This window comes from Nothobranchius furzeri, chromosome 13 (genome assembly GCF_043380555.1).
Source record: "Nothobranchius furzeri strain GRZ-AD chromosome 13, NfurGRZ-RIMD1, whole genome shotgun sequence".
Taxonomy (NCBI): Eukaryota; Metazoa; Chordata; class Actinopteri; order Cyprinodontiformes; family Nothobranchiidae; genus Nothobranchius; species Nothobranchius furzeri.
Genome location: NC_091753.1, coordinates 64,311,875 through 64,375,036, shown reverse-complemented (window position 1 = coordinate 64,375,036; position 63,162 = coordinate 64,311,875). Strand labels below are relative to the sequence as shown.

Here is a 63,162-nt window from a genome sequence, read left to right as displayed (position 1 = left end):
TCAAATAAATATTTTCTACATTGAAGAGGTAAAATGCAATCTACACCAATCTGGTTATCTGTGGAAAAATGAATAGTCCTTGTTAAATCATTAATGAACAGCAATTAACCACACTATTTAGAGCTGCGTTACAGCCAGACCCAGACCTGATCACCACTCGGGGATTAATAAATCACTACACAAAGTCTTCTTCCTTGTGCTAAAGAAATTCAAGAACAAAAGAAGTCAGGACAACGTCTAAGGCTCTGCACTTAGTTCAGGTCAGGGTGAGAGTTCATGAGCTCTCAAATGTGTCTGATTTCAGGATATTCAGAAGAGCGGGATAAAAGTCTCCACAGTGATGAGAGACTCAATACAAACTAATGTTACCGCCCAGAGTTGCAACCACTTCTTAGGCTGGTTCACAAAGACCCAGGTTGGTTTGGATGCATTCTGTTACTTCACAGACTAAATAATAAGTCAACAAACATGTTTTGTGTCTACTGGGGTATCGTTGTTTGAGATTTGTTGGTCTGAAATATTTAAGTGAGGAAAAAAGGCCAATTCTGATATGTGAACAGGCATTTTATTGACTTACGGTGACCGCACAGCTTGTAAGGATTTACTTTTGTGTGAAGGGAAGGTAGCGGGAGCCTCCTTGCAGTGTGTTGTCCACCAGAGGGCTTGGCTGAGCCTCTTACCAAACCCAGTGAGCATAGGAAATGTAGGTCAAAGACTTCTGCCAGTGAGTGAAAAACATCACAGAACCTTTCATCTGTGTTGGTTTTAATTCGTAAAACAGCACCTTTCTAAGAGTTGTCTTTCATCATTTTTGTTGACGTGTCTAAAGCCACATTTTTTCAGTCTATTCTTGAATTAACAACATTTTATGTCAACATGCTGGCTCATCAGTACCAGTCACAGTTTTCTCCTGCCTTCATAGGACAGAAAGCCTCGGTTCCTCGACTGGAGAAGTGTGAACATTTCCACCCTGGAAAAAACTCCATAGGACTCACTGTGGAGGGCAACAGTCTGATGGTACCAGCCTCTGGTCTCCACACCTCTTCTTACTGGGACTGTGCTGGATCATCTCATTAAAAAGTTTTACATTGGTTACGTTGTTCAGTTAACCATTTCCTTTGATCCTACACAGCTTCAAAGTGTGATTATATGTAGTTAACGATAGTAAAAATATAAAATCAGAGCAGTGGTCCTCAAGAGCCATTATCCCGCATGTTTTAGTTAGTTATCATTGAAACAAACCCGATTCGATGGTTCAGTCACCAGACTCTCATCAAGCTCATTATTCTAACTCCTGGGTTAGCAATTCTAAAATCATACAACAGTCCACATTTTATGCTTGCATGTAATAATTTAAATAAAAGCTCAAAAGAGTCCAAGAATAAACATTTAAAGGATCATAACAGCAACAGAGTGAAATCTCAGACATTAAAAGTGGATTTGCATATAAAATATTGAAACTGAATCAGATTAAAACAACTAGATGCCCAAATACAATATATTGCAATAGCATTATCAATTAAATTCAAATGCAATGTCTTAGCTAATCAAACAACAACCAGGATTCTTAGTCCCTGTCTCTGGTCACATTCAGATCATTTCATCAGTAGAGAAGACACCAGCATACCTATTTTATTTATCTCAGGCAAAAAGATGCTGAAACACAGAGATGTTGTGGTTTTTAAGTCAGTCAAAACCCGCCTTTCTCATGATCCGCCCCGGCCTCCCTGACTGTGTTGCTCCTGCCTTCATTAGTCCTATTGTTCTCACCTGCCCCTCGTTAATATGCCCATGTGTTCCCAATCCTCCCTGTGTATTTATACCTCCCGTCTTGTACCTGTCTTGGTTGGATCATTGAATGTGCATGTCCTCGTTTTGCCCTGTTGCTCCCGTTTACTATTAAATCCATTTTTATTTCATCTGCGCCTGCTGTCCTGCGTCCTGAACCCTCCACCACACAGGGTCCACCATCTCCAATCCGCCCAACATGACAGCCTTACCCAGAATGCAGCGTTCTTAAGATGATTTTTAGAGGTAGAGAGAATTCAACACGAAATGTCTTCACATTAAAAGTGGTGAAAATTTGTCCTTTTCATCAGGCAGTGGAAGTGTTGGGCAAGTTACTTCAAAACTGTAATGCATTATTTATTACTTGTTACCCTCATTTTAAAGTAATTCATTACATTACAATATTACTGATTTTAAAATGTAAGGCATTACACTACTTTTGCATTACTCTAAGTTACTTTCACCAAAACAACTTCAACATGAATCTGGTAATCTGACGCTCAGTGAGCTCATGACATATATGTGGAAAGTGATGTGGTGTCTGAGCTAGGATTGCTGTTAAAAACAGTCAGATATAATAACAGCGCTTTAAAATGATTGTTTATTAAATAAAAGCAACAACAATCTGTACTCTCAGCACGCTGCCATCTTATAGGGCCATCTGAGCAGAGAGTGAGGTGGTGGGGGCTCCAAGCCTATATTTGCCTTGGTCCCCAAGTGCCTTGATACGGCCCCCATTAGTTTTTGAGGTGGCAACACCTGATTAGATAATGTTACTGTGGCAGTGCTCAGGACGTAGATGTCTGGAGCGCGTCAACAATCAGAGCTTTGCATGTGCAAGCTGGTTAAGGTTAGGATGGGGGTGAGGGGAATGTTAAATTGCAAGAGGGTAAACGTCACAATTTGGTTAAATGTCCGTTTTACGGCGGGTGTCAGTACCGACGCTCTGGCACAGCGCATTGCAACCCCACCCCCCCACCCCCGACGCGCAGGAGCTTGTCACCTGCTGACAGCAGCCTGCTGTCTTTTCCGAGGGCTGCATCTTGCCGGTCATTATCACGTGACAGCGACTAGTCGATGACAGGCATAAAAAGTCTCTATAGTGAAGTCGACTAGTTCATACAACCCCTGCTACTGCTCCCCAGTGTTCTGCAGCATAATCAGCACGTTCTCTTTGAACTTGATATCAAATTTTCGCCTCCTCTTCGTCTCCGCACCTGCCAAATCGCTGTCTGTCACTGGCAAATCAAAAGTGATATGGATGACACAACCACCCCCCCTGTGGTACTTGCTTGTTACCACATTCTACCCGGCCACAATAAAATACCGGCCATTATTCACCTCCGCCGACTCCGACACCGGCCAAAATATGATACCCGGCCGTTAATTGAACACAGGCCAATATTAGAGGATTTACGGTACAGTAATCCATCGTTTATCGCGGTAGATGCGTTCCAGACCTGGCCGCGATAGGTGAAAATCTGCGAAGTAGGGACTCCCAGCATGCCCCTCGTGGGGATTCCCTCCACGTCGCACGCACCTACGTCACAAACCGCGGCTATAAACGGAAGTCGCCTTTCCAGCTCACCTCTCAGTCATCGTTTCTTCAGATTCATGATCAGAGTTTCCAACCTACCGATCAATCCAACGAACTATCAGCTCATAGCAAGTTATCTTACTTACTTCTGGAAAGCCCGGCATTTCCGTGTCACTTCGTTGACGTTCAAACGCTCGGGGGTTTCCTAGATCTGCCGGCGTTTCACCGACGCTCTCACTTCCGCGTCTGTGAAACCACGCTCCCTACAAGCTCAACTCCCGAATCCAGCCGCCCTGTCTGACATACAGTACTATATTGAATTATCGTATGATCACATTCTCTTTTTGTGGGTAAAACTCAAGAAAAAATTTTGTTTTACTTGTTTTTTTAGTTTTATTACAAAAAGTGCATTTTATGATGAAATTGATGAAAAAAACGAGAATTTCTTGATATTTCGCATAGAAAATTACCGCGAATCAGCGAAAAATACCGCGAATCTGCGAATTCCCCCTGAAAAATGCTCCAAATAAAAAATCCGCGAAGCAGCGAATCCGGGATGAACGAACCGCGAAGCAGCGAGGGATTACTGTATATCTGTTTTTAACAGCAACACTAACTCAGACTCCACATCCCCTTCCTCTGGATGTGTCATGAGTTCACTGAGCGCCACATGACCAAATTCATATTGAAGTTGTTTTGGTGAAAGTAACTTAAAGTAATGCAAAAGTAGTGTAATGCCTTACACTGTAAAATCAGTAATATTGTAATGTAATGAATTACTTGAAAATGAGGGTAACAAGTAATAAATAATGCATTACAGTATTGAAGTAACTTGCCCAACACTGAATGTAACACCAAACAAGGACCTTCTTTCAGAGGTTAAAGAGGTAGTTCTAGACCTGAAAACAAGATATGTAACTGTGGTGGATAGGCACAGCCTCGGGTCATGTGGTGTTGATTGTTTTATTGCCTGTTGTGCACACCTTGCCCTAATTAGCTGCTTGGCAACCCAATGTTTATGTTTATGTTTATGTATTCAGCAGACGCTTTTGTCCAAAGCGACTTACAAGTGATAATCGGCATATTGCCCTTGAGGCTAACAACAACAATAACAACAACAACATTGACATCAGTCATGGAGAGTAGGGAACAAGGATTGGACAGTAGAGAGGGGGGACGGGTGCAGGCAAGGTGCTAGTTTAGAAGATGCTCTCTGAAGAGCAGGGTCTTCAGGAGTTTCTTGAAAATTGAAAATGAAGCCCCTGTTCTGGTAGTGCTTGGTAGGTCATTCCACATTTGTGGAACGATGCATGAGAAGAGTCTGGATTGTCCTGAGCGTGGTGTAGGCACTGCTAGCCGACCATCCTGTGATGACCGGGGCGGCCGGACCGAGACGTAAGCCTTTACAAGAGAATTCAGGTAGATGGGAGCCGTACTTTGTATGCTAGTGTTAGCAATTTGAATTTGATGCGTGCTGCTAGCGGTAGCCAGTGGAGCTCAATGAACAGAGGGGTGACGTGTGCTCTTTTTGGCTGATTGAAGACCAGACGCGCCTCTGCGTTCTGGACCATTTGAAGAGGTCTCTTAGTACTGCCTAGAAGACCAGTTAGAAGGGCATTGCAGTAATCGAGGCGGGAGAAGACAGTAGATTGCACCAGGAATTGGGTGGCATGTTGTGTTAGGTATGGTCTGATCTTTCGTATGTTATACAGCGCAAAGCGGCATGAATGGGCAACAGAGGCAACATGATCTTTAAAAGTCTTGTGTTCATCAATCACAATACCCAGATTTCGAACTGCCTTTGAAGGAGCCAGAGATAGGAAGTCATTTTGGAATGAGATATTGTGCTGTATGGATGGTTTTGCTGGGATGACAAGTAGTTCAGTTTTAGAGAGGTTCAGTTGGAGATGGTGGGATTTCATCCATTTTGATATGTCAGAGAGACAGTTTGATATTCGTGCAGAGACAGTGTGGTCATCCGGTGGAAATGACAGATAGAGCTGGGTGTCGTCTGCATAGCAGTGGTAGGAGAAGCCATGTGATCGAATGATCTCACCCAGTGAGGTGGTATGTATGGCAAAGAGAAGAGGTCCTAGTACAGAGCCCTGGGGGACTCCTGTGGCAAGATGGTGCACGGTAGAGGACTGTCCAAGCCAAGATACACTGAATGATCGTCCTGTGAGGTACGATTCAAACCAGGCATGTGCTTTCTCTGTGATGCCCATGGTAGAGAGTGTGGACAAAAGGAAGCCATGGTTGACAGTGTCAAATGCTGCTGATAAGTCGAGCAGGATAAGCACTGAGGATTTGCCTGTCGCTCTAGCTTCTTTTAAGGATTCTGTCACTGCTAACAGAGCAGTTTCAGTGGAGTGGCCCTTTTTGAACCCAGATTGGTAAGGGTCAAGCAGACAGTTTTGTGAGAGGTATTCTGTGATCTGGTTGAAAGCCACCCTTTCAATGATTTTGGACAGAAAAGGGAGGAGAGAGATAGGTCGGTAGTTCTCCACATGATTTGGAGGAAGAGATGGGTTTTTTTTTAGCAGTGGTTTAACCTGAGCATGCTTGAGAGAGGTGGGAAATGTACCAGATGTCAGTGATGCGTTGATCACATGTGTGACTGCTGCGGCTACTGTAGGAGCAATAGCTTGGAGCAGCTTAGTCGAAATGGGGTCCAGTGGGCATGTAGTAGGGCGGCTGCACGTGAGAAGCTTGGACACACAGTTCTCAGTGAGAGGGGAAAAAGAGGAAAATTAAGCAGTAGGGCCTGAGATGGTTGGGCTTGAAGGAGTTTGTGGTAGTGAATGTTCAGGAGTGGCCAGTTGAGTAAACTGTTTGCTTATAGCTGCCACTTTGTCAGTGAAGAATGAGGCAAAGGTGTCAGCTGATAGATTGTTGGTAGGAGGTGGAGAAGGAGGGGCGAGCAGTGTTTTGAATGTTGAAAATAGTTTCTGAGAGTCAGTAGAGCTGAGAATTTTGTCAGTGTAGAAAGCTTTCTTTGCATCAGTGATCCTGGCAGAGAATGAGGACAGTAATTCATGAAATTTCAATTGATCATCAGATTAGACTCGCCAACAGTAACTGAAAATATAATTTTAGGTGGGGACTGGAATATGGCTCAGGATGAATGGACAGACAAACTTCCCAGTAGATTTACAAACCTTACAACATCTAATTGAAAAAATCTCACAAGATGATTCCCTATTGTTGTCTACTCAGAAATGGGAGTTCGTAAAATATAAAACTCGTCAATTCTCCACCACCTTTAGTAAACAAGTTAAAACCCAAACTAACAAAGAGGGAGAAAAAAAACTATAAAAGGTATATTGTCGATTACAACTAAACCATTGATGTCTGAACATGATCACGCAGAGCTGTTACAATCTAAATGAGAGGCTCAACGCACAGATATTAGATCACGTGCAAAATGGATGGAGTGTGAAAGAAACAGCATATTTCTGCTGGGTAGAAAAAACTCAACAAGAGAAAAATACAATAAAATGTTTAATGATTAATGGCCTAGAATGTTCTGATGAATCAGTTGCAGCAACACAAACTAGTTCATTTTTTCTAAATCTATACAACTCTTCCTTCTTTTTAGATCAATCAATCAATCAAAACTTTATTAATCCCAGAGGGAAATTAGAGGTTCAGTACACACAATTCAGAGATCAGATCAGACATGTCATGGGCAAAACACATGACAAGAATTGGTGACTGCGGTCCTTCGCAACACGAGTCGCGCTACCTTAATAGATGAAGAGGGGATTACATGAGGAGAATTGGGGGAGGGAGAAAAAAGGCCGAGCAGAGCTACACCCGGCAGGGAGTTGCTCTACTATGCAAAAAAACACCTCAACATGTAAGCACAAACGTCACAGTTCACAACATGAGACCCGGTGGGGGGGGGGGGGGCTGGGATCCTGGTATCCTCAGTGGGAGCAGCCCATGTGGCGCTCGGCCAACTGATTCCACAGGTGGGTGGGAGGTCATGGGAAAGCACCAGGGGTGGCGTTAGGCCCGGCTACTTGGGCTGAAGCCCCGGATCTTTCATGATAAGCCCCGGATCTAAATCGCGGAAGTAACATGCAGTACCAAAGTCCAACAGAGAGGGTGCAGCTGGCAGTAGTTTGTATACAGCCTGCCTGAGCCTCCACCACTGAAGAAGAAGCCCTTCAGCAGCCGGCTTCTTCTACACTCTCTGCCTGAAACGCATGAGTGAAGATGGACATAAGGACGTTTTTTAGACAAAATGTACAACGACAGAATCCCAGCTTTGATGATACTGGTGTTGACTCAGGTTTGTGAGTCTTATTTGAAAATATTTGTTGTGCTGCTGGTTTGCCTAAAGTTAGCTTACTATCAGGTAAAGTTGATGGAGAAAGAAAGGGAATATTTACTATCATCTCACACTAAACACTAACAGGAACAATACTCTGCCCTGAATATGCTGAATATGTAGCTTCAGATAAAAAATTATGTGGTACAAGACATATATGATGTTGACTAGTGCGTGTCACGTGTGTGCGCGCGCGTGTGTGCGTGTGCGCGTGCGTGCCCGCGCGTTAAGCCCCGGATCTTCTTCAGTCCTAAATCCGCCCCTGGAAAGCACAAAGCACATTGAGTGCCTCCATTTTCTTTTTCTTTTTTTTTTTTTAACCGTGTCCTGTCTGGCTGTGAAGCAAGCAGAATTGATGTCTGAATGCTGGTAACAAGCCTTACATATTTATTCTCAGGTGGAGCATCAAAGCGTCTGCTTTAAATGTCACGCGTGATACTTCAAATTTTATTGTTATTGTTTTTGAATGCTTTGCAATTCCGACCAGACACGGAGACAGAGGTGAAAGAGAAAGGAAAAGACAAATGGTGGGAAGAGAGGAGAGAAGGGGGGGGGGGGGGGCTCCACAAAAATAAACAATAAGGAACAAGAGTCTGCTTCTAGACCTGCAGAAAGAGAAGAGCAGAAAAAAATGGGACACACAACAATACATCAGGAGCAAGCTATCACTGCATCAACGTGATGATGACATATAAAATCAACATTGATTAACTGAACAATCACACGATAATAAATCACAGTGCATTTAGTGGCAACGACAGCCTTGAGACAAGTGTTGAATGTGCCCAAGCCCATACTTTTGAGAGCACCATGTGAGCACCTGTGTGTGTACACGCGCTTGTTTATGTAAGGTTTCTCTATAGGAGCGTCCAATAGAGAGTGTGAGGGACCACAGATCTGCCCCCAAAGATGCGTAGGAGACGGGGGGAGCTCCAAGTCCCAGAGATCCAGGCGCTGCCCCAGAACACAGGAACCCCAAGGGGACTGCAACCAGAAAGGCCCCCGCCCCCCTCGAGAGGCGCAGAGGATCGCCCCGGGGGGCCACAACCAGCAGCTGGCAGAGCCCCGGCAGATATCAGCGGCAAGCCCTCAGGCCCGCCCGCCACCTCCCACCCCCTAGCCGGCCGAGCCCGGGACCCAGCGACCCGGGACCCAGGGGCGACCACCCCCGCCGAGGACCCAGCAAAGCCCAGGGACCCAGACCCCACCAGGCAGCCACCGGGATTGACCAGGCAGGCGCCAAAGATCTTAAACCCCCTGACCCGGGAGCCACGAACACTCAGGCAGACCAAGGCACCACACCCCACACCAGGTGTGGCAGGGGGAGGGGAGACGAAGATCTATATCATCAAAGGAGGTCCCAGGAGAGGGGAGGAGTCAAAGGCCCCACCTGACACATACAGTCATACACAAACACAGTCACACACTCCCTCCCTCATGCTCACACATACACATACAACCAAAGACTTAGCACGCCGGACACCCACTCATGCTCCCCGTACACACCCTATTCACTCTGGTCCCGTTACTTCTGCACACTGGGTACAACCATCACCGGTTACCAGAGTTTGACCCATTCTGCTGGGGTGCTGATGAGCAGGCTCCCCCACCCAACGCTGAGCACAGCAACCCACCACCCCAGACCCCAACCAGACGGCCAGATCTCCCTCCTAGTCTCCAGCCCCAGGAAGCCAAGCAACAAAAGAGGTGTGCTAAGACCCCTAGTCTTCCTCCGCCTGCTCCATTATAGTATTGTGTGTTGATGAGGTGTATTCCATGTCTGTGGTGGGCGGGCAGTGCAGGCATTGACTGGCCTATGCCAGCGGATGCCACCACACCACCCCACTTACACCCACAGCCCTCGGTGTCTAAGAGCAGTTTAAAATTGGAAGTGGGCACCGGCACTCGGGAGGAGGCTGAGAAATCCCCCTGCCAAATGCCGTTGAATGTGCTCACTCCCAAGGCCCTAAGTGTGTGTTTGCGTGGAATGTCGTCGGTGGAAGTGTATAAGGTGCAAATAAAATTGGGGGGGCAGGTTGCTACAGGAATGCGGAAATGGGGTCCATACCCGCACTCCCTGACTTGTCCACCACCCAAGGTCATATGTGTATGTTTGTGTGATGATGTGAGGGAGCAGGAGGAGAGAAATATGCGGGGATGGGGAGGAACGGCTGGTTGGGCTTAGCCCTCCAGGGAGCCAGCTCCCCCACTGGTCCCAATAGGCACCTCCGTTGTCAAATTGCCACCAAGGGCATGGAGACCCCAGCCCATCCTGCCAGGGCCCAAAGCAGCAGCATTACAGAGCCCCACGGAGTCCGAGGGCACCAACCCAGCCCCACCCCAGCAGCAAATCTATGCCCATCCCTGCATTTGCACAACTTCCAGAATATATAAGACATAGGACATCCAAGTAAGGTTGGGTACTCCCCCTCCTGGACCTCCCCCTCTACACGAGGCCCCTGAACCCGGGCCAGGCACTGCTGCATGTTCCTGCCTTCTTCCCGGCAGCATACATGTCAGGACCAGACCCCCAAGGCCACGCCCAGATCCCCACACAGGGCCGGCCACCCCCACACCCCGGGCCCCCAGGCCCCCACCCAGACCCGCCCAGGGGCAATGCAGCCGCCAGGCAGTGACCCATGGCCGCCGCCAAGACCTCCTAGGGGCCCCACTCACGACCGCCAGCAGTCCACCCCCCGAGGCAACCCAAGCACCTCCAGAGGGGGGCAACGGCCCCCCAGTCCCAGACACCCCCCAGTGAACCCACCTCCAGGGAACATCCGGATACTCCAAACTCAGACCCCCCACTCCCCCACCCACATCATCCCGCAGGACAACATCAATGGTCCCCCATCATCGCTATATGATGGAACCGATCAAAGGAGCCCAGAGAGATTGATTTGAAGTGGAAGCAGAGGCTAAATCAAGCGTAATATGATCTAACAAAAGATTTCTATACTGGTTAATGCAGAGAGTTTCTCTATTTTTCCAATTCAAGAGGATAGTTTTCTTAGTGATGCATATGGCAGTCAGAACCACGTGAACCAAAGATGTTTCAATCGGGACATCGTCCAAGTTTCCCAGTAAACAAAGAAAAGGGGAAGTTGGAATATGACATTTCAGACATTTTGACAGATCCTCACATACTCTACCCCAAAATTCCTGGACAGGTGGGCAGGACCACAGTGCATGAATGTAATTGTCAGGAATGTTGTTTGTGCAGTGTGTACAGCTGTCAGACGACACAAACCCCATCTTGAACATCTGATGACCAATAGTGTACTCTGTGTCGAATTTTGTACTGAATTAATTGTAAATTGGGGTGTCTGATAATTTTAAAAGTTTTTAAACAAGTTTGGGACCAGAAGTCCTGGTCAAAGCTAACTGATAGATCCACCTCCCATTTTTCAATAGGGATTGCAATTTTATCGTCTATTTTGGACAGTGTCTTATATACTTTAGACAGTAGTTTGGGAGGTTTGAGATTATAAAAGTCTAATACCCTTGGTGGTGTTTGTAATTCTATTTTATTGAGTTTAAATTTTTGTTTGACTACAGATTTAATTTGGTGATATTCTAAAAAGCTATTCTTATCTATTCCAAATTCGGAGACTATTTGATTAAATGGGATGAAGTCCAATCCTTCATATATGTGTTCCAGGTATAGGATTCCTTTGTTTTTCCAGGCCGGAAGGTTCATCATTTTGTTATTTTGCAAAATGTCAGGATTATTCCAGATAGGTGTGCGTCTGCATGGTACTAGTGAAGACTCTGTCATTTTAAGATACTTCCACCATGCTGTCAGAGAGGTGCTGATACTAATACTTTTGAAGCTTTCATGTTTTCTTATGCTTGAGCTAATAAATGGTAAGTCTGAAAGCTCTATCGTATTGCAAAGTGTCTGTTCTATATCTAACCAGGACTCATCTAGTGGGTTATCTTGCAACCATCTTGGTATATATTGTAGCCTGTTGGCTAAGAAATAATAATAAAAGTTGGGTAAATCCAGTCCTGCTCTGTCTTTGGTCTTCTGAAGCATTTTTTAAGGTAATTCGTGGAGGTTTATCCTGCCAAAGGAATTTAGTAATTGAGGAGTCCAGAGATTTAAACCAGTCAGCTGGTGGTTTGTTTGGGATCATCGAGAATAAGTAATTTATTCTGGGTAAGACCATCATTTTAATTGTAGCAACTCTCCCCATGAGTGATATTGGTAAGGATTTCCATCTTGCAAGATCATCTTCCACTTTCTTTAAAAGTGGGATGTAGTTTTGTTTGGTTAGATCTGCTAACTTGGGAGAGACATTAATTCCCAGGTATGTGATATTCCGTGACTCCAATTGTGTATTAAGTAAATTGATAAATGAGAAATTAATTGGTAGAACTGTGGATTTTAACCAGTTTATAGCGTAATCTGAAACTCTGGAAAAAGAGTTTATCAGTTCTATTGCTTGGGAGAGAGAGGATTGAGAATTCTGGAGAAAGAGTAAAACATCATCTGCATAAAGACTGATCTTATGTTCTATTTTCTTACAATTTTTCCCTTTAATATCTGTTGTTTTCCTAATTGCTGCTGCTAGTGGTTCGATAAAGATAGCAAATAGTGAGGGGAAGAGTGGGCATCCCTGCCTGGTCCCCCTCTGAAGACAGAAGCTAGCTGATATTTGGTCGTTCGTCCTGACACGTGCTGTTGGTGAACTGTATAATGTTTGTAGCCAGTTTATGAAGAAGTTCCCAAAACCAAATTTATGTAAAGTTGCAAATAAGAACTTCCAGTTAACTCTATCAAAAGCTTTTTCTGCATCTAGAGATAATATACTAGTTTCTATGTTTCTACTGTAAGAGAAATCTATCAAATTAAGTAATCTACGTGAGTTAGTGGATGACTGTCTACCCTTGATGAAACCAGTTTGGTCAGGGTGTATTATGAAGGGGGTTACCTTCTCTAATCTTTTTGCCAGGGCTTTACAAATTATTTTGAGATCAACATTAATAAGGGAAATTGGGTGATAGCTGGTTGGAAATGCTGGGTCTTTGCCTGGTTTTAACAAGAGACTAATATTGGCTGAATTCATTGGCTGTAATCTGCCGCTCTCTTCGATTTCCCTCACCAATCTGAAAAATGTTGGAGCCAGAATGATCCAGAATTCTTTGTAGAACTCTACTGGGAACCCGTCTGGACCTGGAGCTTTCCTATTAGTCATGGATTTAAGGGCTTCCTGGAGCTCCGCTGATGTTAGTGGCGAGTCCAGGACTGTAACTTGGCTATCTGATAATTTAGGAAGTATTATCCTGTCAAGGAACTCATTGATCTCATTATCTGATGGGTTTATCTGTGGTGAGTACAAAGTTTGGTAAAAGTCTCTGAAGGTGTTGTTTATGCTTTCAGGGTCATTAACTATATTCCCGGTTGAGTCTTTAACAGCATATATGGTAGTTTTCTCTTTATTTATTTTTAATTGGCTAGCTAAAAATTTACCTGATTTATTACTATGTTCAAAGTTTTCTATTCGTAGTCTTTGTGCTAAAAATTGTTTCTTTTTGTCAATAATTCCATGAAGTTCTAATTTAGCTTTACGTAATTTGCTCATTAACTCTTCTTCTGCGGATGCCTCTAAAGACTTGATTTCCTCTAACTCCTGAATACGTTTGTTTTCTGTTTTTTTCTTATGTGATGAGAAAGAGATTATTTTACCTCTCATCACTGCCTTTCCTGCCTCCCAAAGAATAGGTGCTGATGTTCCAGGCAGGTCATTATGTTCTAAATATAAAGCCCACTCCTTTTTTAAAAAAATCAATAAAACTGTCGTCTTTAAGCAGTGATGTATTAATCCTCCAGTTTCTGCTTGGTGGGATTGTCTTCTTATTTACCAGAGTTAATGAAACCAGAGCATGGTCGCTGACAACTATGGGGTGTATCTCAGTGTCTGAAATGTCAGCCAACAATGAGCTGCTGACTAGAAAATAATCCAAACATGAATGAGAGTGATGGACGTGCGAAAAAAAAGTATACTCTCTACGGTTAGGATGAAGAGATCGCCATGCATCACAAAGCCCATAATCACTCATGTACTGTTTAACTATATTAGTGGATTGCCAATTGCGCTGAGTCCCAGCTGTACTGAGCCTGTCTGTTAAGGAATTCATCCAAAAATTAAAATCACCTCCAGTTATAAGTGGACAGTCCAAGTGTTCGGACAGTACAGAGAAAAAATTATGAAAGAATGGATGGTCATCAATATTTGGACAGTATATGCTGACAATACATAAGCTTTGTTTCTGTACAGATATTTTTAACATTATAAATCTACCCTCTGGATCAAGACTGTGTCCAGTACTGTGAAATTGATGTTTTTGTGTATTAAAATAGCTACACCTCTTTGCCTAGAGTTATAGCAGGCAGAGAACATGCTGGGAAACCCAGGTGTTTTAAGTTCATCCGTGGATGTGGCAGATCTATGAGTCTCTTGTAACAATATTACGTCTGCTTGCACTCTCTTTAGCTGACCAAAAAGCTTTAATCTTTTCTCTATGGAGCCAGCTCCATGTACGTTCCATGAGACAAATCTTAGTGCACCCATAGATGTGTGTGTGAGTAGCTAAAATGTGACGCCTTCATGTGAATAAGATGGAATAAGTATCTAAATGAAAAATAGTATGTTAATAAATAACCGAAAAGTAAATAATAATAATAATAATAATAATAATAATAATAATAATAATAATAATAATAAAGATCCAACAGTGTTTGTGGTTGTATTATTTGACGCATAAATTATGATATTTATTGTGCTGTGAATTTAATATATCTATGTGTGTGTGTGTGTGTGTGTGTGTGTGTGTGTGTGTGTGTGTGTGTGTGTGTGCGTGTGTGTGTGTGTGCGTGTGTGTGTGTGTGTGTGCGTGTGTGTGTGTGTCGGGTCTAACGCAGTGTTGGAAAGTTGTGTGGTTGTGCCGTACAGGTGTAAAAGTGCAGAAGCAGGTAAAAAGGAAGGGAAAATACAGATACAGGTTAAAAAAGAAGAAAGAACTAAAAAGAAAAGGCGGTAGGGGTGTGAAGTGGTGATGAACAGGTGATCTTATCATCTAGAATACGGATTTAGCAGCTGTTTAATCCTGACGTGATCAAACCCAGTGAATCCTGATAAGAATAGTAAATGTCTGACCTGATGTTGGGCTAATACAGCCAGTCAGTCACTCCTCGCTCCTTGTAAAGTTTATTGTCCACATAAAGCTTATCCACCGAGGTGACAGCTCTCTTCCCATCCTGGATAAACTTTTTTCGCAGTGGAAAGAGGACCCGGCGTCGAACCAGAATTTCTTTCGGGAACTGATCATTGACGCTGAAATCTTTCCCTTTGAGCTCTCTTCCGTGACTTTTAACAAGATCCTTCTGCTTAAAATGTTCAAATTTAGCCACGATGGGACGAGGTCTTCTGCTGTCCCCTCTTTTAGCTCCAAGGCGATGTACCCGGTGAAATGTGATGTTTTTAACTTTTTCTTCGGGTATCTTCATTTCTGTCTGGAGAAAGTTCTTTATTGTTTCCTCGCAGTTCTCCGCCCCTCCCGCCTGCTCCGGCAGTCCTGCGAACACCAGATTATCCCTCATGCTACGGGCCTGAAGGTCCAAAACCGTCTCCTTCAGAATCTTGTTGTCCTGGGCGATCCGCGTCATTCCCTCTTCCAGGGAAGAAACGGACTCCCGCAGAGACGCGTTCTCAGCAGCGAGCCGCTCAACCTGATCCTGGCTGAACTCCAGAGATGTTCGGAGGTTCTGAAACTCCTGGTGAAGAACCTCGAGCAGATGGAGTCGCCCCTCAAATCCCAGAAGCCGTTTATCAATAGAATCTAATAATTCTAATATGTCCTTCCGGGGAGATGAGGCCTCAGGCGAGTCCTGAGGACGGCTTCTCTTGGTCCCAGCAGGTGCTTCAGCCTCAGCTGCTGATTTCTTCGGACCCATGATGAATAACTCAAAAACGTCGTCAATATAATTTAACAAACTTTCTAAATTTCCTTCACTTACCTCCAGATTGAGTGAGTTATACTTACCAGATTATTTTTTGCGTTGTCAGTAAATAAATTAGGCGAAAATGTGTCTTAATTGATTGTGGATGTTTGTTAACGAGCTGCCATCAGCTTCAAACGCTGCCGTGTATCCGGTGATCGGCCGTCAGCGCATGCTCAGTCCCCGCCATCACACTTGTGCGTAATCATAGGCGCTGTCTGAGCTGAAGAGGATGTGAGATTCTGGGATTCTCCTCAGATGGCTCCTGGATGTGTCGCCACATTGGAGACAGGAACAAGCGCTATTCAGCCAAAGTTTCATCATCAGGGAACATTTTCTAAGTGACAAGTCTCTCTGACAGGGTTTGGAAAACACTCGCTTCAGTGCACTCTGGTTCTGCGACGCGCTCCAAGCCCCTCTCCACAACTTCAGCTCGCTATGCACATATCTGCTGAGAGCGAGCTGCGCTGAGAAGCTCAGATGTTCAGATGGGAATCTTTTCTTGCGTGATTTAGCTACATCTGCGATGTGCGTAGAATAAAATGTCAGTTCGTCTGCATGCGTCGGGGTAATTCTTTCTATTCTTTCTCCATCAAAATAAACGATCAAATACGGGAACTATCCGGTCAACACAAGCCCTGCTTTTAACGGTTCTGTTTTCTTGTGAAAATTGTTGCAAAGAGATAAAATTTAACTTGATTAACACCAGAGCCATTGCGCCGTCATCTCCGTGACGGTAAATGAGGGAAAAACAAATTGATCGGATCCTGCACGTCTTTTAACACATTGGTCAGGATTGACGCACTTTGTTTTCATTTAGTTGGTTAAAAAAAAGTCGGGCTCGGGTCAGGCCAGAGAATCCTGAAAACCTTTTCGGGCCGGGCCGGACACGGGCTCAGATTTTAGGCCCGTGCAGGGCTCTAACTTATAGTATACAACAAATTAGCTGAAAAAGTGTTTTAAATTAAACGTAATTTAGGTAAGCCCCACCTGGAGGCGCTATTATTGAAAATGTGGTGTTTCTGTTATTCTACAGTTGGCCACTTGACAGCATGTTGTTAAACCAATATGTAGCAGTTAGGAGCATTGTGGTTGTTCATCTGAGGAAGTTGTTAATAAAAAATGACTAAAACTGGACCTGTGAATTATGAATTCATGAGTGTATGTTTTATTACAAATATAAATAAATAAATACATACTGTATCGATCCATCTGCTCTCCTCTTCACTTCTCGATGTGAGTGGTGATTGTAGTCCAATGCAGCAAGCAGTATCCGTGCCTCGTAAACAGGTGGGATGTAACTGAATCTTTTGCTTGCATACATTAGGAGATGGTTGTAAAACGCCTCCAAATGTGCTGTAGATCTAAAACAAGAATTTAACATTTAGAACAAGTATATTATTATTTATAGCTATAATTAAATACAGTACCTGTATTTCAAATATTTTGGGACTTCTTTCAGCCAGCGTTCACTGAGAATGATGTCACTGAGGGCTTTGTGTGGAGTGGAGCCTTTCTGAATCCAGTCTTTCTCTCTGTCACTTAGTAAAGGATCATGCTGACAAGCATCCAGAGACCACTCATGTTCTCCAGTCACATGATGGAGTAGACCGATCCACATGTCCTAAAAGACATATGTGGCGATTAGTTACATTCACTTTTTTTTATATGAAAACACAAATAATGTACTTACAAAAAACTCATAAGTGTTCGCCGACTTGCAGCAAAACCAAAAATGGTTACAGATATCTTTGTTCCACTGTAATAAAACAAGTCTCCCCAGCCTTCACAGATTTCTGCACGAGCTGATTATCATTCCCTTTATTTTAATATGGAGTTTTCACGTAGGTAAGACCACAAAATCAGGCGGTAATCTGTACACGTGGCCCACCCAGGTTAGCACAATAAGTCTTCCAGTGCTAATGGAAACGTAAGGTTTTGGATACGTTCCTCATCAATCACACCTAATTCTAACTGCTGAATCTTCTCCTCAGACTTCTACAAGTGCTACATGAGCTGCTGATTACTCATTTTAATCAAACACGCAGCTCAGGAAAGTGTAAACATCTAAGTCAGCGTTCAAGATGCTAACCGAACCCCGCTAACAGGGAAGTTATAAACAAGAGCTTAAAACGATACACTGATATGGCCTATAGTTAAACGCCACACTAATCATTAGATCCCATATAAAAAAAAACTAAAATCTCCTTTCGTTACTCAAACTTCTTCCAAATATAGCATAAATAGTTCGACTAGCATCGATTCATGTCGACTTAGCATTCAAGCTAATGCTACATTAGCCAATAGGACACCAAGCATACAAAGCTTGTTTGCTCTATTACTTCTTTCAGTGAAAGAAAGATTTTAAGTAAATTTATCTGAAAAACAATAAATAACTTACCTGTCTAAAAGATACTTTGCCAACTCTTCATCCGTTTTCAGGCCGCGTAGATCACGAAAATCTCTCCATCATTTAAAACAATCTCCAATGTAAATTCTACTCGACTGTCTTAAACGTCTTACAGCCACTTTTGAAGAAGGGCTTTTAAACTTTTTAAATGTTTTTTGAGATGTGGAAGGCAGTCGAGGAATCGGTAATTTGGGGTTTTGTTGCTCCATGTTTCTGCAGTAAGCCGAGTGAGGCGCGTGACACTGTTGTGCACGCTGAGACCTGCTCGTGCTCGATGATTGACAGCTACCTCTGGTGGTAACGCAGCGCTATTGGTCAACGCGTTAGGCTTGCAGAAATATTGGCTGAGCTATACAGGGCAGGGGAGGGACTTAGGAGAAAATTGAAATATTAAAGATTATTTACTTTTTTAAATAAAATTGGGTCAGATGGTCAAAATCAAACATTTTTAAAGTTATTCTACATTTAAATCTTACGGACCGTGCCTTTAACTTACAGAATACATATACAGTCTGTGTGATAAATGTACAAACTGCTTGCCATATTTAAACACACACACACACACACACACACACACACACGTGTGTTTGTACTGTATTGTATAATAAACAGTTTTATATTTGACATGTTTGATTAGAAACTATAAATGTTTACTAAATATATTTGTATATGTCATAACCTGCCTTCATTTTATTTCTTAAGAGTAAAATCCCTCTACTGTGGATTTAGTTCTGTGTTATAATCCAACCCCTCCTCTTTAATCCGGGCTTGGGACCGGCAGAAGTGACCCAAAAGGGAAACCCTGGCAGAGTTAGTTGTTTTTTTTTTTTTTTTTTTTGGTTTGGTTTTTTATTCAGATGCTTTCTGAACTTTAAGTTCGTCTTTTTCATGTATTTTGTTTAGTTTTGTCTTTAAAAAGACAGTTGTTGTCATGTTCTGTGTCCCTCTGTCCCCGGCCTCCTCCTGTTCTCCTCCAGGTTCTCCTGCTTAGTTCTTTCCACATTTAGTTTACTGAATGCACCTTCCTTTCCTCCAGATCACTCACACCTGTCACCTGTTCCTCTGATCACCTCGCTCTGTGTTTAAAAGTCCTGTCTTGTCCCTCAGTGTTTGTCGGTCCATCGTTGTGAGTCAGCGTTGTTTTGTTCCCTCGTCAGGTTCTAGTCTTTGTGCTCATTATTGAGCTTTTGTGCTTTTTTGGCTTTCAGTTTTCTGGATTTGATTCCTGCATCAAAGTCATTTTCGTTGCCACCTTAATAAAAGGATTTGACCTTCTTTCAACCGCTCTTGCCTCGAGTCATTCTGGGCTTCTGTGTTTGGGTCCTACCTCCTCCTGCTCAGCGTGACAGTTGTTGGCTCTTCAGGAGTCCTAATCCAACGGTTGATTCACACACGTGCCGGATGAGAAGCGTGTCCATTTGCACTTTTCTGTCAGCTGTTATCTTTTTAAGGCGTAACAGATTTAGGTGTTACACCTCTGAGCCAGAATCTTCTCCAGAACAGAGTGAATGCGGCCCAGAAACAAGCTGTTTCCTCTCTTACTGAAATGCACTCTGTCTGGGAGAAAAAGGGCGTTGTTGAAGAACCTGAGCTCAGGATGCTCGATGACCAGGCCCCCAAAGCTCCTAACGGCCCTCCTCAGTAAAGAATTAACCTGTTTTCTGTTGCTGTTAATTCTTCCTGGTCGCCCGTATCGCCACGACTGCCGTTCGTTGATGGCGGAAAAGGCTATTCTCATTTCCGGAAAGTCCTTATGGAGGTGGGACAAATCCTTTTGGATCTGAGAAGCCAGTTCCACCGGGGAAACGAGACCCAGATCGTTTCCTCCGGCGTGGACGACCAGAATATCTGGAGGACCGTGTGTGGGAGCCTCGGAGTAAAACCTGGGAAGGACACCGCCCCAACGCATGCCTCCTTTGCCAAACCATTGGACCTTAGCTCTGAGTCCAAAGTTTGTCCCGAACTGCTTTTGAGCCGCCTCTTCACCCCGTCTGATGTAACTGGATCCAATAATCCAGATTACTGGAGTTCGAGGCTGCTCAGACTTGATGGTAGATGCAGTTTTGGGGGGTTCGGAGACACTTTTGGGTCCTGAATCCGTCCCTTTCCTACGACCTTTGAGGCGGATCATAGTGGGACGTTTCTGCTGAGGTGTGCCTTCTGACAGCCGCGGCCTTTTAGCAGCGCTGGGGAAGTCAGAGTTCTCGTGACCTCCGTCACTCGAACGCTTTCTTCTCCCCAACAGCTGAATGCGAGGAGTATCCTGGAGTTGGACAGAGGACGTCTGTCTTTTCTCCACTAAGGAAATTCCTCGGTACCTTGCCAGCGTTTTATATCTTTGGTCTTGTCGATTAGCCCGTAAAACAGAGGAGTTTTTGCTGGAGATGGATGTTAAACCTCCACTGGTGTCCACAGACGCGGCTGTCTTGAAAAAGACACTTGGTTCCTCAAAGGGCTGAATCTGACGAGACTTGTCAGGTTTTGATGCAGACAGACACAGGTTTTGTGTTTCTGCAAAGCTAGTTCCTCTGTAGCTAGCCAGAAGTTCATATCTGCGTCGTTTGTGAAGCGACTGTAGCTCAGAGGACCTTAGCCCTGACTGGAAAGCTGGTTGGCTGTTTGAGAGAACAAAGACCTTTTTGCACTCCATGATTTTCGAGCAGTGAATAATTTAGCTATAAATATTCACCAAATGCACCAGATTTCTCTGAAGGAAGCTGTTCAAAAGATGTTGTTTACACAAAACCAACAAGTTTTCTGAGAGCAACAATCCGTCCAACCACCTTCTTCAAAGCAAGTCTGACACTGACTGACCACTGACTGCAGACCTTTATGTATATGTCCATGCTGCAGACGTGCTGGTCATAAAGGCTTTGTGACGTCATCACGCCACCTGCGCTTCCGTGCGTGCAGACGATTACAATTGTACTGGTGCGCGTGCTACTTTACGTCTGCTGATACTACCATACGTCTTCTACTGGTGCTACAAGTGCTGTCAGACATGCGTCAACGCTGTGCCCGTCTTGTGTCGGGTTTCTGTCTCCAGAGGGTCCGGTCCGGTCCAGTTGGGACAGAAAGAACGTTTAGCTGCTTCTGCAGGTTCTAATGAAACACTTTTAAACACTAAAGACTAGAAATGTCAGTCCTACCTGTAAATACGAGCTCAATGAAGCACGTGAAAGTAAACACGTGAACTTTGTGCACACGCAGCAACAACAGTAGAGGGCGAGCGGTATTTAGCGTAGCACTCGGCAGGTCACCATGGCAACAAGGGCTTGCTTCTACGTTACGTAAAAGGAGTGGAAAATCGTTTCTGGCGCTGAATCCAGGAAGTAGAGACAACAAGATGACCAAACAGATCAACTTTAATTAGAAAATATCAGGAACATGAAATCAGGCAGATGAAGTCAGTTGTCTTAACCACGGTGTTACAGGTAAATGTAAACCGTCTGTTGGACCAATGTCGCCCCCTCTTGTGGCTGTTTGCTGGTACTGCACCTAAAATATTGACATTATTCTAATGGTTCTGAAAGAAAACGAAACATCTGTAATAAAACCAGTTTTGGTCTAATTAAAATTACACCCATGCACCTAACATCTTCATCACGCTGTTGTAAAAGCCATCTCTGCTCAGCCCTTTCCTAAAATTAGATCAAAAACCATTTAGATGCTGAACAGAATTATTCTGGTTAAGCAGATTAAATAAGATAAGTTGTTTCTTGGTCCTTTGCATGTCCTTACCACAAGCCTGTCATGTCTTTACTCAGGATCCCAACATCTCTGGTTGTGGTGACCACGTTGTGTTGGTCCATGCCGTCATTGTCCTTAATCAAGACACACGAAAACATGACTTCATGCACAGCAGTTAAAATTTATTTTATTTTGTTGTCATGCAATAATCTTGACTCATACTCACCTGCTCTCTGGGTGGAAAGCTGTAAGGTGTCTTAACATACACACGGTCGGTGTCCGGTGGACTCAGAGGAAAGCAAATAATTGTATCAGTCAGTTTGTTTTACAGTTATCCAAAGAGGATTGACATTTGCACTTATTATACCACCACCATTGTTGAAAGTTGACAACATATCAAACTTTCTGCTTTTTAAAATCAACTAATCAACCAAAACACATTGGAAAAGCTAAATACAACAACTGATAATTGTGGGACTGCTGCCGTCTCAGAATCATTCCATCCCTGAAAGCGGTGACCTATTTTCAAACAGGCAGGAGTAAGGTCTTCACTGACCATGGTGCTGCTTTCATGTTTTCTTTTTATCTTGAATACGAAACGTTACCGTCAGACTAATATTTACTGGATGCTATACACGCAACTACTTGTCAAAATAACTATAATACATGTAAAAATATATCTGAATGGATTTTAAGGGAATTTCCTGTTACATGTTTTAACAGATTGTACACGTCTGAGCGCGACAATTTTTGGCCTACCACATTGCCGTCGTGAGTTTGCTGCTTGTTAGATGAGGAGTCATAAAAGGTCAAATAAATAGCCTATTGTTACGTTTATTTTGGCCAAAAGGCTTTCATGTAGCCCATTAAAAATTATATAAAAATATTGTTTCAGAAAAAAAATCACTAATGCGCTATCAAACTATGTCTTAAACATTCAAATTTAACGTAAAAAATCTTCGCAAGTTGTAAAAATATAAATCTGTCTTTTCCTGAACCGTCATTTCCATCTGGTGTTGCAACACGCATGCGAGTTCTCTTGTCTTCGAACATGCAGGCGTGGTTTGTAGGGGGCGTGGTTTGTAGGGGGCGTGGTTTGTAGTGGCAGCGGCTGCAGCTAGACCTTACTCGAGTGGAATTCCGACAGTACTCGTCGCTGGGCTGTGACGTCATCCATCTCAAAATGCCCTCTTAAAAGCATCCTGCCCACGGATTCGGACACACCCTTAGACTCGCTCTCACGTATTTTAAACAGATGTTTAGGGTTATACGTTATGAAACTGCCAACACTTTTAAACAACTGGGCATCTTTTAAGTCATTTACTACATCATTTCGATGGATATTTCCAGATTAATGGTAAAAACGACACGTTGTCACTTTAATGTTTATTTTTTTCTTCATTCAACTTTTTTGGATTTATTGTAATCAGATTACTTCAAACATGTTTCGGCTGGTCTGACGGTTTGGTTCTTCATTATCAGAGTAATACGGAAGAGGGTTAGGGCTGAAAAAGAAAAAAGAAAGGCCTTTTCTGGGAATTGTTAGTCACGATTCTCTTTTGTTTCCAGGGGCCCTGATCCTCTTGCACAGATTTAAAAGGTCTTGATTCAGATCTGCTCCGTCCCTGCTGGACCTGGTCTGTGTGAGCCTGGAGGAACTGAGCTCAGCTCCAGCTTGGTTTGGAGAGCCTTTCCCCTAAAAAGCTCAGTTTGATATCTAATCAGGTTCTGATCAGAAACATTTAGGTGTGATATCGTCCAAGTGTCACAGCCAAAGTTTCAGTTGTGCTCGTAAAAAATGAGATAAAAAAGACAAATACGTCAAACTGGTTTTATTACTGCAGTTTATTACAACATCGGTTTAAACAACACGTCTTCTCAGCTACAAAAATGCACTTCAGTGTGCTAGTTTAAAACACGACACAGGAAATGGGACAAGTGTACATAAACGTCATCGAGTGCTAGAGGCGAATGCGTCTACAGCACAGAGCCTCCAGCATCCCGTTGCTGCTCGAGCCCTGCGGCGAACAAACACACTCACAATACTGAACACATTCCTCTCTTCAGGGTTCGTGTCAGAAGACCCGGAGGGCCCAGGAGCCGGCAGGGGCCCCGGAGGGTCGATGAGCACAAAATAAATAAGAGACGGAGATAAAGTGTTGATGCGTACGTCGGTGACTAGCGCCTGAACTTCCTGTGCATGTGTTCATTCAGACATACAGGCAGAAGGGTGGGAGCTATCACCCAGCATCATGCTCCGCCCACATTCACACACACATCCTATGATCCATTTACAGCAACGTGACCTGGGATTTATTAGAGGTAGGGTTTGTCCTCGACCACCCCACACACACACACACACACACACACACGGAAAATAGAAAAATAGAATAAAAAAATCTTAAAGGTCAACATGGAAACAGAACCAAAGAGGGACGTGAGACTACGTGAGATGCTCTTGGTCCGGTCTGTGGAACGTTCACAGATCCGTGTTTCTGCGTTAGCACCAGACTTGTTCCCTGTTCCTACCCAGCCTCGGTCTGGCCGATCCAGTTCCTAGAACTGGCTCTGCCGGGACCTGAAGCTCAGGCTGGAGGTTGCTACATCCGTTCAGCAGATGTCAGCGTGACCACTCAGAGTCACACCGATCTCACACACACTTCTAGCTGCTAACACCTACTTTAGAAATGCTTCTGTAAGAATGACAGGAGGAGGGGATCCTAGCGGCTGCGAGGGCGGACCTGTAGTTCTGCGTCGTGTGTAAAACCCACTGGTTTGTTCAGAATCAGCCAAGAGCTGCAGCACCTCGCTGGAACAGGTTTTTGCAACAGGACGAAATTTGCACCAACACCTGGAGCTTGTGACTTTGAATACAATCATATGACTTCCTGGTTAAAAAGCATCAGAACGATGCCGGCTGGCAGCTTCTCGACGGCGGTTGCTCCCCTGGTTCTGCTTTGTGCTCAGAGGTCACGGAGAAGTGCGCTCCTCTTTAAAAGTGACCCAAAACCCTTCGTAGTGCTGAAGCCTTTAAAGTGTTCAGATGTTGCTGTGATGATTTGGCTTTAGCTCAAACACCTACTCTAGACCCACATAGAAGTAAATAAAATATCTGAATAAATACATTTATGCACCAGATTGTCTCCGCCTCATTCCTACATCTCATCCTGTCGGAGTTCAGTGCTGACGATGCACCCATGCGTCGGACTCTCAGGTCCAAACTGAGGAGTAAAAGTGTACGTGAGCAGCGGCCCGCTGGAGCCGGACCCCGTGGTCCAGTCAGCACCACGGCTCCAGAGCGGAGACCCTGATGGGACGAGCGAACGCGGCGCAGAGAGGAAACGGCAACACGCGCTCACCGGCGCTTCGTAAACGTACCACCGGTAAACCCAGGTGTTCAGCTGTGGCGCCTCTCTGGAGGGAGGGGGTGTACGATGGCAGAACTACTGAAGGCGAGCACTACCGCCATCCACACACACACACACACACACACACACACACACACACACCCTCGTAAAGCGGGCTGATGGCGACACCGAGCTGTCCAGACAGTCAGGCACAGATCCAGATGTGTGAGTGTGTGTGTACATTGGTTCGTGTCTGCTAAGTTCAGGAGGCGGGGTCTGACTGAGGTTTAGCCTCCTCCGATTGGCTCTGGGCTCGCTGCCCGTCTCTGCCCAGCTCCTCCCCCAGCTCGCCCATGTCCATGTCCAGCAGGTCCTCCTCAATGGGTGCGGCAGCAGCGTCCTCACAGTAAACACACTCCTGCGCAGACACACACGTGCACTTAGTGACCACTCGTCCCAGGCTAACCTGAGGGTTACCTGTGTGCTGCTCACCTTGATGTTGATGGCTGAGGGGAGACCCCCCCTCCTCATCCAGGGATGATCTTCCACCAGCTCTCGCCGCTGCTCCGAGGTGAAGTGAGGCTGACTCTTCTGCATCTGTCTCAGCCTCTCCTTGTCCTCTCTCAGCACCCGCTGAATGTCCCTGGGAACAAAAACGCACTTTACACACCTGCACCAGGTGAACAAGCATCAGAGCCCGCTTCAGATACGGTGGCTCCAGTCGGATCCTCACCTGGACGGCATCTGATATGTCATCATGACCTTGTCGTCAGCGTTGGCCATCAGCAGCCAGAGGGGCTCCTGGAGGACATACTTGATGAAATGCTCTCCCTCCCCTTTGGTCTGAGACTTGCCACCATCAGAGACTCCTTCCCCTCTCATTTTAGCCTTCCCTCTGGGGTCGTGCTCCAAAGAGTCAACGCTGCCAAAGTACTTGCTGGTGTTGCTGCTTCCTGAGGACATTGGAGGAGGAAAACCGTCAGCGGTTATACTTCGGAGCACTGAGAGCATTGAGGCTGCTCTTCAGCTGACCTGTTCTGCTGCCAGAAGCTCCACTGGCTGAAGTACGACAGGCGTTGGAGCCGGAGCCTGACGCTGAGCCCGACCCCAGGCCGGATCCCATGGACCCTGAGGTAGCTGATCCGGTGCCAGAGTGGGCGTCCTCCTGCTCCTGTAGAAGGATGTCCAGCAGGTCACAGGAGGAGGAGTTCCCATCGCTGTGAGCTCCATCTCCTCTGGACTCCAGCTAAAACAGACCAGACACTCATTCAGACCCTCTCCAGCAGGATTTAGATCTGGTTACGCTCAGAGGTTCTCACCTGCTGACGACTGTCAGTCTTAGCTGCTCCTCCATTCTTCTCTGCTGCTGCTGACGCTGCAGCAGCGCAGCCACCCTGACCTCCAGCGGGAGGAGCTGCGCCGTCCTGACGCTGCCCCTCCTCCATGCTCAACAGGTTGAGCTGCAGCGGTGAGCTGCAGCGGGACTCAAACAGTGGCGGTGATGTGGTGGGCTCTCGAGCCCCAGACGCTGGGGTGGAGGATCGAGATGCTGCACCCTCTCTGGGCTCCACGGCCGGGGCTTTGGGGAGCTCGGAGGCGATGGTGTAGGGGAAGGGCTGAGCCGGATACGGAGCCTGAGCTACAAACTGTGTCTGCACTGGGAAAGAGGATTGTCCAGTGAAGGGCTGCTGGGTGGGGTAGGCCGCCTGAGGGGCCTGGAACGGCTGCGCGGTGGCGTAGGGAATCTGAGCCGTCTGAAAAGGCTGCTGAGGAGAAAAGGCCGTCTGCACTGGGAAAGGCTGCTGGCTGGTGAAGGAGGGCTGCGGCTGCATAGGGTAGGCCGGCGGTGGCGTCTGAAAGGGCTGCTGGCTGGAGTAGGCAGGCGGAGTCTGCGTCTGCTCCGAGAAAAAAGCTGGTCTTGGTGCAGCTCCCAGCTGCCCTACTTGGGGGAAAATGGGCAGAACTAAAGCCACCACAGGTGTGACGATGGGTGCGGGGTATGGAGCGGCGGCGGGAGGAACCTGGACGTTCTGTCCCTCTCCAAAACTAGAGGACAGAGACGGGTCAGGGCGAGGGGCCTGAGCCGGAGCAGCGGGGGTCGGCGGGTAGAGGGGGTAAGCAGGCACCATGGTGGGATAGGACACGTTGAATGCTGATTGGGACGCTTCAGACGGCGACCACGAGGTCTGATTAAGACCCTGTAGGGGGGGGCGGGGTTTGCGGTTGGACACAGCGCTGTCGGAGGAATCAGGATGCTTCATGCGAGGCTTCTTGGACTTCCTGTTGCGGTTTCCCTTCTTGGCGGTGGTCTCCGGCCTCGCGGCGCCTTGTTTAACAGCGACCTGTAGTCCAGATGACTCTGAGACAAACACACAGGTACACACAGCGTTAGTGGTGATGTCATACAGACTGGTCATGTGACCACGGTAAACCATTCTAATATGGATGATGAATAACCAGCAGCGAGCTGGTGCTGGAGCCACCTGAGCTCCGATGGAACCGTGGCTCCGCCCCTCCTGCCGTACCTTCACCATTGGCCGGGCTTCTCTGACTGTGCAGATACGAGGAACATTCCTTCTGGAGGCTCCTGGCGTTCCAGAGCTCTCTGCAGCGGTTCAGGAAGGCCTGCTCCTCTTTTTGCGTGTGAGCCGCCAGCACCTCCTTGGTCAGACCCAGCCTCTTGTAGGCCTCCTTTTCCTGGCTGGGGGGGGGCACCATACTGACTGGAACAGCGGGCGGTGCTGGGCTCTCTGCTACATCTTCTATGATCTCTGCAGCACAAAGAAGATGAAAGTTAGACTCCTGCTGGTCCCGCTCTCAGCTCTGCGTGACTCTAGGGGAGCAGCTCACCGGACTCGGGCTGAGGCTTCTTGTCTCCCACGTGGACGATGGTGCTGCTGTAGCTGCACTGTGAGGTGATTGATACGATGCTCTCAGCCTTGCTGGGCAGAGCGAGGGGGGCCAGCGTGCCCCCCACCACAGCGGCTGCTCCGGACGGGGGCTTCTTAGGTGCCTTCATGTTGGACATCCCCGGCTGAGGGTCCAGCATCAGTGCATCTGAACGAGGACAGGAGGTCAGGAGGTTATGACCTATAGCACTGAGGCTGAACGCCAGGATGTGCAGGTGGCTCGTACCTGCGTGTGTCCCTTGAGGAACCTGCATCCCATCTTCTGAGCCTCTCTTGTCATCGTCTGAGTTGGATGAGGTGGTGTTGGAGGAAAACTGGTACTTCCTTTTCACCGTGACGGGAACGTTACAGCTCTCCAGATACCTGAGCACGACACGGGTTTGTTAGCGGTGGGGAGTGGCTCGCACCGTTACCTCTAGTGAGCACGGGGACTGACCGGATGACACTGTCGAGGCAGCTGATCTGCTGGTAGGAGCACACCGTCTGGTCTTTGCAGACAAAGTCCTCCGTGCTGGCTCCGGCGCCGTCTCTGACCGAGTCCTTCAGACGCAGCGCCGAGCTCCTCTGAGCCGCTGCAGGAACTGAACAGGGAGGAAGGAGAAAACATCAGGAAACGGAACCAAAGATCTCACTGAGTAAACAGATTCATCCACAAGAACCCGAGAGAGCGTCTCTCTGCGTGCTAGACCAGTCCTCTAGCTGAATCTGACAGGACTTACCGTCAGAGGTCCTCCTCGGCTCGTTCTTGGGCGGCCATGGTGAGGAGGACCGCATGCAGACCTGAGAGTCCTGGTTCTTCAGCATATGGACACCTTTACAGATTTCCTGAAAGGTCCTGGAGGGCTTGGTCTTGCTGGACTCCTCTGCTGCGTTTCCAGCTGTGATGTTCTTGTTGCTTTCGCTGGATGAGCTGATGCTCACCTGCTGCTCGTGGGAACCGTTGCTGCCGTAACCGCTGGAGCCCGTGTTGTGGACTGGCTGTGGAGAGAAGAAACTGTTAGTTTAACAGTGTGTGTGTGTGTGTGTGTGTGTGTGTGTGTGTGTTTACACACTTGGAGTAACAGTCTGTGGATTTGTTCACTGATTTCCTGAATGTCTGAGTCCATCATCTTCCCTCCATGGAAAGCAGGAGCAGCAAAGACGTCCTCGTTGACGGGGTCCCTGGAGGACACGGAGACACACGTGTCACCTTCTTCATGGGACCTGACAAACCAAGTCTTCAGCTAGAGTCGGCTTGGTGGACATACTCACATGCGTACTTTGTGCCTGCCGATGACGAAGGAGACCTTGCGGCTCCAGGGGTTGACGAAACTGGACCAGCTGGTGTCGATGGTGATGTACTCACCGTTTCGTGCACAGAAGCGGATGGAGGAATGGTCGAAGGGCTGGCCGGCATACTGCAGAACTACAAACAGGAGCAGTGAGGAGAGATGTGACTGAACTCCTACGCACCGAGCAGATGAGGGGCTCCTTACTCTTGCGATGCACAGCCAGCATTAGAGGGCGGTCACTTGGGTGCAGGTTACGCAGGATGGGGGTCCCGATCAGGTCCTGGGGGAGGTAGCCCAGCAGAGGCACGGCCCTGTCACAAACACAAACATGAGGTGAACACAATGACGAAAGCTCCTAAAGGGTCCTTCAGAGACTCCACACACCTCTCGTCCACATCCTGGAACACACAGTTAGGTGTGTGTGTGGTCGTGAAGATCCTTTTGTCAGGAGGAATTCTGGGAGCTGGGAGAAGAAAACGATGGGATCGGGTCATTTGGCTTTCCATAGAAACGGCATGAAAGGACAAAATCCCTGAAAGCATTTTCTCACTAAATAAGAGATCAGTAAGAACAGATGAACACATGAACGAGCTGAAACTCCTCTACAGGGCGAACGCATCAGACACGGCTGCTCTTTATGACCCCAGGAGGCTGATCCAGGATCAGACTTAAACCCTTCTGTTCATCCTTACAGCTAGCGGATTGTTGTAAGCTCTCACCTTCGTATCCGGAGTGCACCCGCTCAGCCAGCAGGAGGCAGCAGAACTGCTCCTCAGCCAGCTCAGCATCCTGCACCTTCATCAGGTACGGGGTCATGCGGAACGGGTAGTACTGGAGGTCGCCCTCACGCTCCTTACCGCCGCTGCAGCACACACACACACACACACACAGGTTATCAGCTCAACGCGACACAAGGGAGCCTGAAGGCTCATTCAGGTGGATTCAGGTGCGTCTCTGTGGAGAACCACACAGGTCATCTTATAAAAGCTCATGTGAAGCTAGAGTCAGCCGACCAGTGAATAAAGTTTAGCTTTCACCACTGAGAGACGTTTAAAGATGTGGTTCACTCGTTTAGGTACAACGCTTGCAGTGCTCTTTAGTAGAAACAAGTACCTTAAAAGTAGTACTCTGGGCGGAAAACGCTAGGGATGTGAATCTTAGAGCAACTCACCGTTTGATTCGATTCTCAATTTAAATCGATTCTCAGTCAGTACTAACAAAGCGTGTGGGCTCCAGGATGAACTGCTTTGTTGTACAAGTCGGTTAAAGAAGCTACGGGACATTTTTATTAGACTTTAATCTACAAGGTAAACTAAAGCGGTTCTAAAACTGTAAACAGAAACCATCTTCTGACCGAAAGGCAACATTTATTTTTGTTTACCTTGTAAAATATAACAAATCTGTAGTTACCTAACAGTAACTTTGAAAGTAATAGTCAAATACTTTTCAAGTATGTGTAGAAACAAGTTACATGAGTAATCCTGAGTACTCATGTATCAACTTAGAAAATAAATATGAGAATATCTCTCATTTCTGAGTATGGAAACAATGACATTCAAGCGCCCTCTTATCAGCAGATTCAAACATGAATCGTCTCAGTTAATGGGAGCACAAAAGTAATCAGAGTACTGACTCTCCTAACAAAGATCACAAAAGTGCATCTCAGACCTGTAACGTGCCAAATATTTCAGTTCTTGGAATCGATTCTGAATCTTTGTGAATCGATTCTGACTCGTTATAAATAAGAATCCCGATTCAGACTTGAATCGATTTTTTTCAGCACCTCTAGAAAAAGCAGCCTCTGGAGTCTTATTTCCTCTCCTCTGATTGGCTAACAGCAACACCACTCTACCACTGACTCTGCTCTGCCATGTTGATGTTTCATCTCCACAAATAACACATGCCTGGAGGAGTTCTGCTGTGTGGGGGAGTTGCTAATGCTAACAGTTAGCTTCTAATGCCGTTTCCTGGACGCTAAACCAACAACAGCCTTCCTCGTCGTGAGTCCAGGTGGGCGAGTCCATGAATGTTAGTGACAGGGTGACGTTGATCTGTCAGGATTTTCTAATCCTAGAGTTTCACCGTCTGTTTTCTGTCAGAAGCTAATGCAGGAGGTAGGTGTAGGAGACTATTTTCATGTTCAGCCTGCATGAAAACCTCAGAGTGACCCTTAATAATCAGAAATAATCAGTAAAAATCATTCTTCAGTGTTTCGCACCTTTTAGACTGTTAGTAAGCTTGTAAGTGCATAAGTCCCACCCACATCCTTCCTGCCCTCTCTGCCACTGACTCAGCTGCTCTGAGCAGGAGACTAGGATGAACGAAGAGGAGGGACTCCCTCACTCACCTGATGCGGCAAAAGAAGGACTTCTCCTGCATGCACTCGGTGGGAGATGACTCTGGACAGGAGAAAGTGGGACAAACGTGATTAAGTTTGTGTTTAAAACAGTTTAAAGTCCCAGTAGTCACCACACACTGGTGAAATGACATCTCTGCATGTGACCTATCCCCGCGGGGAGCTGCAGCAGTGGCTGCGACGGGAGCCATTTGGTTTAACCCCCAATTGAACGCCTTAAAGCTGAGTGTCGAGCTGAGAGGCATTGGGTCCCATTTTTAAGTCTTTGGTATGACCCGACTGGGATTTGAACCCCCGATCCTCCAGTCCCACAGTGGACACTCCTAGACTCGGCCTAGTATCCGACTATATTTGGGGTGAATACAGAGACGTGGGGAGGCATGTGATCAGTGTGTGTGTGTGTGTGTGTGTGTGTGTGTGTGTTGTGAATGACACAGACACTCGTGGACACACAGGCGATGGAAGGGGTGCTTCAGGTACCTGCTCCGGTGCACATGCTCCAGGAGGGGAGGCGGTACGGCGTGGTGAAGCTGTAGAACACGCTGACATCCTGAGGTGTCAGGAACTCCACAAACTTGGCGTTGTTGAACACTTCCCGCTTACAGTTCAAGATGGATGCCGCCTGGTCTGAGATGTAAACGATCCTCCCGGTGATGAGCGACACGGCCACGGCAAATATATCCTAGAAAGTTTAAAGAGCACATCGTGATAACCAGCCGTGAACGGATCCCGCAGAACAACAGAGTCAGAGAGGGTGCTAGTCACAGAGCTGGAAACGTGTTTCAGGTCCGTTTAGATCAGAGGGGTTATTCTCCCGTTTGTAATCGAGTTCTACTGATCCAAACTAGTTTGTGTTTACTAACCCAGAGGGGGCAGCTATCAGATTTCCAAGGAGCTCCTCTGTTTCAGGCTCTCAGAACCACTGTCGGGATGTGAGTAGGGCTAGCCTAGTGAGCTAGCTTTGCCAAGTTTGGTCTAGGAACGCTCCACTGGAACCTCTGCAGCCCCAACAGCATTCTGGCTGGCCAATCACAGCTCTCTAGAGGGGCTTCAAACACATAAAGAGCTGCGATTGGTCCATAATGGTGGGCCAATCATAGTGCTCTATCTGCTTAGTGAACAAATCAGAGCGTTATCCGCTTTGTGGGCCAATCAGGGCACTCTATATGGCTGGTGGGTGGGATGATGCAACAGAGTGAAACAAGATGGCGACAGCTCGTTAGAAACGGCTTCTACATCCATGTTGGACTGTTAGAACTTGGGCTTCATCAGAATCAGGAGCAGATAGATGGATTTAAGAGCTTTTTTTAAGAAAAAAATATGTTTTCTCCTTCTTCAACTGCGGACCGCCTCATTTACCGATGGCTGTTGCGGTGAGTATGTCACATTCATTGTCCAGTAGCATGCGGAGATCATTTGAAAGACAACGGTAGAACCCGCCCCACAACCGAGAGCCGTCAGTGGAGCATGGCCAGACTAAATAACACATTTATTTAGTCTGGCTTGCCAGGCTAGAGTAGGGTTGCAACAATGACACACTGAGAAATAATCATGATTATTTTACATGAATGGATTTCACGTTTGTACTAACATAAATAAATCACACATACTCTAGATTAAAGTGCACGATTACAGTCTCTTACGGTTGAACCGCTGAGGAAGTCTACTGCTCCTCAGAAATTCTGCTTAGAAAAGTTCATTAGTGAAATCTAATGTCTGTAATTTTTACTTTACAGTTTAAAACTTTTAAAATGCCTTCAGAAGGGCTGAACACTTATTTCACCAATACATCTGCAGTGGTCTTTAGCAGCAATGGTTGTCTTGCAAGTCGTACGCCAGTGCACCATTTTCAGGACATCAGTCTAGTTTAAGTGTCTTGGTCGGGATGGAGACATGCAACGCCATTATCCGTCCTTGTGAGGGCTCTCCAGCAGAATCGCAACAACAGACGGAGTCCAGCTCTCTTTTCTAAACATCCGTCCAACAAGGAGAACACAAGCTCGGGATTGGTCGGGACGCCGCTGCCGCCATTGCGGCCTCATAGACATAAAGAGAGCCGCAGATATCTAGCGGCAGACACGCGGCTTGAAGAATGCGCCGCGGAAAAACTGTAGAGATATGAACGTTTCATTCACCCGTGAGTGGAGGAGTGAAAGGCGTTTTATTCGTGGATGGAGATTAGGAGGAGAACGAGGGACAAATCTGTCAGTGTTAAAAATCTCTGAAATACAAAAAGACACAATAAGCACAAGAGTAAATGCTCTAACTAGGACATATCATACCCGGTTATTTTCAAAATAAAATGCAACGTTGCGATGTTATATATAACTTACGTCAGCACGTGTGACCGAACGGCTTTGTTTACCACCAGTTTCCTTCGAAAAGTGCAACGGTGCGATTCCTCGCGAATGTTGTGATCTCTCGATGAGGAAGGTGTCAGAAGTCTCGAGGGATTTTAGAATCTCGCGGGTACAGCGAGGCGCGGCGAGGAAGCCGTGCCGCGGCCCAGACTCTCCCGGTGTGAAAAGGACCGCTTTGAAGTTCACAAGCGAGCCGCTCCGCTGATGCTTGCAGTGTGGAACCAGGGTCAGAAGTTAGCCACATCCCTTAAATCCCGATATGTGGACATCTCTCCTCTGATTGGCTAACAGCAACACGACTCTACCACTGACTCTATTTGCTCTGCAACGTTGATGTTTAATCTCCACAAATAACACAAGCCTGGAGGAGTTCCGCTGTGTGGTGGAGATGCTAAAGCTAATGGTTAGCTTCTACTAGCGGAGACGTTCTCTGCTGTTTCCTGGACGCTAAACCAACAAACGGCCTTCCCCGTCGTGAGTCCAGGTGGGTGAGTCCATGAATGTTAGTGACAGGGTGACGTAGATCTGTCAGGATTTTCTACTCCTAGAGCTTCACCGTCTGTTTTCTATCAGAAACTAAAGCAGGAGGTAGGTGTAGGAGACTATTTTCATGTTCAGCCTGCATGAAACACTCACTTATAATCAGAAATTATCGTCGTCGTCTTCCTCCGCTTATCCGGGTCCGGGTCGCGGGGGCAGCATCCCAACTAGGGAGCTCCAGACCGTCCTCTCCCCGGCCACCTCCACCAGCTCCTCCGGCAGGACCCCAAGGCGTTCCCAGACCAGATTGGAGATGTAACCTCTCCAACGTGTCCTGGGTCGACCCGGGGGCCTCCTGCCGGCAGGACGTGCCCGAAACACCTCCCCAGGGAGGCGTCCAGGAGGCATCCTGACCAGATGCCCAAACCACCTCAACTGGCTCCTTTCGATCCGGAGGAGCAGCGGTTCTACTCCGAGTCCCTCCCGAATGTCCGAGCTCCTCACCCTATCTCTAAGGCTGAGCCCGGCCACCCTACGGAGGAAACTCATTTCGGCCGCTTGTATCCGCGATCTCGTTCTTTCGGTCATTACCCAAAGCTCATGACCATAGGTGAGGATTGGGACGTAGATCGACCGGTAAATCGAGAGCCTGGCTTTCTGGCTCAGCTCCCTCTTCCCCACGACAGATCGGCTCAGCGTCCGCATCACTGCAGACGCCGAACCGATCCGCCTGTCGATCTCCCGATCCCTCCTACCCTCACTCGTGAACAAGACCCCGAGATACTTAAACTCCTCCACTTGAGGTAGGACCTCTCCCCCGACCCGGAGTTGGCAATAAGAAATTATATTTAAAAAAAAAAGATTTTTCAGTGAACCACACCTTTAATTATATTTGCCCTTTTTGAGTTTCTGTAAACAGACATAAAGGTTTAACTGCTGACATCTGCTCAGGGTTAGCGTCGAAGGACGGAGACTCCTTAATGACTTAAGATGCTAAATTCCCACTAGTGCAGTTGTTATTATGAATATCCTTAAATATCATTTCTACGTGTTTATATAATTAATTTTCTAATTTCATCAGTAAGAATATAAGTCGGACAATGATAAATGATATTACTACTATGCTGAACAGGAATTACAGAGAGGTGTTGTTGATTAAATGTTAAGGTGGCTTGCCATACAGCCTGTTGTAGACAGATACAGGGGAAACGTAGAATGACACTACTAAATTAACCCGTTCACTCATTATTCTAATATGACTGTTAATCCGTTCAGTCACTAATGTAATCTGACTCAGCTGGAGATTATTTGTCTGTGTGATAATCTCAGAGGTGACAACAAGTTGGGAGCGTCGCAACTTTTTTCTGCCAGTTCTGCGGACGGACGAGACGCCGTTCTGAATTTGTCCTTTAGCAGCTTTGGGAGTCTAAAATATTCCCTCACAGGAGACTGGAAGCACTTCCTAGGTGGAAACGGAGCGGCCCCGGTGGTTGGTGATGCTGGTTCTGTTCGTTCTGGCCCGCTAACGATTCTTCTTACTTGCGGAGTCGGAGACGTCTTTACGGTGGGTCAACCGCAGCGTTTCACACTGTGGTTAACAGCCAAACCGGTTAACCCCGGCAACCCTAGCTGTGAGGTACTTACAGTGTTCTTCAGGGTGTACTCTGAGGTGATGGTGTTGATTTCCTCTATGGTGTAGGAGGACACATCAAACCCTGGAGGCTGGCTGTCATTAATCATCAGCATCTGATAATATTCTTCATTGGCTGTGGAATGAAAGCAAGGTGGATCGGTCGGATTAGTTTTATATCATTTCATTTGCCAAGACTTGAAAAAAAGGGCTTCAAAGTGCTGGCGAGCCTACCTTTCACCTGTTTGATGCACCTCAGCGCGTACTTGAGCGTGTTGACTGTGTTGGACTTGCCCTTGCCTCTCTTCTCCACAGGCAGGTGCATCTTCAGCTCCTTCAGAGTCTTGAAGAGCTCCTTCTGAGTCTTGGCTTTGGCCGACTGCTCGCTGCTGCAGGTCACCACAGAGAAGAGACACGCGTGTCAGAATGACTAGGTCTAGCGGTTCGGTCGTCCTTCACACTCGGGACGTTAAACGTGGGGGTGAACTACGGGTCTGGCTCTCTATGACGTTCATCGGACACCTCTCTAGAACTAGACGGTGGTACAAAGTCTGCTCTGAACTCTGCCTGCAGTGAAGAGCAAAAAGCCCGCTGACCTGCAGCCGCTGGAGGAGGGGTTGTCCTGCTCGGAGCTCACCAGGCTGAAAGCGTTGGAGCTGCTGGGTGGGGAGGGACTGTGGGAGTTGGAGCTGAAACAACAAAACATCAGAGTGTTAGAAACGCTGTTTCTACTCATTTACGTAACTATTCTCTCTACTACAGAGGGAGCCGAGTGCTACTGCAACTCCCAGTGACTGATACGTTACTGAACGTTTTATTTACAGATGAAGCAGGAAGACACATGCAGTCCTGAAGCTCTGATCCTTTAGGAGCTAAAGACGACTGATCTACTGTGAGCTCTGCCAGATAAAGGATGCCCACAGCTCCTTATTCCTGTTTTAAATGATCCTGAGCACTAAGCGATGAGAGTGAGAGCTGCACGGACACTAAAGGAATAAAACAATCAGCTAAGATGTGAAAGGACACGTCCTTTTCTCTAGACAACAGGATCACAGACGCAATAATCAGAGAAAATCCCAAGAAGTTGATTTGATCATCATCAGGACCGCCTCCAACTCTACGCTTGGGCATCGAGCATCGATTGGAATCTTTTCCAGCTGTTAGTTTTTCCCGGAATCGTTCAAAGTTTTTTATTTAGATTCCTGGTTTCCATTCCTAGAGTGCCGACCGGAAGAGGAATCCGCGGCCGATCTACGTGAAAAATAAACGTGGTCTGCAAATTGTGATCGACGTTTTTCAGAGCTGATCTCACCAGCTGTGTGTGCAGCGCCGAGGCTGCTTCCAGACTTTGGTTGTGGTCAGAAACAAACACACGGGTTGTGCTGCAAGTCTTTTTCTTTTTCCCTCCAAAACATGTTTGTGTCTGAATGAAGGTGATGTTGTTGTTCATAGAGTTAAAATTCATGTTGAAGTTAAGATTATTTCATCCAGTAGGACCTGTGGTTAGCTGGCTCGTGTAACGCATGTCATGTCTTCAAAGAATCGGAATCGGGAATCGATAGGAACTGGAATAAGGAATTGGAATCGGAATCGTTCAAAAGAAATGATGCCCGACCCCATCTACCTCCACCGTTGTTAAACGGGGAGTCAGAGTTATGGAAAGAAGTCTTTACTGAACCCAGATGGGTCTCACAGGCAACACGGCCTTCCACCATGCAGACTTCTCTTTTCTAGATGAACATTTTAGACGTGGGAGTTTGTGAAAAACAACCTCTGTGAACCAACAAAACCAGGGTTCCCCCAGCGCCTAACCAGCCGCCAGGCTAAGCATCATGCCCCGCCCCCCTCCCTGACCCTACCGTGTGCTTCCCCCCCCCAGCCCGGCTCTCACGGAGGAGCGCTGTGGGACGGAGCGGCGTTTTCATCCCAGAGATGCCTGATGTGACACCTGATGATGAAGGTGACCAGTCAGGCTCGTTAGCTCCAGGACGCTCTGCTGCAGCTAAACACGTCTAAACTCAGACACACGTTAGCTACACCGCGTCGCTGGACTTTATAAACCCGCCATCTTTAGTCTGAGTCATAACTCATAAATTATGACTGCTGTATTTGTCAACAGCCAATCAGAATGCCCCTACTGGTAAACACCGAAGGATTAGATGATTATTCACTAATGAACGGTACGTCCACCACCCCCCGTCGAAAGAGAAAGCACACTATTTCCCAGAGTTCACTGCGTCTGAGCTCGCTCACCTCTTGTTGCTCCCTGAAGACTCCATAAGAGCAGAGTCCTTTCCGTTGCTGGTGGAGCTGCCCACGGACTCGTTGCCATGGGACTCGTTGCCGTGCGACTCGTTGCCATGGGACTCTGTCCCACTCCCACTCGACCCGCTGCCTCCCATCTCTACATCCTCATGCAGAGGTGGTCGTTGTCGCTTCCTGTCGCCGTGAGGGGAACCCAGTGAGGCTGGATGCTCATGGCTGCTGTCGCTGCCCTCAGACGCCAGTCCTAACTCAGGGACCAGTCCCCCACCATCCTGCCCAGCACAACCCTCACTGCAGCTGCTGGCCATGCGGTGAAGTTGGCTCAGAGAGCCACACAGTGGGTCCTGCTCTTCCTCAGCCCGGAAGCCAACCCTTTCCTGGTTCCGCTCACAGGCGTCCAGAGTGGGGTAGCGGTACAGCTGTGGGTCACCGTCCTCAGACATCAGATGAGCCAACGGATGCAAGGTGAGGTTACTTTCCACATGACAACGCCAAAAGCAGCACGGCACCGGGATAGCAACAGAACCGCTGTCTCAGGAGGACAGGTGGAGCCTGGGGGAGCAAGCAGGACAGGTGGGGTTAAACTAAGACACCTGTTCCTGTCCAGGTAAAAAAAAAAAACATAAAAGGTAGAAGAAATCAATATGGATGAATATTCAACAGCCCTCAGCTACAGCACACACACACCCTCTGTGACAGGGTTAACCCTAACCCTGCGTGCCATTGAAGTGTCTTCAGGGACAACAGTACCAACAGAACCTTTGACCCACACCCTCCTCCTAATTCAGCGATGCTCTGAAACCTCGTTAAATGATCCAGTCGTCGCCAGTCCTCCAGAGACCCCGATGACCTTTGACTCGTTGGAGGAGTGAAAACCTGCGAACTCACCTCTGGGAGGGGGGCGGTCCCTCACGTCTTCATTAGGTAATACCTCCACACACACAGTGCTTCATCCATTCATGCAACATCCATAGCAACAGCATCATAACACACTACGCATTCACACCCTCCAGCGTGTTGGACCCGACACACGAAGCAAACATGAGATGGCTCATCAGCAGAAAACTGCTCCTATTCCTTCTCTAGACCTGAACTGATAAAAATAAAAGCCTCCTCCATCTCCGCCTCCCGGGAATCACAAGAGCCGGGTTCATTTACGTCCAGTAAGATAAAATAGAAAAATCCAAACAAAACATTTCAACCATCTCCTGCAGTCCTGTCAGGCTGCTGCTTTACTCGAGTAGTTTTATGTAACTTGTAACTTTTGCAGAGGGATTCTGGAGTTTTTAGATGCGCAGACGTCTAAGAGACTTTCCAGCCACCCACACATCCTCCGCCACCGTTCAAGATAACCGGCTAGCAAGTACAAGGGTGGAAATAGCCAAGCTGCCTGCAGGACTTTCTATTGGCTGCTGCAACAAGCCAATCAGAGCGGAGGGCTTCAACAGTTTAACACGACGTCGGACATCTGAAGGGACACTCCTCAGAGACATGCATTACCCTCACTCCTTTACTGTAGGACCTACAGGGAAGTCTGCGTCTCGGTAACTACATAACATGACAGTGACAGCTGTTTTATTCCATAGCCAGCAAACAAAATACACCAAATATGTAAAACCTGGTTAACTTGATGATAAAAGACGTTTCCACACAACATTTATTTAGAAGAAGAAGAAAATATCATTTCTACGGCGCCTCTCAAGATAAAAATCACCAGGCGCTTCACAAAAACAAAAAATGTAAAAATATAAAACAGAATTTAGAAATGATTGAAAATATATTTAAAATTAGCAACAAAAAATAGACAACTGTGGTTAAAAGTGTAAAGAGAGAGGGAGGGTGAACAGGAAAGAGGGAAATCAGTGGATCCAGAGGAAGGTGGAACAGGAGAGGGTGATGAAGAGTTAGATGTTCTCAGACCCGAATAGCTGAAACAAGTGGATGAAAATAACAGATCTAAGTAAATTTAGCTATAAATCTTGTATCACCATGGAGACCGATAATAAGACTGTTTCCATGGCCTCAGCTCAGAACCAACCTGTAGAAGCTCATCCGAGTCCCTCACAAGTTCAACTCACCAACCAGGAGAATGGCTCTGAGCTCACCAGAGATGATTTCTTCCATCAATGCTAACACAAATACAAGCGGACACATTTACCCAGCAGCTACACAGAAACAAGGATGCTTCTGAACGGCTGCAGCGGCTCTGAGCGTCTGAAAGCAGAGCGACACAGTGACATAATGAAACTGAGCTGCCTCTGCTTGGGCTGAGCCCAGTTTCAGAGGAGGCTGATAGAGCCAGCAGCACACTAGCACACATCTCAGCATTATACAACCTGGCCTGGCCCCGGTCACATGGATGCTGCCATAGTGGAGCACAGAGCTGCTGGCCTCGTTTCATAAACCACACGCTTCCTCCTGCAGCTCAGCTCTCCTCAGGGCATTCTCTATGTTTATGTTTGTTTATTAGGCAGACGCCTTTATCTTACCATTTATAACCTATAGGGCATAAATAATGTATGTAAATAATGCAGCCCAGAAGAAGCTTACTGTACCAGTTAGAGGTGTGGTGTGAATTAAGTTTGAGTTAAGGTTAGGGATAGATCAGTGTTGGTTCTGGTTAGGGTTAGGCGTGGTGAGATCACAACAATGAATGGAAGTCAATGGAGGGTCCTCACTATGGTAGAAAGACATACGTGTGTGTGTGTGTGTGTGTGTGTGTGTGTGTGTGTGTGTGTGTGTGTGTGTGTGTGTGTGTGTGTGTGTGTGTGTGTGTGTGTGTGTGTGTGTGTGTGTGTGTGTGTGTGTGTGTGAGGGGGCGGTCTCTGCAGCCTTTAAACCCGATCAGATTTTAGTTGACATGACATAAATCTGAACATCTAAACACACAAATATAAACACGAAGCGTCAGACTTGAACCGCAAGTTCAGGATTCTAATCCAAACAGACTGACCGACCGAGCCACCGGTTTATTAACGAATCATTATTTACACTTTTAACATGTGAACGTTCGAAATCAGCTGAATTACGTCTAATAAAGCCACAAACATGGTTTTATTGTGATTCGGCAGCCCCCCTCCCTCCCAGCTCCCAGTGACCTGCTATTCCAGCCCCACACACACGTTGACCTGCAATCCACGGCACGGTACACTGACACAGTTATGTAAAAGTGGGCTTTTCGCCGAAAACCCGCGACAAACACGGCCCTTCTCACCGCGGGACGACTCATTTAACACAATTATACCTCCCTCCACCTATGTGGGCCGACGGAAAACTCAAATCAACATGATTTAAGGTATAAAAGTAAAATAAGTAGAGCAGGCACGAATTTCGCGCATGCGCAAATAGCGATTTAATTATGCAACTTATTTTTTGAGCTCGCGCACTCCTTTCTGCTAAAGCACAAACGTTTGAATGGCGGGAAACCTACCTGTCGTGTCGAATAAAAACACCTGTTCTGTCGTCTCCGGCGAACAAGAAAATAAAAGCGAGCGGAGAAGAAAACATCCAGAAAAGGAGGCCAGTATTCCTCAATGGGAGTATGGCTTCAGTTCGGACTGACACAGTAGGCGTAGGTTCCTCCCCCGGCTTTCTCAGACAAGGACCTATTACCCAATCAGCGAGCTCGGTGCGCAACCTCAATTCGGGCTCCTCCTAACACCTCATTCGATTGGCTGTCGGCTCAGGGTTTCCATGGAGAACGTTACGGAACGGCAAAGGCGAAAGCTCATTGGTCGGGATGGCTGTCCGTCGTTTTATATAAAAAGCCGTCCCTTGCACGTGGAATCTCATGTTGTGCGTATCATGTAGAGCAGGAGCGGGACGGTTACGACCACACGTAGCTGGAGAGTTCAGCACAGCCTATCAAGTGTTGCAATTACATAAATGAGAAAATGCGTGAGGGGAAACAAAAGACGCTACGACACAAAACAATATATTATAGAATATCAACAGAAGGTTACCGCCCACACACAGCTGGGCTGCGTCATCACAACTTAAATGTTTAGATATCTACAAAGAATTAGATACTTGTCATGATTTTTGTTAAAATGCCATCCTATCGAGTACTTATCTAACGTTTTACTTGTTAGTCTGATTATACCTTGTCATGTATACCACCAGTGATCTTCGCTTGTTTTTCTCGTTTAATTTTCTTTCAAAGCTATTTGAGATAAGATCAACTCTTTTTGATATGGCTAACCCAACATTCTGATGTGTAAAACGCATTTATTCCTAGATAAGAGTAAAGCAGCAGATTGGGCTGAAGTCGATGTTTGTTTTTTGAGGACTAATCTGAAGAACTGATGGAGGGCATGATGGATCCCAGTCTGGAGGACTGAAATGTGTTGAATTACACATCTCAACGTGAAATATTCTATTTAAATTATTATTTGTTTTACCTGTGGCCATCTAATATCCCAGAGATCACAAACCTGCTGCTGATATAGCGTAATGGAGTGTGTGTGTGTGATCAGCTGAGGGTTTCCAAATCCTTGTTGAATCTTTGACAAGAAGGATTGAGGTTTGAGGTGGTCTAACAGTAGACATCCATCATCATCATCATCAGGAAGACCTACGGTTGATCCAACTGCCTCCTGATTTTATTTTAGTCAGATAAACTTGGTATGAAGATATTTATTATCCTGAGTGGTTTTATGGGAGATGTGGCAGGGTCACTAGAAATCACAAGATAAATTAAAGATTCTCAATCACATGACTCGCAGGCCCTCATTATCATGTTGCTGAAAACGGCAGCATGTTTAAAACATTTGTGACCTGTAGTTTGTTTGCAATCATCTCACATGTCCTCTGAAACCCAGCCAACACACACACACACACACACACACACACACACACACACACACACACACACACACACACACACACACACACAGTAATAAAGAATCCTTCTCCCAAACTCAGTCATCACATTTTTTTCACTGTGACTGGAGACCACACTCTGCCTTGTTACCTGACAGAGGCACCTTATTCTAGTCAGACTCGTCTCAGCCACTCAGCCTGGCTAAAAGTGGCCCTCTAGCAGTAACAGATGCTGCATGTCTGATCCAGCCGGCATCTTTATAAATAATAATAGGAGCCACAATCTCTCCACTTAAGTTCTCAAGGAGGAGGCTGCTCCACATTCACTGGATTAGCCGCTGACTTTACAGAGTGAAGTAGGAGGGCTTCATGAATCAACCTCTTCACCGTCCCACTTTCGTTTTAAATCTCACACTTGAAGACTAAAGACCTCTTAAGATGATTTATATAAATGGAAACCGTGTTCCCTCGCTCGGACGTGGGTCACAGGGACCCCCCTCTGGAGCCAGGCCTGGAGGTGGGGCATGTTGGCGAGCGCCTGGTGGCCGGGCTTTCACCCATGGAGCCCAGCCGGGCACAGCCCGAAGAGGAATCGTGGGTCTCCCTTCCCATGGGCTCACCACTCGTGGGAGGGGCCAAAGGGGTCAGGTGCAGTGTGTGACGGGTGGTAGTCGAGGGCGGGGACCTAGGCGGTCTGATCCTTGACTACAGAAGCTGGCTGTTGGTTCATGGAATGTCACCTCTCTGGTGGGGAAGGAGCCTGAGTTGGTGTGTGAGGTTGAGAGGTTCCGACTAGATATAGTCGGACTCACCTCAGTGCATGGCTCTGGCTCTGGAACCAGTTTCCTTGAGAGGGGTTGGACTTTCTACCACTCTGGAGTTGCTCCCACTGAGAGGCGCCGAGCAGGGGTGGGCATACTAGTTGCACCCCATCTTGGTGCCTGTACATTGGGGTTTACCCCAGTGAATGAGAGGGTAGCCTCCCTCAGACTGTGGTCTGTGCTTATGCACCAAACTACAGTTCAGACTACCCACCCTTTTTGGAGACCTTGGAGGGGGTGCTGGAGAGCGCTCCTTCCGGTGACTCCGTCGTTCTGTTGGGGGACTTTAACGCTCACGTGGGCAACGACAGTGAGACCTGGAGAGGTGTGGTTGGGAGGAACGGCCCCCCGATCTGAATTCGAGTGGTGTTTTGTTATTGGACTTCTGTGCCAGTCATGGCTTGTCCATAATGAACACCATGTTCAGACATAAAGGTGTCCATATGTGCTCTTGGCACCAGGATACCTTAGGCCGCATGTCTTGGACACTCGGATGAAGAGAGGGGCGGAGCTGTCAACTGACCACTACCTGGTGATGAGTTGGCTCAGCTGGTGGGGGAGGATGGCGGTCAGACCAGGCAGGCCCAAACGTATCTTGAGGGTCTACTGGGAATGTCCGGCAGAGCCACCTGTCAGAGTGAGCTTCAATTCCCACCTCAGACAGAACTTCCAAAATGTTCCGGGGGAGGCGGGGGACATTGAGTCTGAATGGACCCTGTTCCGTGCCTCTATTGTTGAGGTGGCTGACCGGAGCTGTGGTCGCAGGATCATCGGTGCCTGTCGTGGTGGCAACCCCCGAACCCGCTGGTCGACACCGGCGGTTAGGGATGCTGTCAAGCTGAAGAAAGAGTCCTATCAGGTCTTTTTGGCCTGTGGGACTCCAGAGGCAGCTGACGGGTACCGGCAGTCCAAGCGGAACGCGGCTCGGGTGGTCGCCAAAGCAAAAACTCGGGCATGGGAGAAGTTCGGTGAGACCATGGAGCAAGACTTCCGTACGGCTTCGAGGAGATTCTGGTCCACCATCTGGCGCCGGGGTGTGTGTGTGTGTGTGTGTGTGTGTGTGTGTGATACCAACACCATCTATAATGGAGACATTGTGCTGCTGACCTCTACTCAGGACGTTGTGGATCGGTGGGCAGAATACTTCGAATACCTCCTCAATCCCACCGACACGTCTTCCAGTGAGGAAGCAGAGTCTGGGGACTTTGGGTTGGCCTCTCAAATCTCTGGTGCTGAGGTCACTGAGGTGGTTAAAAAGCTCCTCTGTGGCAAGGCTCCGGGGGTGGATGAGATCCGCCTGGAGTTCCTTAAGGCTCTGGATGTTGTGGGGCTGTGTTGGCTGACACGGCTCTGCAATATCGCGTGGACATCGGGGGCAGTCCCACTGGACTGGCGGACCAGGGTGGTGGTCCCCTTATTTAAAAAGAGGGACTGCAGGGTGTGTTCCAACTACAGGGGGATCACACACTTGAGCCTTCCTGGTAAGGTCTATTCAGGGGTTCTGGAGAGGAGGGTCTGTCGGATTGTTAACCCTCAGATTCAGGAGGAACAATGTGGTTTTTGTCCTGGCCGTGGAACACTGGACCAGCTCTCTACCCTTACGGGGATCCTGGAGGGTGCGTGGGACTTTGCTCAACCAGTCTACATGTGTTTTGTGGATTTGGAGAAGGCCTTTGACTGCGTCACTCGGGGGGCCCTGTGGGGGGTACTCCAGGAGTATGGGGTACCAGGCCCTCTGATACGGGCTGTTAGGTGCCTGTATGACCGGAGTCAGAGCTTGGTCCGCATTGCTGGCAGTAAGTCGGGCTCGTTCCCAGTGAGAGTTGGACTCCGCCAAGGCTGCCCTTTGTCACCGATTCTGTTCATAACCTTTGTGAACAGGATTTCTAGGTGCAGCCAAGGTGTGGAGGGCATCCATTTTGGTGGCCTGAGGATCAGGTCTCTGCTTTTTGCTGATGATGTGGTCCTGTTGGCTTCATCAGAATGTGATCTTCAGCTTTCGCTGGAACGGTTCGCAGCCGAGTCTGAAGCAGCCGGGATGAGAATCAGCTCCTTTAAATCTGAGACCATGGTCTTGATTTGGAAAAGGGTAGAATGCCTTCTCCTGGTCAGAGATGAGGTCCTGCCCCAAGTGGAGGAGTTTATCTCGGGGTCTTGTTCACGAGTGAGGAAAAACTGGAGCGTGAGATCGATAGGCCGATTGGTGCTGCATCTGCAGTGATGCGGGCGTTGTACCGGTCTGTTGTGGTGAAGAGAGCTGAGCCAGAAGGCGAAGCTCTCGATTTACCGGTCGATCTACGTTCCTACCCTCACCTATGGTCACAAGCTTTGGGTAGTGACCGAAAGAACAAGATTGCGGATACAAGCGGCCGAAATGAGTTTTCTCCGAAGAATGGCGGGGCTCTCCCTTAGAGATAGGGTGAGAAGCTCGGTCATTCGGGAGGGGCTCGGAGTAGAACCGCTGCTCCTCCACATCGAGAGGAGCCAGTTGAGGTGGCTCGGGCATCTGGTCAGCATGCCTCCTGGAAGCCTCCCTGGTGAGGTTTTCCAGGCATATCCAACTGGGAGGAGGCCTAAAGGTAGACCCAGGACACGGTGGAGGGACTATGTCTCTCACCTGGCCAGGTAACGCCTTGGGATTTCCCCGGAGGAGCTGGCCCAAGTGGCTGGGGAGAGGGACGTTTGGGCCTTTCGACTTAGGCTGCTGCCTCCACGACCCGACTCCGGATAAGCGAATGAAAATGGAATGATGGATGGATCTCACACTTGAAGTCCTTGCATCAGCATCAGACCGGATGATTTTGCTGGTGGAGTGAATCATGGTGTGGGCGGACGTTTTCATTTATTTGCTACAGCCTGAGACCTTTGAGAGGTGGTCATGATTACATAAGTCATGTTCCATATCTAAAACCGTTAACATGATATGAACTCAGCTTAATTAGAAGGACTTTATTACATCTTTAATATGCGACTCGTGTCACAAGTTTGGGCCTTTAGCTCTGAGGCAGGAGCTTCTGCACTAACAGGGGCCGGGTCAGATCCAGCCTCTGTCCAAGTGCAACATGGGAAATGTGGTTTCTGCATATGCATGTGTTACTGCAGAAACCCTTTAAAAAGCTTTGGGTCAAATATAAAAATCTTGCTTCATAATTTTTTTTGCTGTGCATTTTTTTTGTTTGAGTGCCAAAATGACAACGTCTGCACACCAGTTACAAACACACAACTTGTTAGAAAGGGAGAACTTACTTGGATCTTTGTGTGTTTGAGTTAACGCTGACCTGACCTGCAAAAGAAGTCCCACATGGCTCCAACAACTCCGATACTGACTCAGATGGAGCATGAAGTCTGGAACATCCGGTGGACTTGAAACAACCTGCAGATCATTTCTGACTGATATCTATGTTTTCTGGTAGTAAATGGGATTTCTGTCTCCATGTCCATCCTTGATGTGATAAAAACTTCTAGTGTTCAGATCTGATGGCTCAGCTAGCAGTGACTGAAAAGTGAGGGTTAAGATGCTCGCTGAAATCACACGATGTTGTCATTTCCCAGTGAGTCGTGGAGGATGGCTGCTTATACTGAGCCAGGATCTTCTGGAGGTTTCTACCTGTTAAAAGGGAGTTTTCCACTCTACTGTCGCTGCATGCTTGCTTAGTATGAGGATTGCTGTAAAGACTCTGACACTAGTCAGTGACTCGAAGCAAATTGCTGGGTTAACTTTTTACTGATTGGCTTAATGAACTGACCTGTATTGGAATGTTTACTGTGTGAAGGTCCTGGAGACGACTCTGGTCCTGATTTGGCGCTTTATAAACAAACTTGAATTGGACTTCCTGAAGGGAAAAGGCTTTTTTGTTCAGACCGGAGGGAGAAAAGTCAGAATGAAGGAGTTTACTGACACTGTTCAGACAAGAGATGCAACCTGCCTCAAAAGGATCTTAGCCTAAACCTGAAAGCTGGTGGAGGTTTTTATTCTGGGGACTTTAACTCTGACCCAACAGCTCCCACAGATCAGATAGATCTGTGTCAGCTGAGCCTTTCCAACTCCTTGTTAAATCCTTGACAAGAAGGATTGAGGTTTGAGGTGGTCTAACAGTGTAGACATCCATCCTCATCATCAGGAAGAGCTACAATTGATCCAACTGCCTCCTGATTTTATTTTAGTCAGATAAACTTGGTATGAAGATATTTCTCATCTGGAATCAATAAAAGAGCAGAAATGAGACCCTGGATGCTGATCCTGAGTGGGTGGGCAGTCACACGACTCGCCTCCAGAGCCAACAATAACAGTCACGACGGGCAGAAATCCAGCGCTGTGGAAAATAACTTTAATAAAAGTCCTATGAAAACAATGTAAGCAGAACAATAAAAGCCTGTACAGGATCCAGTGTGAGACTTCTGAAAACAAAGCCAGCAGACATCACTGTCCTCGCCGTACGCTCTGATATTGCACAGAAACAGAGATGGAGACACTCAGACGGAGCAGAGTGCTGAAACAGGTTCCTGGAACAACATTCCTGCTGAAAAACCCCGCCCCCCCAAGCAGGTCACAAACTCCGCCCCCATACACCTGTATAAAAACAAATGTGCACCATATTTGGACATTCAACTTGGAAACAGAGCAAAACATAAAACAGTAACATCTATTCAGAGTATTTCTCTTGCGTTTTGGTCTGATTGTGTGGCAGTTTAAAACCCTGCAGCCAGAGGGCGTCGGTGTCCCTTTAACACTGAGTCAGAGTACAGCTCATCAACTCAGCGTGAAGTGAAAACATTTAAATTAGGGCTGGGCGATACGGCCTCAAATCTGTTTGCGCTATAATCTGAAGCATGTGTGATTACGATATATACCGTAGTATATTTTTTCCTTTGTTTAAATGTCAAAATGACATGCTTTAAAAATCCTCATATGGAAAATATGTAGCAGCAGAATAAAGACGTGTAGAATGCTCCTCCTCCTCCCGCTACATGCTTGCAGTCACGGCCATTCTGTTGTTCCAATGTCGGTGCGGGTGCACATCTTAGTGTTAGAGCCAAAAACTTATTACCCAATTTTATATCATTTCTACCTTATATCGTTTAAATTGCCCACCCCTAATTTAAATAAAGCAAAGAAACGTCTGAATTCATCTGAGAAGGATTCCAGTGTTCAACGCTCCGTCTGCGGATCAGAGACAGCGGACCGAAAGGCTCAGAGGGTCCGTAATGATCAATTCCCTCACCAGTGTTCCGTGTGGTCTGGCGCATCAGCGTCTCAGGAATATCCCTAAACCAAAACGATAAACCACGAGACAACCTTCCTGCAGTTTTGAGACAGTGGGAGCAAGTTCCTGTGGCGGGGTCAAATGTTTCTGCCTTTTCCTCGGTGATCACCTGACCCATCTCAGGGATGTGGTCTTCTCCGTCCTCTCAGCAGATGGGTCCACTCAGCACATCTAATGGGGGTTCTGCTCCCTTCCTCTGGCCGACTGCTCCATCAGCTGCTGTGCAAAACGAGCAAACCATCAACTCCATGGAAATGTGTCTGAGTGAGGTCCATGTGGCACCGGGCCAGGGTGGTGCTGTAAGCAGCTGAACGCTGTCACAGCGACGCCACTCGGCACAGCAGGAGGGAATCTGCAAGCATGTCTGGTTTTAGCTGGACTCCCTTCTTTGGGCTGGGGTCTCCTCGGAACGTGGGCCCCTCCCTCATGGTGACTCCAGGTCTCTGAGGACTCACGGCAGCTCTAGGAGCGGTTGTCTTTGGCCACATTGTGAGCCATCCAGTTCACCTTGGTCGTCCAGCTCTCTCTTAGGGCTTCGTCAAATTTCTGGCGGAACTGCTTCAGGGCCTCGTCATCATTCTTCCCCAGAGCCAGAGAGTCCTGAAAGAGGCAGGAGGGGTCAGTGCTGAGGGCCTGAGGATTAAACAATAACACTTAAACATCAACACACTTCTTCCCACAAACATGAAAACTCTTAGATTCTGAAATAAAACACACCAGTGAGCAAAAACTCAGCGGGGAACGGCGGCCTAGAAAACAAAATCTGTGTCAAATGTAGTTTATGTATGAATAGTGATAATAGAACACATGGTGCTGGAATAATAAACAAACTGACAAAAGTCCTAGTAATCCCTAAACAAGTGAATATTTAAAGAGCAAGTCACCCCCAAATCACTTTTTTTTTTGCTGACAAACTATATAAAGGAGTGTCTAATCATGCTGCAGACATGTGTAGTCAATAATTTGGCAGTTCAGTGCATCTTGGTTAAAATTCAAATATTCTACCTAAAACTGTCAGTGTTGCGCCGTCGTCAGGGAAAAATTCTGCACTGTATTTAAATTTAAATCTGCCACCGCTATTGGCTAAGAGGTATGCTATGATGTCATCTGGTACATTATGATGTCATAATGCCACTGTGAGCCTCTGTGTGTGTGTACTTGTTAGTGGCTCCGCCCTCTCGGTCTGCCAAGCAACAGCATTTGTTGCATTTTTCAAACATGAAGTGGGAGTGAAGTAAGTTTCTTGTAAGGGGTGACTTGCTCTTTAAAGAAGACAAGGTAGTTAGGCTTGTTTTTAGCACCCCCTAGTGTGTGTTTGTAAAACCGAAAGCTAAACCTATCTCCTCTGTCATCTTTTTAACACCTTAATCTAACAGCTGAAATGTCTCACAGCCTTCATTAATGTCTACAGGAGCAATTCATCACCTAATTAAACAAATCAGTTGTTTACATGATGTAAAACATGCAGGAATAGTGCTGGAACCAGTGCCAGGTGTGTCAGCTCCACTTTTTCTAAGTTCTAACAGAGCGGCCCGGCACTCGGAAGTTGCAAGTGGATTATTCTGACCACAGGTGCGATAGGGGCTGGGTGCTCTTTCATTAACCTTGAACTCTGCAGTCAGATACATGAGGGTTGCCTATGTCTCCAACCTGGTGTCCCAGAGCAAAGAGAACCCCAAGGTGCTGTTTAACACCATCAGCAGCATCGTCTCTCCTGCCTCTCCTACAGCCTCCATCCACTCTGTTGCAGACTGTGAAGTCTTTCTGTCTTTCTTTGTGGACAAAGTCAATAAGGTTAGATCTAGCATCTCTCCTTCAGCCTTATCGCCGCCTCTCCCGACTCCAACCAGGCCCATCATCCTAGATAGCTTTGCTCCTGTTTCTTTACCTGAGTTAACCAAACTAGTTAACTCTATGAAGACCTCTGCATGCCCCCTCCACTTCTTACCCTCATCTTTGTTTAAAAGTGCTTTTCAGTCCATCGGTCCCAGTGTGCTCTCTATAATTAATGCTTCTCTGGTTTCTGGTCAGGTCCCTGCTTACTTTAAGAACGCTGTAATCCACCCGCTTCTTAAAAAACCGAGTCTCGACCCCTCTCTCCATAGCAGCTTCAGACCCATCTCTAAACTTCCGTTCATCTCCAAGATCTTGGAAAAGGTTGTGGCTAAACAACTAACAGCTGCTCTTGATGAACATAACATCTATGATAGCTTCCAGTCAGGTTTTCCTAGAGCTCATTCTACTGAAACAGCTCTTCTTAGGGTCTCTAATGACCTTCTGACTCACAGTGATGCAGGGGACTGTTCTGTTCTGGTCCTGCTGGACCTGACTGCAGCCTTTGACACTGTTGACCATCACCTGCTACTGGAGAGGCTGAGAGACTGGGTTGGCCTATCAGGATCTGCTCTGGAGTGGTTCTCCTCTTATCTCTCTGAGCACTCCTTTTCTGTGGCCGTCTTACCATCACCCATGGTGTCCCACAAGGTTCTGTGCTGGGGCCTCTACTCTTCCTCCTCTATCTGCTTCCTCTTCAGCACATCCTGAGCTCCTTCAAAGGAATCTCCTACCATCTTTATGCAGATGGCATCCAACTGTACATCTCCTTTAAGCCCCATGAGATGTCTAAGCTGCAGCTGTTACACACCTGCTTAGACTCTATCAAAACCTGGATGGTGGGAGCTTTCTTCAGCTGAATGAAGATAAGACTGAGATCCTCATCTGTGCCCCAGAGAAGCTGGTTCCCAAAGTCAGAGACACTCTTGGTCAGCTTGCTTCTCACACCAAACCTTCTGTCAGGAATCTTGGTTTGACCTTTGACCCAGCTCTCACCCTGGATTCTCATGTCAGTTCTTAGTCCCTACACCCCCAGCAGGTCTCTGAGGTCCAGTGATCAGAGCCTACTGGTTGTGCAGCACCAGGCTAAAGACCAAAGGTGACAGATCATCTGCTGCTGTGGCCCCCAGACTCTGGACCTCTCTCCCCCTGAGCCTGAGATCAGTGGACTCAGTGGTCTCCTTTAAAAAGCAGCTGAAGACTCACCTGTTCAGGTTTCGGTGTGACCTTCATCACCTTCTCCTTTTGCTGCTCTCTCTACCTATTCTGCTTTCCACTGATTTTTCTCTTTCTTATTCATTTTCTCTCTCCCTTTTCATTATATTTTGTAATCACTATTTTATATTTTTTTGTGGCTGCGCAGTGGTGCAGTGGTTAGAGCTGTTGCCTTGCAGCGAGAAGGTCCCGGGTTCGCTTCCCGGCCTGGGATCTTTCTGCATGGAGTTAGCATGTTCTCCCTGTGCATGCGTGGGTTCTCTCCGGGTGCTCCGGCTTCCTCCCACAGTCCAAAAACATGACTGTTAGGTTAATTGGTCTGTCTATACCACCTTAGGTGCGCGTGTGTGTGTGTGATTATTTGTCCTGTGTGTCTGTGTGTTGCCCTGCGATGGACTGGCTCTCTGTCTGGGGTGTACCCCGCCTGATTGCCCGTTGACCGCTGGAGATAGCCCCCCGTGACCCTACGTGGTCGAAGCGGGTTCAGAAAATGGATGGATGGATATTTTTTGTCACATATTTTAATAATTTTTATAAATCTTTATTTTATTTTAATTGTATGTTTTTGTGAAGCGCCTCATAATTTCTATCTTGAGAGGCGCTACATAAAAGATTGTTTTCTTTCTTCAACCCTGTAAAAGGTCATTTTAGCACATACTGGCTCGAGACAATGATTAAATCCCTTTAAACTAACAACTTATTCATGTGAAAAGTGTTTGCTGCTTTGGTCAAATTTCCCCCATAAAGCTAAACGCTAAAACTCACACAAGCTGTTAGTGTTACGCCTACCAATACTCCACATTTAACTTAAACATCTGTTAAATTTACAGACTTATCACCATTTTTGTGCTTCAGCAGCCATCTTGAACTGGCTAAAATCCAAAAACAAATCAGGTGTAGTAATTATAAGTCGGTGCAGCCGCAGTTGCAGGCTGACAGTGGACTCCCGGCAGCATCGTGAGAAAACTCTGCCTCTCTGACCACGGCACAAAAGAAGATGGTAGCAAGGGCCAGTGTCTGGTACTGAAATAAGACTTTTTACAGGCTGCAGTTTTACTTGTGAAAGTCGTTATAAAACTTCATACATTTATTTCAAATTTACAAGGAGAAAATCAGTAATAACATTTGTATTTTTTAACTGGCAGGTCACTTTATAAAACATAATTAAAGGTATTGGCCAGAGTAGAAATGCAGGATAACTACACTTTACCATCTATAGAAACATGTAAAGGGTTCAGTATTTTATTTTGTTAAGGACTTTTTTCATAAATCATTACAGAAAATCCAAATCCTCTCCTCCAGACGGTGAAGAACTGTGATCCGCATGCGTCACTCCAGCACGTAAAACAAGGTAGCTGCTGTTGCCGGTATCGTGAATAACTGTATTTTGTTAACTTTCGCGCTCTTAATTATTACAGAAAATTTGCGTTTACAGCTGCAGCAAAAGGTCTGAGCCTTACGTCCATTTTTAAATAACATAGATCTGATCTAAAACAATAACATATCATATATCTATATAATAATAATAATAACCTACATCTATAAATCCTTCTGGAACCGCACCGCGACTTCTGGACTCCAGAGTCCCGTTAGCAAGACTGCAGCAACACTGCTAACAGTGTTAGCTCCGGTAAGAAAAAAACAAGTCATTTGGGAAAGCTACAACACACACACACACACACACACACACACACACACACACACACACACACACACACACACACACACACACACACACACACACACAGATATAATCTAAAAGATGATCCCCATATTGCAACAACAGATCCTCCATGGACCGGTAAAACCATCCTGGACTGAAAACGAGTCAAACCAAAGAATTAGTTTGGCGTCAGAAGATTTATTCTGGTAAGCTATGGGTTAAATATTTTCCAGCGTTACCTACACACAGAGCCGGATTAACGCAAAGGCAAAGTAGGCACATGCCTAGGGTCTGATTGGCTGGATGGGGCCCAGACAGGGGAACAAAATTAAAAATAAATAAATTAAAAATTAAATGTACAAATGTCCTATGATAGAATTTGTAGATAGGACTCCTATCTACAATTTATTTCAATATTTATTAATTAATTAAAAATAGTGACAATGTTTATCTTAACCATAGACCGTTTCATTGGCTACGTCACATTAAGGCGCCACCCAATTAAGGACGTCAGAGAAGCGGTCAGAGTCAGAGCGGGACACAACAAAGCTAGCAGGTGTTTTTGAGTGGGCTAATTTTCACGATGCTTTCGGGTGCGGCAAAACGTAAAAAAAAAAAAAAAAAGAAGAGGAACTAAAGAAGAGACAGCGGGGGGCTTTACAGAAGTTTCTGTCGGGCTGCTCGGGCAGCCGTCCGACAGCTGTGAACACGCTCGAGTCAGCAGAGCCAGAGGCCGGGCCCAAGTCAGACCCGGAGGAGACACAACCCGAAGATGCGGTGGGATATGCAGCGGAAGACGCTGTAGCGCCAACGCCTTCACAGGACAAACTGGAAGAACAGCAGCCAGACAGAAGTGAGCCCAATATAGTCTTACAGCAGGAGCCTCTAGACCCAGAAAGGGTATTAACAACTAGCTACCCATCTGATCCTGCAGTGGTACCAAACTGATGACAGGATGCGTGAGTAATTTGCACTAAACCATCCCTCTCAAAATACTGGATATTCTTTGGCATCACAGAGGAAATCTGGAGACATAAACCGATACTTAACCACGGAACATTTCTTTAGACGTGTTTCTGCTGTGACTGAGGCCTGTGATGCTGGAAGGCTGAAGATTGTCCCGGAGCGGAGCATGCTAAACGGTTTCCTTGGCAAGTGTTGCTGGTTATATTAATTATTTGTCAAATAATTTTATTAATGTTCAAATAGCAAAACAATAAGTTCACACTCAGAAAATTGACAGAATTTCTGATTCAGCAGAGGCAAAAACAGCCTGAATGAGCATAAAGCAAGATCAAAACTTAAGATAACGTTTTCATTTTATTAAAATACTTTCTTTTAAGATTATAGATTGTATTAAATTTATACTGTAATAATTTAAGCTGTGTGGTTATGGTTTGTTTTTGCGCCTTTATAACATGCTTCACTCCATTCAAATTAATCTATTTATTCTTGAATGTCTTTCCACCATCATGTGATTAATTTGTCAACATTTATAAATGTTGTAAGCTATTGCATTTTGCAGAAAATATTTGTAATTAAATGTAGTGATTAAATATAAACAGAGCAAATAAGAGACACATATTTGCTCTGTTTACATAGTGTAATGACACCTAGTGGTTATTTACTGGTACCGCCTTGGCAATGGCACTCCCAATCGATAAGATGAGGATAATTTATTAGCATTTAATACAGCTGTGTAATGACGTATAAATTATTAATATCAAAAAATTGTCTGATAGAATGTTTTACATACAACACATGACTTATTTTGGCGCACAAACAACCAATTTGTAACCAAAGACTAGGCTATGTAAAATGTGAATGAACTTCTACAGTGGGGCAAAAAAGTGTTTAGTCAGCCACCGATTGTGCAAGTTCTCCCACTTAAAATGATGACAGAGGTCATTAATTTACATCATAGGTACACTTCAACTGTGAGAGACAGAATGTGAAAATAATCCATGAATTCACATGGCAGGATTTTTAAAGAGTTTATTTGTAAATCAGGGTGGAAAATAAGTATTTGGTCACTTCAAACAAGGAAAATCTCTGGCTCTCACAGACGTGTAACGTCTTCTTTAAGAAGCTTTTCTGCCCTCCACTCGTTACCTGTATTAATGGCACCTGTGTTATTTATCTGTAGATTACTGAATTATATTGTGACAGACCAGATGCAGCTAAGACCAGCTGAGAACTCATCAGCTTAGAGGTGAAAGCGCTGCGAGCGCAGAAATGAAAGTTTTAACAAATGAAAACAAACTGTCGGGGTCGGAGTTCGGTTGAACTTCTCCGGTTATCCAATATCCGTTCTTGTCGCCGTATCCCAGAGAAAAAACAAATGTGACCGACTAGCAGCTTCAGAAGCTACATCTGACTGATGACACGTTGTTCTCCGCTATGACGCCAGCGCAGAAACACCGGAGTCGTGGCTGTTTACTATAGCTCAGTGGGACGCATTAGGCGGCCCACGGGCCGGACCTGGCCCTTCTTTGCATTTGCGCAGGAGGGGTAGGAACGGCGCAGGTGTCTTGGTGTTTGAGAACATTTGATTTGTTTGTGTGGTGCCCCCACCCCACCCCGGACCGTGAACTTCAAGGTGGTTTTGTTAAGTGGCGCTCGGACGATTGCGTTCGAGTTCCCCTCTGTAGCCGATTCTGCAGAGCTCCTTGTGAAACGTCACCAGCTGCCCAGGGCTTAGACCGGTCCCAAACATCAGATTTAGTTAAAAATCCAAAAACCTTTTTAATCTGAGGTTTTAATACTTTTTTGCACGTGCCATAGAAAGGACTTTAGCCTCTGGCCATTATCTGTAACATTATTATTATTATTATGAGTACACTTTATTTTAACAATTGACTGAATGAAAAGGACATTTTTACTGCTTGTTTCTTCTTATGTGGGCTAGTTCAGTTGTTGTTTTAGAAACGCAGGGATTATTCTTTATTAGTCCTGCACAGTAATGATTCATGGTAACGTCATTGCGACTGCTTTATTCTGAGAAAATCAAGCGTAACCAGCCCAGCGCACGGAAGTCCACTCTCACACTTTGTGCTGTGCTAACGTGTTTTTCTACAGAGCTGTAACAAACTCCCGCAGCATTAAAACCATCTGAATGGGTTCCTGCTCCGGTCCTGAGGACCTCTACACACCTTCAGGTACTGGATGTCTTTGACGGAGGTGAGCTCTGGTAGTCCTGCAGTTAGCATGAGGGCGAACAGCGTGATGAAGAGGTTGCCGTTCCTCCTCAGGATCAGGTACGCCTCCTCACAGTACTTACGGAAGCTACAAGAAGCACAGACAAGGAAAAGCTGTTTATTGAGTAAAAACAAGTAGACAGTTGGACTTTGTAGCAGCAGCAGAAAGAAGAACCACACTACAGTTCATATTCTCTAAACAGTAAACACAAATCCACAACGCCTCATCCAATTTTCAAGTCAAAATAAAGCTCTACCCTCAAAACCGCTCACTCTCTCTGAAAACTGATACTTTACCCACACATCACACACAAATATCCTCCTGAATGCCCGATCCACCCCTGGCATGCCTCTACTCAGATGTCTAGGCAGGCTTCTTCCATGGCTGGAGGAGGTAAACACGGGCATGAGGTTCTCTGTCGTACATTTTCCACCGCCATGCCAAAAAAACCCTTCTACTGGGTTTAGAAAGGGAGAGCATGCAGGCAGAAAGGTGTTAGAGGACCTTGGGTTATTGGTAAACCGGTCTTGAACCAGAGTGAAGCGACTCGTTGCTCCGCCTCCCTCATACTCATACCATAGACAAGAACATGGTCAACTAGAGTGGCTCCTTGCCCTGGCTCCTCCCCTTCCATGTTGCTGTCATCCTCAACCTCCTCCACCCTGGTCTCCTAGACCTCCTCCTGCTCCTCCTCCTCCTCCACTCTGATGTCCTAGACCTCCTCCTGCTCCTCCTTCAATAATACCTAGCTGCGGACATTGCCCAGGATAAACACGCCCCCGGCCAAAACACGCCCCCCACCCCACACACACACACAAACACCCCCCGCCCCCCTGTTGAGCTACCCCCGAGCTCAACAACGGCGAACAACACAATTGAAAGACAATAAATAAAGAAATAGTATTAATGTAATTAAACAGACAGAACTCCAGGTTTCAATATGAATGTATAGCATCTTTCTGTAAAAAATAAAATAAAATAAAAACCAAACACGGCGCTGTACACTAAAAATGTTAGTTAAGTAAACCGGCGTTATACAAACATGTCGAACACAGATAAAAGATAAAAAGGAAATACAACAAAATTCCCAAAAATAACAGCTAAAAATCAATAAGACACAGGGAGAATAAAAAAATTAGAAAAACATTTAAAAAAGAACCTCAATAGTACGGAAGTTGATGTTGTGGAGTCCATTTTTAAACAATGCAGATGTAAGTGATGGTCATAATTATGTGGTATACGCTAGGTTGAAGTAGTGAGTTTTCAGGCGTGATTTAAAAATGCTAGCTGTTGGTGCTAGCCTCACTAGCAGTGGTAATGCGTTCCACAGTTTCGGTGCACAGACAGAGAAAGCCCTCTCTCCACGGCTTCTTAAACGTGCATTCGGAACAGCTAGGAGGAGCTTAATAATAAAAAAATCGTGAGTTTGCTGCTTATTAGATGAGGAGTCATAAACGGTCAAATAAACAGCCTATTCTCTGCATAGTCTCAGTTTATTTTGGCCAAAAGGCTTGCATGTAGCCCATTAAAAATTATATTAAAAAAAATTGCGTCCATGACGTCTTCCGCCACTGCCAATAATGCTTAATTTTATATAAAAGTGTTTCAGAAAAAAATTACGATTGCGCTATCTATCAAACTATGTCTTAAACGTTCAAATTTCTAGTACAAAATCTTCGCAAGTTGTAAAAATATAAATCTGTCTTTACCTGAACCGTCATTTCCATCTGTTGCAACACGCATGCGAGTTCTCGTCTTCGTACGTGCACGCGTGTTTTGTACATAGGGGCGTGTTTTGCCTGGGCAATGTCCGCAGCTAGACCTTACTCCCTTTGCATCTATTTGGATCCATTGTTTCAAACCTGAATGAGCTGACTTTTGCACTTTTACCCATCCAGAAAGTTTCTGACTGGTGTGAGTTAAATTGTGACAGCTAGTGTTTCCCCTAGGAATTTTTCCAGCTGGGGGGGGCTTGGGGAGAAATTATAACACGTCTCTAAAACCCTTTTCAGATAGACATTCTGGAATATGTGTGGACAATTCAATCCGGTTTTTAACCGGAACTGTGTTTTCAGTAAAGTAAAAATTTCTAGCGCAGAGAGGAGACGACCCATAGAAGCACTGATCTGATCTCATTTCAGAGAAAAATAGAACAGGTCAGATGCACCTAATAAATAAAATTATAACAAAGTCAGGAATCTGTTTCTTTGCTTCACTGTTCTGGTGCTGAAAACATCACTAATGCGGATCACAGGACAGGGTTCCTGTCTGCAACCGACCAATGAAAACACACCTTTGAGACGCCGCAGCAGCAAAACTCCGCCTCTCTGAGCTTTGGTTTCTATTTGTTTAAAATCCAGATTATAACCTACACACCAGTTTTTATTTGTGTTGGTAGCCCAGTTAAACCGGAGTTATACTGAAATAAATAAACCAGCTGTTTTAGACACACGTATGTCACACATCTGCTCTAACTACTACCACTAATGAGTTATTTATCCCGCTACGCTAGTGTTAAAGAGCACTCCTCTTGGTACAAAGCCACAAAAGACCATTTTAGCTGAACACAAGTCATTTTGTGTAGCATTTATTTCTGGTTTTAGGTGCCTACTTCCATCTGACTGCAGCGTTTGTGCTAACAGGTTACAAATTATAAGTTGTTTGATAAGCTATAATCATGTCTTTATTATTAAAATGATGATTAAAGTGATTCTCTCGCATAAAAACAACCATCAGTGACATGTTTCAGACTGAAACCAACTACCGGACCATCTGGTTGTTGGTCTCACCGCGCTGCCACACTTCCCCGGGTCCTCCACTAGTTACACACTCATGTGTTTAGCACCAAAACACCACTGGTGTGAGAGGTTTGGAGCCAGAAAATGGCAACGTTTACTCTGCTAATGTGAGTTTCTGGTTCTGGCAGCGCCTCAGGAATCATGCCCTGGGGGGGAAGTTGCAGATTCACCGCAGCACCACGGCAAAAGGAGCGCCCGACTCCCATTGTCACATCACAGATAGACAGTAGTTCACTCAGGATGTTTTACAACTCCTCCCTTAAAGCAATCCTCATCATTTTTATTATTAAAATACTGAAACACAAAAGAAGTCCACTCACTTCAGGCACACGAATCTCTGCTGCGGCCTGCTGGTGGGAAGCAGTACTGCAACTATAATCTCTCGTAGACCAGCAGAGATTCAGATTAGGATGAACCGGTTCGGGACTGATTGAGCACATTCTGGAGACGTATCGTTTGTTTCTGTGGGCGATCACCAAGCAGGGAAGCATTTAAGCTCCACAGACGGCAGGTTTCCATTTTAACTAAAGTCTGATGTGATCATTTCGCTTTAAACTCAATTTGAAATGTTTTGTCTCAACCGCTCTAGCGGTCTTTGGACCTGCTTTGGTTAGAACTCTGACCTTACATCACAGCTCCTAATGTTTGCTGATCAGCGGCCTCATTTAAAACGCTGCTTATGTGCAAAACGGGCTCCGACAGCGGCGAAAGTCACTTTCTCACAAACTTCAGACCTGGCTTAAGAAGATTTTGGAGATGGGAACCTGGCAGCGCAGCCGTTGAGATGTTCAAACGCAGCATTTGGGACACATTTTCAGAAAAAGAAGAGACAAACCTCCCGAACTTCTCGGTGTTTCCCGTCTTGCCCTCCTGAATGACGTGGATGAAGTCGTGAGTGAGGATAAATGGAACGCGCTCTCGCTTGATGCCGAACTTTGACTTGAAGTTTCCGAGGATGTGACCAAAGTCTATGTGAAACAGCTGCAAGAAAACCAGGAGTGGAGTGAGGAAAAGTGGATCATCAGAGCTGAAGGTCTGAGCGCGGCCCCACCTGTCCCGTGCTGCGGACCATGATGTTGTCGCTGTGGCGGTCGCCGATGCCCAGGACGTAGGTGGCTACACAGTAACCTGCACATGATAGAGTGAACTCCTCAATGGCTCGGTCCAGAGCGTCACTGTGAGCCCGCAGGACAGATAAATGTGTTAACCGTCTTTCTGCTCCAGTGGTTCTGGGTTCTAGGAGGTTCCTGCTCTTACCCAGAGTTCCTCTCTTTGAGCCAGTTCAGCAGCGCGTCCTTGTTGAACGCAGCAGCTGCAGCCACATTGCTGCTGGTCAGCTGGATGTTGGCAATGGTGTCGGCTGAGGACACCACCTCAATCAGTCCTGCCCGGTCCCCTGTTGCTAGGCAACCATATGGAACAATTCTGCAAGAGGAAGAGGGAAAACAGCGAAACATTAGACCACGCCTACTTCAGGAGTAGCGTGAGCTGCTTTCGTCTGGAGCCTCTCTGAGTCAGAGGACTCCAATGTGCTTCACACTACAGTCATTCACACACTCGTGTGTGCTTTTAGAGTTCATGAGCAGAAGTTTAATCCAAACCAACAGGATGTGTCTGCTTCTAAGGCTTTCTACAGGAGCCACTCTAGCGGATGACCTTCACATGCATCCATCAGTTCCAGCAGCGGTCATGTGCAACTCTGAACTGACTCAGGGATGTGCAAACTGGCCACAGATTTACCTGCTCAAGCTAAACAAACACCTGGGGCCTCATTAATCAAGCTAGCTTACACACATGTTGGACATGGAGAGCAGCTGCAGCGCTGCTGCTGAGGAGGATAACATTATGAACTCCTGCAGCATCATCACTCGTACCGCTTCGTGTTCACACAGAACACCCAGAACATTCATCTTAACCCTAGCTAGATCAGCGTTTTATCATCTTTGTTAAACAGCACGACTCTGAGCGCTCATGTCAAAACAAGACCTACAGAAACTCATTCATGCGTTCATCTACAGCAGGCTGGACTATTGCAGTGGTCTCCTAACTGGTCTTCCCAAAAAGCTGTGAAGCACCTGCAGCTTAGGGTTAGGGTCTAGAGTCTTAACAAGAACCAAGAGAACCGAACCCATCACTCCTGCTCTCAGATCTCTACCCTGGGTACCAGTAAACTACACAATCCATTCCAAAGTGCTTCTACTAGTTTATGAACCTCTCAGTGGCACGGGGCCAGAATAAATGTTAGATCTCCTTCAGGTATATGCGCCCCGCAGGGCTCTGAGATCCATGGGAAGCAGCCAGCTGGTAGAACCTCGGGTCAGAACCAAACAGCTGCTGTGCTGCACACAGATGGGATCAGCTTCCTCGTGGCCTCAAATGCGCCCCAACTCTAGAAAGTTTTAAATCAAAATGAAAGACCTTCATGTGTTCATCAGCCCTTGCATGAACGTTTGTGTATCTCTACCCTTTTGACTACGCCTTTAATCTGTTTGGTGAAATCTACATTTCTTCAGGTTCCTGTGTTTGCTGTTCTTGCTTCTGTAAATGCCTCTGAAGCGCTGCTGTGTTTGACGTGTCTACACATAAAGCTGCCCTGCCTACGCCACATCCAGCATTCACCAGGGTCTCTCTGGACCCCCACCATCACTCCTCGCTGTGATGTCTGAATGGGCTCATGGTATACGTGATGAATGAAGAAATGAATGAATGAATGACTCTGCATAGTCGTTTGAGTCTCAGCAGCTCGCCTCTCCACAGGTTCAAAGCAGCATGATGATGTCACCGCTGTGCTGCTGGCTTCCTGTTCACTTCAGGATCCACTTCTAAGTTTCAACCATCCCATGTCAGAGCTTTGAGGTTCACTAATCCCTCTCCGTCGGACGTTCCCAGATCCCGACTGAAAACCGGAGGTGGCAGAGCTGTCTGATCCGGTGCCGTCTTCCCTAAAGTGACTCAGAGCGTTCACAATCGCTGCCGAGGACAGGTGCACTGGTGTTCTACATGACTGTTGTGGGGTTTTCTTGTAGTTGAGATCATTTCTTTTACTGCTGATTGCGTGAATCCTGCTTTCTTCTGGTGCTTTGGGTTCATTTTTAAATGAACTCCGTCTGAGAGCAGGAACAAGCGGGCCTGTTCCCGTGACACCAGCGCACAGATTCACTCACC

At 46.4% G+C, this 63,162-nt stretch overlaps 4 protein-coding genes across 6 annotated transcripts in view; 1 reads left to right on the top strand and 3 right to left on the bottom strand.

Annotated features, from left to right (window-relative positions):
• The window catches only part of LOC107395220 (T-box transcription factor TBX1), a gene marked incomplete at its 5' end in the record, with an annotated part of 3,656 nt that extends 2,497 nt beyond the window's left edge, over positions 1-1,159 (top strand). The window contains 4 exons of the mRNA XM_070543288.1: positions 305-415; positions 659-724; positions 844-1,017; positions 1,133-1,159. Coding sequence (XP_070399389.1) covers positions 305-415; positions 659-724; positions 844-1,017; positions 1,133-1,159 — 378 coding nt within the window. The remainder of the gene's footprint in view (positions 1-304; positions 416-658; positions 725-843; positions 1,018-1,132) is intronic.
• Positions 1,160-10,535: 9,376 nt separating this feature from the next.
• On the bottom strand, positions 10,536-18,885 carry LOC129157044 (uncharacterized). Its single transcript, XM_070543303.1, has 2 exons — positions 17,097-18,885; positions 10,536-17,030 (listed from the first exon to the last, which is right to left on the bottom strand). Exon 2 carries the CDS (start codon positions 15,619-15,621, stop codon positions 14,836-14,838), a length of 786 nt encoding a protein of 261 aa, XP_070399404.1. The 5' UTR covers positions 15,622-17,030; positions 17,097-18,885; the 3' UTR covers positions 10,536-14,835.
• A 6,257-nt stretch (positions 18,886-25,142) lies between these two features.
• On the bottom strand, positions 25,143-41,953 carry LOC107388065 (period circadian protein homolog 2). 2 transcript variants are annotated; one of them, XM_015963420.3, is made up of 22 exons: positions 41,815-41,953; positions 38,373-38,936; positions 36,716-36,808; positions 36,354-36,508; positions 36,134-36,255; positions 32,130-32,331; positions 31,641-31,692; positions 30,013-30,155; positions 29,678-29,756; positions 29,498-29,604; positions 29,274-29,427; positions 29,075-29,183; positions 28,742-29,000; positions 28,459-28,603; positions 28,249-28,385; positions 27,964-28,170; positions 27,639-27,884; positions 26,433-27,472; positions 26,146-26,359; positions 25,847-26,066; positions 25,606-25,756; positions 25,143-25,531 (listed from the first exon to the last, which is right to left on the bottom strand). In XM_015963420.3, the coding sequence occupies exons 2-22, from the start codon at positions 38,825-38,827 to the stop codon at positions 25,376-25,378; spliced, it is 4,446 nt and encodes a 1,481-aa protein (XP_015818906.3). In that variant the 5' UTR covers positions 38,828-38,936; positions 41,815-41,953; the 3' UTR covers positions 25,143-25,375. The 2 variants fall into 2 exon arrangements, with proteins under 2 accessions (XP_015818906.3, XP_070399871.1); XM_070543770.1 differs by having other exon boundaries at positions 36,354-36,514; positions 36,722-36,808.
• A 7,636-nt stretch (positions 41,954-49,589) lies between these two features.
• Positions 49,590-63,162, bottom strand: part of pik3cb (phosphatidylinositol-4,5-bisphosphate 3-kinase, catalytic subunit beta) — a 101,312-nt gene continuing 87,739 nt past the window's right edge. For both annotated transcript variants that reach the window (XM_070543768.1, XM_070543769.1), the window contains 6 exons: position 63,162; positions 61,255-61,422; positions 61,049-61,172; positions 60,833-60,978; positions 57,154-57,286; positions 49,590-49,890 (listed from right to left, as the gene is read on the bottom strand). The exon at position 63,162 is cut by the window's right edge and continues 78 nt beyond it. In XM_070543768.1, coding sequence (XP_070399869.1) covers positions 49,753-49,890; positions 57,154-57,286; positions 60,833-60,978; positions 61,049-61,172; positions 61,255-61,422; position 63,162 — 710 coding nt within the window. In that variant the 3' untranslated portion in view covers positions 49,590-49,752. The remainder of the gene's footprint in view (positions 49,891-57,153; positions 57,287-60,832; positions 60,979-61,048; positions 61,173-61,254; positions 61,423-63,161) is intronic.

Bases quoted from the DNA above. Each gene is read 5' to 3' on its own strand.
- LOC129157044 (XM_070543303.1), bottom strand. From the start codon at position 15,621: ATGGGTCCGAAGAAATCAGCAGCTGAGGCTGAAGCACCTGCTGGGACC.
- LOC107388065 (XM_015963420.3), bottom strand. From the start codon at position 38,827: ATGTCTGAGGACGGTGACCCACAGCTGTACCGCTACCCCACTCTGGAC. The intron at 29,757-30,012 runs GTGAGAGCTTAC...TTCTTCTCCCAG, and splicing joins GGTGCACTCCGGATACGAAG to CTCCCAGAATTCCTCCTGAC. The intron at 29,001-29,074 runs GTGTGTAAACAC...TTCTCTCCACAG, and splicing joins TCCACAGACTGTTACTCCAA to CCAGTCCACAACACGGGCTC.